This window comes from Lytechinus pictus, chromosome 15 (assembly GCF_037042905.1).
Source record: "Lytechinus pictus isolate F3 Inbred chromosome 15, Lp3.0, whole genome shotgun sequence".
Classification (NCBI taxonomy): Eukaryota; Metazoa; Echinodermata; class Echinoidea; order Temnopleuroida; family Toxopneustidae; genus Lytechinus; species Lytechinus pictus.
The window spans coordinates 14,920,027-14,992,115 of NC_087259.1; the positions used below are offsets into that span (position 1 = coordinate 14,920,027).

The 72,089-nt window shown below is 37.8% G+C and overlaps 1 protein-coding gene across 2 annotated transcripts; it reads right to left on the minus strand.

The window, feature by feature from the left end:
• Positions 1-1,909: 1,909 nt before the first annotated feature.
• LOC135156828 (uncharacterized) lies at positions 1,910-32,200 on the minus strand. 2 transcript variants are annotated; one of them, XM_064110442.1, is made up of 5 exons: positions 31,805-32,200; positions 22,826-22,942; positions 20,209-20,442; positions 13,162-13,357; positions 1,910-4,785 (listed from the first exon to the last, which is right to left on the minus strand). In XM_064110442.1, the coding sequence occupies exons 2-5, from the start codon at positions 22,827-22,829 to the stop codon at positions 4,758-4,760; spliced, it is 462 nt and encodes a 153-aa protein (XP_063966512.1). In that variant the 5' UTR covers positions 22,830-22,942; positions 31,805-32,200; the 3' UTR covers positions 1,910-4,757. The 2 variants fall into 2 exon arrangements, with proteins under 2 accessions (XP_063966512.1, XP_063966513.1); XM_064110443.1 differs by having other exon boundaries at positions 31,726-32,188.
• Between the last annotated feature and the right edge of the window lie 39,889 nt (positions 32,201-72,089).

Below are 72,089 nucleotides of genomic sequence, written 5' to 3' on the forward strand. Positions count from 1 at the left end.
AGTGTCGTCTTGGACTGTGGACAAAAGACATATTTGCAATTATTTTGTCCGGTCCGAATCTTAAGACGATGTGCTGTACTGGTCCACCAACTGGCGACAGTGACCTCTATACTAATCTGTCCATTGTGATTTGACGAGCATTTTCAATAGATTCTGAACGCCGCAGGAAACGTCTGTGAAGTGGATGCTAGAATACGCTAGTGATGGAGGGAGCCGTAGGTTACGAGATGAGGGGGCGTGGCCTCTTTTTGATATACAGTAACTGTCAATAGTGTGATGAAAAGAGAGTGGCTTGAAGGATAGGAGCAGGGGCGGAAATCTCTCCCAAAAGGTAGGGGGGACAAGGGGCTGGAAAATTTGACAAGCAAAAAAAATAGGTTATCCGCTCAAATTTTAGATTTAAGGTCATTTCGACGGAAATAAATTTGGCAAGCCCCCAAAAAGGTTGTCATCCCAAAAGTAAGGTAAAACAAGGTTTTATTCTGATTTTTAATGATGTATTTCTTACCATCATAAAAGACCAGAAATAGTAGGGGGACCTTTGATATTGTGTCCCCCTACTATTTTGATTAGGGGGGGGGGCACCCTGGGATTTCCGCCCATGGATAGGAGAGATAAAAAGAAAAAGGGACGGAGGGAAATGGACAATAGAAAGAGGAGGTAGGAGTGACGGTGTATGTGTTTGAGAGGGAGTGAGGTTGTGCGAGCGCGCACACGGTTTGTAAGGGTGAGGGTTATGGGCAGGGGCGTCGATCCATTTTTCAGATGGGGGGGGGGGCAAAATCATGAACAACGTTCCGAAGGCGCTCGATCGTACAATCCCCCCACACGCATATATATATATATATATATATATATATATATATATATGACTCATGAGATACAGACACGTATCTCACCAACAAATTAGTATTAATGCGAGCGCTAAGCGCGAGCTGAATTTTTTTATGTACTGACCTTAAAACAGGAAAAGCGTACCTGTTAAGGACTGTTTGTAGTAACTCATGAGAAGGATACATATCTCACAAAACAGATATAATGCGAGTGCCGAGAGCGAGCTGAAATTTCTATATATTCTGACCGGAAAGCTTGATACTGTAAGCATTTTTTTTTATACCAATGATTAAGATTGGTATCTAAAAGAACAATAGATGCGAGCGCGAAGCGCGAGCTAAAAATTTTGATATTTCGATCTGAAAAAAATTAGTTTAATGGACGTTTTTATAAAAAAAAACCAAGATATAAATCCAACAAAAGATTATTGCAAATCGAAGTGGGAGTTTTTGAGGTTTAGAACTGAAAACGGGTCATTCTATTTACGTATTTAATAATGAAAAGTATGGGTTTTTGCTACAGAAATGATGCGAGCGCGAAGCGCGAGCTGAAAATTTTTATATTCCAATCTCAAAAGCGGACATTTTGAGCACGATTTGAAATAAAGGACGATTTGTGTATCTCAATCTCGCTTGCTGAACATTACAATCTTATTTCATTTTTGCACATCCGGAATTATTGGGGGGGGGGCAAAACGATATGTTTGCCCCCCCCAATATTTTCATTGGTGGGGCGTTCGCCCCCCTGCCCCCCCCCCCCCCCCCCAGGATCGACGCCTCTGGTTATGGGTGTGTGAACTTGAGTGTTTTGGGCGAAGGTGCATGTATTCACCCGTCTTCCCGACTCATAACAATCGAATGTGCTCGGATAAACACATACGGTATGAAGACAAACCATGAACAAATGCACTTCCAATGGGATTCGTCCAATGAATGAGGCAGAAAGAAAATTGAAAAGATCGAAGAAGGGAGAGGAGAGTGAAATGAAAATCAGACGAAAATTAAACATCATTAATCATGTTAAAACGACATAATTTTCCTACGAGACAATAAATGTGATAATGTCAAAGATATTATGACTATTCAAGTTCAAGTTTATTTCAACCAATCAAAACAAGAGACATTACACAGTTTAACAAAAAATGAGAATACATGATAGGTTTGGAACCCCATAGAAGCAGAGCTTGTGAGAGGGGCCCCTTATAAAGTACATTACAACAAGAATGAGATGAAAAATATTTATAATGATAATCTAGAGAGTAAATAAGAAAAATACATACAAAATACACACACACACATATGGTTTATCAAGAATCAATTTAAAATATTTTGTAACCTTTCAAATAAATATTTTCGACATGAATTTTTAAATATGGGCAGTGTTGGACTGGATCTAAAGCTTTGTGGTAACTTATTCCATTCTTTGGTACAAACTATCACAAAAGAATTCAAAGCAGTATTTGTTCTTGTAAGTGGTTGGTGGATAAGATTTTTGTGCCGTGTATTGTACAGATGGACATTTGAGTTAACAACAAATGCATCTTTTAAAAATGAACAGTTTTGAGAGGATTGTGATTTGTACATAAATATCAAACAATTGAAGGAGACTAAATCATCAAGAGGCAAAATCTTCAATTGCAGAAATAAAGGAATACTTGGACATCTGTAATTCGAATTTGTTATGAGCCTCATAACTTTCTTCTGAAGAACTAGCAGTTTGTTTAAATGGTTCCTATATGTATTTACCCATGCAACATTACAATAATTTAAGTGTGGCATAATAATAGCATTGTAAAGAGTTACTAAGGTCTGCTGAGGGAGAGAGAAACGTAACTTATAAATGACATCAACACTCCTTGATACCTTAGTACAAACAAAATTGAGGTGATTTTTCCATGATAAGTGATCATCAACTACATCTCCCATAAACCTTACATCTTGACTTCGATTGATCTGATGGCCTCCTATTGATAATCGATTAGTATCTTCAGGGACTCTTTTATCCCTTGTTCTTAAGACAACATATTGAGTTTTAATAGCATTTAATAAAAGCTTGTTACAACAAAACCATTTAAATATATTTTTAATTTCATTGTTAGTTGAGAATATGAGAGTATGCATATCTTTGTGATGGGAAAGTAAGCAAGTGTCATCTGCGAATAGTGAATAAGTAAACAATTTTGATGAATTTATAATGTCATTAACATAAATCAAGAACAATAAGGGACCCAGAACCGAGCCTTGGGGTACACCACATTTAACCTCCTTAGATTGTTATTAAACTCCATTAATCATTACTTACTGACATCTATTCTTTAAGTGATTTTTAAACCAACTTAAGGCTACCCCACGAACACCATAATGCTCAAGCTTGTACAATATATCATGATCGATAGTATCAAATTCCTTTGATAAATCTAGAAACACACCAATACAAAATTTTCCACTATCAATTGCATTTATAAAAGTATTCACTAAATTCAAGACGCCCATATTTGTGGAGTAATTCTTTCGAAAGCCAAATTGTTGTGGTATTATGATATTATGAAGTTGAAGGAAATCATCCATTCTTTTGTACACTATTTTCTCAAGAATTTTTGAGAATATGGGTAACAACGCAATAGGTCTGTAATTTTCAATTAGAATTTTTTTTCAATTAGAAATTTCACTATATTGCAAAACAAGCTTAAATTTGCTTAAAATCAATCAAAATTGCAATGAACAAAGCATAAAAATGGTAAGTGATGTAAACATGTCTACAGAAATTGTAAAGAAAAGTAAGATAAAAACAGACAAAACTTAGTCTAATGAGTGTCAGAAGTATGCATCATCATGAAATCAAATTTATATATATGGAGAACAATTAACACCTTAAAAACTGTGGTGTTAAACTGTCACCACTCAGGACCACACCCTAGAGATCGATCATGACACCAAAGAGAGTAATAGTAACAATGGGTCATTTCAAGTACGGTGTTGAAATCTGGTGTTGGTGTTGTGACAACACCAACACCAGCCACAACACCGTTCTTGAAATGACGCTGGTGTTGGGATTGACCTCGGAAAATATAACGTATTTCCGGATGTGATGTTGAGCGCTGTCTGAACGACGATCTACGTGTATTCCCCATTCACCAACACCAACCCCTGTTATGGCACATTTTGGTAAATTCATATTTAAAAAGAATAGTAACCATTATTCTGAAAGCTTGTTAGAGTTCTGTAAAATAGACAACAGTTAAAGTATACGAACTAGATATTAAAGAATCCCTCGTTAGTAATTTTACTAATTACAAATTCCATGATTGAAACATATACATATTTCAGCACCCTTTGCGTGCTGATATTGCAATTTTGCACATTCGTACATTTAAATTTAACAATTGTAATAATTAGTTTTCTCTTCTACATTCATATTAAAGAAGCTTATAATTACAATAGTTCTTGGATATCATCTATATACTAAACCTAAGTATCAATGGTGCAATATGGAAATCTTAAATTGAAGAAGATAACATGGAAACAATCGTCACTATTATCTCACAAAATTAATTCAGCGTGCAAAGAATTTTAAAGGTTTTAACCTCTTAGTATCCAAGCCTACTGCCATAAAACGTAAAATATTTGAGAAATAGGTTGGACTACATCGCTTAGTATTCTGTTATGTTGACGATGAGGAATTCATTTAGAATGATTGAGCCATTGATTACCCGAAAGTCACATGTGATATTGTTTCGCGCCTCTATATTCCTGCAAATACGGAAACCCGACTGGAAGTGCGGACCGGATTGTAGCAAGTACAGGGCGCCATCATAGTAGTGCATAGCCCTTATTCCTGTCATATTGTGCTTAAAGATTAATGGCGTCGATTCCTGGGCACCATTATGGACGAGGTCTTTGTAGAAGTACCTCTCTGAGAGATAGTCAGCAATGAAAATACGTTGGACAGTTCCTGTCAAGAATGAAATCGAATAGAGTACATGTTTATGGATGAAAAAAATATGATTATCGATTAACGTCTGTTTTTCGGGGGGGGGGGGGGGGAAGGTGGTTAGGCAACAATCGTTACATTATGTGTGTATATATCATACTATATTTCATCGCTTCTGGGTTTTTCAATTGTGTGTAGATTCGGCAGCGGGCAATATCTGCGATAATATAACCAGTTTGGAGACATTTGTAAAAAAAAAAAAAAAAAGGAAAAAAAGTAGTGTACTACGCGCGGCACGGCTCTATGCGGCGCATGATAAGCGCAAAATTTGTACGCGGTGCATTTGCTCGTAATACATGGTGCAACAACCGAGAATGAATAATTCCCTTTAAATCCTACATACATTAAATACTGTATATTGATTGGTTTTAATAGCATCATAAAAGCTTCATAAGATCACTTTTTCCTCGGGGCCTGCCCCTCGTGAAAAATAGTAATATCAGTTCAACCTCGGACAAACAGTTCCCGCTATACTTACTCAAAGCATGGTATATTTGTATACTATACTTTCGAAATCAAGGCCTTGTATATTTATTTTATATCCTACATTAAATTAGAACAATATTTTTTTATTATCTAGTTCTTGAACAAGTAGTTCATCCTTTTTTGCGCTGCACTGAATGATCTACTTTTCCTGAAGCCACGCACTCAGCGGAATGCTGATTTGTGCCTGCGCCGTCCCTTTACGGGACTTGCCCGGTGGAATAAATTCGCTGACCGGTGGTGCGCCCGAGAAATTTGTTGCATGATCTGTGTCAATGATCTGTGACGTCAATTCTATCATTGACATCACCAAATAATAAATTATTTTCAGTGTGCGTTTCATTTTTAACATCAATGCAAAATAGTGAGAATACGTTTGGTCACATGATGCTAGTTAGACCAATCAATATAGGCAGGGTTTAATTCATGTAGGATTTTAAAAAGTTCATACAAAATGATGCATGCACATAAGTTCATATTATGCGATCATTGAGATTTGCGATCCATCCTTAGTCGATTTTAGGGTCTGTTCAATCCATTGCATGCCGTTAGGCTGAGTGCAACGGGTTGAACACAACCTCGATGAGAGTGGATAGGTCGCATAATGGACGAATGAAGAAATGCATCATTTTGGTTTATATAACGCCTTTTCTAGATCGTGGTTTTTTTTGCAAAATAGAAGAAGAAGAAAAGCAGATGGAATTCAAATACATTTTTCTTTGTCCGGCAACTAATTTTCTATGATTACATTATTATCAACTCCCCCCCCCCTGAATGATATACAAATAATGAATGTTGACGTACACACACATGCTCAGTGGTACAAAATACATGGTCACTATGCAATGGAAAATAAAAGTTGCATGCAGCATTAAATGGGTCAAATGTGGAATAGCTTTCAACCAATCGAATTGCAAGAATCTTTATATGAGTGGTATAAAAAAAACAAGTATTCAATGTTTTGTCATTCGGTGCAAGTTGGAGCAGTGTATTTAAAGGTCAAGTCCACCTCAGAAAATGTTTATTTGAATCAATAGAGAAAAATCAGACAAGCACAATGCTGAAAATTTCATCAAAATCGGATGTAAAATAAGAAAGTTATGACATTTCAAAGTTTCGCTTATTTTTAACAAAATAGTTATATAAACGAGCCAGTTACATCCAAATGAGAGAGTCGATGATGTCACTCACTATTTCTTTTGTTTTTTATTGTTTGAATTATATAATATTTCAATTTCTACGAATTTGATGATTAGGACCTTCTTGCCTGAAGCACAAAATGTTAAAATAATGGAATTCCACGTGTTCAGGGAGGAATGAAACTTAATTTCACATGACAATGACGAGAAAATCAAAATATTTCATATTTCATATAACAAAATACAAAAGAAATAGTAAGTGATGTCATCAGTTCCCTCATTTGCATACCGACCGAGATGTGCACATAACTGTTTTGTGAAATGAAGCGAAACTTTAAAATGTCATAACTTTCTTATTTTACATCCGATTTTGATGATTGTTTCAGTGTTATGCTTGTTGAATTTTTCTCTTTTTATTCAAATCAAGTTTTTGTTGGAGTGGACTTGTCCTTTAACTATGCTTAGCGTTGTTGAATAATTTCTTGGGATATTCGTCAGATTTCGGTTCTTTGTGTAAGTATGCTCTTGTGCTGCAAAGAAATGATGCACACCAAAATACGCGTTTAAACACCCTATATAAATTGACATGGAGATGATAATGATATTATATTGGATGGCTCAGAATAGAATACCAGAAATATTCCAAGAGTAAGGGCAAATATTCCACGAATCGCAGATGAGTGGAATATTGGCACTAACCAGTCGAATATTTCTGGTATTTCATGAAATAAAGCCATCCAATATAGGCCTGTCAGCCATATTTATGTCTTGCTTGTAAAATAAAGACGAGTTAGCCTAAATTACTTTTTTTCATTCTAATATGATTTGTGTAAAATATTTGCACCACCAGCGTATATGCTCGATTAGAAGGGGGCGTGTCCAGCGTGCGTCTTTGAGCGTGCGATATCAGAAATGCCACTCATTTACATCGAGAAAAAAATAGTTACTTACCGCGAATGTCAATGGTTATATCCCAATTCTGAATAGTGGATTTGGGGAAAAGTTTTTGATATGTGTCTCCTTCTCTAAAACTGATCCGATAAACTGACTTCGACGTAACCAAGTAAAGATGACTATCAAGACGGACATGAATATTGAAACGAAATAATTACATGTACATTACGGTTTATTAACGAGTTAGATGATTTTGTGAGATGTAAGTGAATGGTTCGAGGAGAATTTACTCGTGTGTGTGTTTGTGTGTGTGATTGATTTTTTTTTTGTAGACATACATCAGTCATAGATAATTATTCACGTCTTGAGAACATCACCATGCTTAACATCACCATGCGAATGACGTGACCGGGGCTCGAACATTTGCATTCACTTCCCAATGTAGCTTGGATTACACCAGGCGCACGCCATATCTCCCAGTTTATCACATGTTCATGATATATTCGTGATTTTGAACTTCACGGATCTCAAGCATAATGTAACCGATATTCACAGAACTGGCTGACTGTAGTCGACACCCGGGGGGGGGGCACTTACATTGACGAGTGGATACAATGCGCGACCAAAAAAAAAACACGTAAAAAAATGTATTTTTCACGATAGGGCACGTTACGTACGTAACGTGATAAGGGTGTCAAAAACACAAAAATAATGAAAGGGTTTCACACGCCAATACTTGTTAAGGGGTGCATTTTCAGAATATGGAAATTACGTGTTTAGGGTACTTTTCGAGACCCCATGGTCGCGCATGGTATCCACTCGTGAATGGAAGTGGCCCCCCCGGGAGTCGACATCGACTATTTTGTGGGCAGTGGTGTAAGGAGCTCCCCTCCCTTTTTTCCCCGGCGAGCTGCTTACAAAAACCGTTGAAAACTTACCGCTACATTGAGAAAGGAAAGCATTCTAGTAACTATTTCAAAAGGCGTCTGAACGTTTGTTTTCAATTTTGAATGCTGCATCATCTCTGAATACAGTATGATTTTAAAGACTTTTTTAAAACTCATTTCTTTCATCAATGTTTTTTCTCATATAATTTGCATTATGCTATTTTCTAAGTTTTGGGAAGGTTATATTGTTTTCTGTGATGGTATATATTTGATTCTTAAAGCATCCTTATCATCCGTACGATAATATTGGGATATAACATCTACCATTCTCATCACACCTGTAACCAGTGAGTAAGTGAGTTTTCATTGAACATATTTCGATTGATTTATCTTCATTTTCGCTTTTTGGTTTGAAAAGAAACGTGGTTTTGGATACCATTTTGTCTTCAGCTGCTGAAAAAATACTCACTCGCTTCGCTTACTTGCATATTAATATGAATGGTAATGCAGTCCAATTCAGTAGTTAATGTAACAATTGATAACCTTAAAATAGCCATGGAAAATAAAAATAGTGATAGGCCTCCCGGGGGGGGCGCGTTTCCGTTTTACACCCTGGCGAAGGCATTTTCCGGAAAAATAGCCACAAAGCGACTAGTGAAGAGTCTACGTCTACGTTTGTTTACATAATCCGCTGGGCGCGCGATCCAAAAGTCCGCACCGAAGATATCCGCAGAACATACGTGCAAATGCAGCTGAGCTTATAGACCAAAAGCTCTCTGTATTTTGGTTGTTCCGCTGAACTATATACGTTGGCTTCATGATTTTTTTTACTTTATCGCACATGATCGTTTATATGAATGAAAACGAATAATAGCTAAAATATTGAAAAATAAAACACATAATTACTTTTTTTTCATATTATATATATCCTTATATCTATCATATCTGTCTATCCACTATCTATGTTATAAATCAATCTATGGTACTACATGATATATCTATCTGTTAATTTGTCTATCTACTCTGTCTCTCTCATTCTCTATCTACCTATCTATCTGTCTATCTATCTATCCATCTAACATCTATCTCTCTATCTATCCATCTGTCTCTCTTTTATTTCTCTCTATCCATCTGTTAATCTACTCATGTGTAATATCAACACTGCTTCGACTTCCTTCGGGAGTCTATTTCCTCAGCTCTACTTTTCCCTTTTTTGTGCTCGATTCGATTCAATTACTACTTTATTTACTTGTTACCATTGTTAAATGTCTTGTATTGCATAATGAGTTTTTTTTTCTAAAGGTTGCCTCCTATTCTCTTTCAAATTCCACCTCTTGCTTTCCCTTCTCTTTGTCTTATCCCAGTTTCTTTCCCTTCTCTCACCTCTTTCTTCTTAATCTTTCATTCCGCTTTTTTCTTCTTTGGTGACACTTTACTTTTGGCCTTTTGTATTTATTTATGATACATTTATTTTTATCTGTATGAATTTGTATTGTATTTGATATTTATTTATAATGTTTACTTTATATTTTGTTATGATTCTATTTGTATGTAAACATTCACTTATTTCAGTCTTTGACTGCTTGTGATTGTATTTTGATAGTTTTTATTGCAATAAAATCCAATATATATATATATATCTCAAATTCTCTCTATCTCTCCATCTGTCTGTCTTTTTATCTCTCTCTGTTTCTCTCTATCCGTCTATCTATCTCTCGAATTCTCTCTATCCATCTGTCTGTCTCTCAAATTCTCTCTCTCTATCTATCTATCCATCTGTCTGTCTTTTTCTCTCTATCCGTCTATGTATCTATCTCTCAAATTATATATCTATATATCTATCTATATATCTATCTATCTATCCATCTCTCTGTCTTTCTCTCTCTCTCTCTACTTCTATCTATCTATTTATCTATCTATCTATTTATGTCTCTATCTATTTATCAGTCTTCTATATCTATCTTTCGGCATCTAAGTGTATCAATCCATCAAACTTCAATTTTCTTTCTATTATATGTATCTGTTTATTTTTATTTTGTCTGTCATTCTATTCATTTAGTTAATAATTTATATTTAGAAAAAAAAATTTTTCATAACTTTTCATTAAAAAAACGTAACTGCAAAAGCATGTTCGGATTTCACTCATATGACTGCTCTCTGTACATGAAGTGCCGAGGAACTCTATGCTCTGATCAGTAACTGTGCAGATTGCATGCGGTGGTGTGGGACTCGCCTGTGTCGAGGTATCACAGGCCTAAATCATTCCCCATAGACTCGTGTGTTAAATTGGCACTTTAAAAAATTCATAAAAAATAAGGGTGAAATTCGGGGGTCGAATGTTTACTACCAGTGGATAGGATATATATCTGACAATCCATATCTGACCAGAAAAGGGTCCCTCGACCGGCTCATTTTAAAAATAAATTGGCGTGTTTGAAGACACCGTCGGGGGGAGCAGATTCATCACCTCAAACAGCAAAATAGCCCTAATCCTTCCGCCAGTCAAAATATAGTCCAACATTGGTGATATTTCTTCCCAATTTGGGAAAAGGAAGTTCAATAATTACCAAAAATAGAATCAGTGTTAGATGGACAATCATATGCATACACTTTGTTAATCAGCCATATCAAAATAAAAAAAATAGCAATGGGTTGGCTCGAATGAATATCTATGGCCTGCCTCTAGTGATTAGGCCCGTGAAGCCTGTATTGTAGGGCACATGAAGGTTTCTTTTAAATTTACCTTCCTGGCTTTTCTTTAACATCTGTACACTCACTTTATCACAAAGAAATGCATGAAATATACAGATGTGTTATGTAATGACCAATTTTAATGTTACTCCTAATGTCTAGTGCCCTATGGATTTACACACATCCTACCTGCCTATATGTAGCTCAACAATGGATGCAATGTAGGGCCCAAATCCTATAATGCAAATTGTAGATATGAATAGTGTGCATATCTGGATTCAAGATCTGCCCACAATATAAATACCAGATTCACATGAGTTAAATTAGATAACAATAAAAAGAAATGAGAATCAACATACAAGCATACTATACATTCACATCTTCCTATGACAAGGGCCCAAGCCAAGGGATGTAAGAGAGAGAGACAGGGAGAGAGGGGGGTTAGATGGCTTGTATTCTAAATGGATGGGGGCTAGTCTGGCTAGAAGTCAGTAAAAGTTGAACAAGATAGCAGTAGCACTCATTCTCAGCCCCCCCCCCGCCAAACATACTAACTATGCTTTTCTCTACCCCCCCCTCCCTATTGAATCCACCATTCTTCAGCCAAATTCTAAAGTTTTATCTTCTCCTTCCCTTCCCCATGAACCAATTTCACAAGTGCAATTGATGCAAGGCCTATCTAATGTGTACTATATTTTGTGATGGGTGCTATACACGATTTACATCAGCGCTCGTCGGTATACGAAAACACACGACAACACGAATCACAGAGACAAACACACAGCCTACACGACCTAGCCTAGGTACACAAACACAGAGTTACTAATCACAATTTGTTACCTGTTATACCCCCTATGTAGCCTTGTATATAGCCATGAAGTTCAGTTTTTGGACCTCTTGATGATTGAAACATGTATACTAGTGAAAGCAATCTGCTACTGAAGAGCTTGGGCAGGTATTTCATCCACTAGGGAATTCCCCTTGTAATAGGCTATGGTCAAGGTGTACAGGTATCACAGGCCTAAATCATTCCCCATAGACTCGTGTGTTAAATTGGCACTTTAAAAAATTCATAAAAAATAAGGGTGAAATTCGGGGGTCGAATGTTTACTACCAGTGGATAGGATATATATCTGACAATCCATATCTGACCAGAAAAGGGTCCCTCGACCGGCTCATTTTAAAAATAAATTGGCGTGTTTGAAGACACCGTCGGGGGGAGCAGATTCATCACCTCAAACAGCAAAATAGCCCTAATCCTTCCGCCAGTCAAAATATAGTCCAACATTGGTGATATTTCTTCCCAATTTGGGAAAAGGAAGTTCAATAATTACCAAAAATAGAATCAGTGTTAGATGGACAATCATATGCATACACTTTGTTAATCAGCCATATCAAAATAAAAAAAATAGCAATGGGTTGGCTCGAATGAATATCTATGGCCTGCCTCTAGTGATTAGGCCCGTGAAGCCTCGATGTCGCACGCTGCAACCAGCGACGTGTGTAGACTCTTCACTAGTCGCTTTGTGGCTACTTTTGCGGAAAATGCCTTCGCCAGGGTGTAAAACGGAAACGCGCTACCCGCGCGGGGGGGGGGGGGGGGCACTAAGTATATAAAGCATAGTGGGTATGTGCCGCGGAGGGGACCCCCATTTTTACACTCAAATTTCCGTTCTGAGGCATAGCATTTTTGTCTTATTGAGAAAAAGAACAAAGAAAGCCGCTCCAAAGCATAGCATTTTCTTCTTCTCGACAAAAAAGAAGAAAAGAATCTGCTCCAGGGCTTCGCATATTTTCCGTCACGCCGTTCCGGTCGCAATTTTGGTGAAAAGCGGCCGCAGCTCGCTATCCGACCATCGCCTCTGCGCTAGCGTGCCCGGCAGTCGTGCCACCGGGCTAGCTGCATGCACGTTCCATAGGGATGCATACGCACTCGAACGCAGGCGACCCGTTCCAAGGACCCCCGTTTTCACAAACATTTGTCGTTCCGAAGCCCGTTCCGAGGACCCTCCTGTTTACAATAAGCCCGCTCCAAAGCCCCCGTTTTTTGTCTCGCCCGCGGCACATACCCTCTACTTTTTTGGGTCGAGTGCCCCCCCCCCCGGGATAGGCCTTCACCATCACCATGTGGGATGCCCAAAACATTTGGAATTTTAAATTTAATAAATTGCCACCCCTCCCACCTCACAGATCGGACTTAGATTTTTGCCACTGTCACTTTTTAAAACTATCAATAAATCTACCTGTATTCTTCGTCAACAACAAGAGAAGCTGGGAAGGATGTCGGTCCTGGGTTATGATTATCATCAGTGAAAATAGCAGCTTCTACACTGATATTCCGTATACCCGCTTTAATTGACTGCGATGTTATTTGTTGAAGGGGATGCCCATACGCCCTGAATAATTCCTCCGATTTTCCAGCAAGAGCGATAGCTGAAACTGATGTAAACACAGTTAAGATGTATGGTGAACATTAAGGAAACACAAAGGAAGGTGTCACGGTGTAGCAGTCCAGACCCTCGCCTTGTAATCAGAGGATGGTGTGTTCGAATCCCTCCGTGGCCTTAATTGGCAAGGCGTTAATTCACACTGTATCGCCCCCCCCCCCGGTGCTACTTGGGGGTACCGGTAGCAAACAACCGTCATTGTGGTTGGTTACCCCTTTCACAAACCCATCCTCCAATTATCCGCCTAAGAGTAATGCGGATAATTCAATAAAAATTGCATTCACAAACTCCGAAAATAATCTGCACTATTTTTTACGAGCGCCCGACCTGAAAAAGGTGGATAATTGTCATAGCAACTGCACACACCCCCTCCGAAGAGGTTGTGTTGGAAAAGGGTGACCTTGTGACCGCACCATGGCAATTTTCCGCATTTAATACTTTGGAAATGCATTCATAAAGTCAAAATCTGGTCCCGATGCCGCTATTATGCGGCCCCGTTCCGATTTTACGACCAAATTATGCGGATATTATCCGCATAATTGGGTTTATGAAAGGGGTATTAGCCATGGACCTAGAGGACCAGAGTAGTAGGTCCATGGTTTAGCAAGTATTCGCCTAACAGGCTGCTTGAAAAGCTATGAATCCAGTGACTGGGTAAGAATAATTATGAAGTGCTTTGAGCCGGCGCACAGTGGGCCGGGGCGAAACAAAAGTGCGCCAAAAGTAATTTTGGGCAATTTCAGATTTTTATTTTTTGTCATGCCAAGCTGAAAGATAACACTTTGAAGAATACTTAAGCAAAATATTTCATTCGGGAATTTGCATAAAGGTTGTTAATTTCCTACCTCAAATCGTAAAATGTGACATTTTGCGAAATGCCGCGTATATGACAACTTAGTTGAAAAACAAGCCATTTCACAGGAGGTTTTTCATGTAGGAATCTGAAATGGCACCCACATAATCCTGATATATTCTTTTTTCGTGTGAAAGGGCTCAAATTAGATAAAAGACACATTTTCAGGAGGTTTATAGGATAATTATTCCTCGAAATAGGCTGATAATCCATGTTTTTTGCATTTACATTCGAAACGTTTGGATTTCCGTGGATTTCCGTTTAAATTCTATCATCAGCATTTTGCTAGATGTCTAAGCTTTAAGTCGATACCCAATTTAGCTGCCCGTTTTTGCCCGTTTTCATGTTACAGCCGATTTTACTTGACACAACACCCCCCAAAACCTGTTAAAAAACGGTCATTTTCATACCGCGCAGCCATCGCAGCGCACCGTGTTGGGTGTACAATAGGCACCTTTCGCAATCCTCTACAACGCGAGATTAGAGTCGGGTAACTCAAAAGTTAACGATTAATCATAGACTCGATTTTCAGATTGATTGTACATTATAGTCAATACAATCGAACGTAGAAAACTGTTCTACAATCATTGCTAAGCTTTGTGTTACAGGCCCTATATAGATCTTGCTTTTCGTGTGCAAAGCTCTTTCATACGATACCAGCATGGAGCTCTATGATACCAGCATGCCCCCGAGCATGCCATGCCATGCCATTTGCCTGCCTGAGCTCGGGGCGGGACTGTACCTGTATCATGGCTATGACATGGCTGGAGACATGCGAAATGTAGATTATGACATGGATAAGAAAGTGGTTTTTCAGACAAATCGAGTACATATTGAGTAAGGAAAAAACTTACCGAATTAATGCTTAGATATATATCATTACAGTCCATCGAATCGATATTGCATTTAATGTGCATTATTGGTGGATCACTGGCAATTGATTCCATGAGTCAGATCACCTCTCCAGCCGGAACCATTTTCGCATGCGTTGACATGTACACAGCATGCAATAGGCCATAAACCGTCTGAAAAACATCTAAATTTGCGGGGTTTTCTTCATTTGCCTGCTCCTTATACACAAACAATATGCCTCTAGCACACAATGTAATGGGCAGTATGTTTTACTTTCCACAGAAATGGGGGATTTCCCGGGGGGTACACTTCCGTTGATGAGTGGATACCAGGCGCGACCATGGGGTTTTGAAAAGCACCCTAAACAAGGGAAGTAAGTCTTTTCCAGATTATGAAAATGCATCTCTTAAGTATTTGGGTTGTGACACCCTACAAGTATTGGAAATATATCCCGTTTTTTCAGTATTTTAATCATCGTTTTTGACACCCTTATAACGCTACATATATAGGCCTATACGTAACGTACTTACCCACTCTCTCTTTTTACGTATGGTCGCGCCTGGTATCCACTTTTCAATGGGAGTGGGCCCCCCGGGCGGCTTCTCGAGCTCTGGGAGGAACCAAAAGTGGATTTGGAAAATCGTCCTAAATCGGATAAATCGCTGTTACCATAGTAGCAACCAGAATTTTGCACACGAAACGCATATTGAATGTTTCCGTCGCAGATGCGAAACGAAAAAAAAATCTCATGTCACACAATTTGCATTGCATGACAGAATTTTACGACCAAGATGACGGTCCCAAAAAGTCTCTTCCAAAATCAACTACCGTCGTAAATAAGCGTGCGCGTCCTCAAACGAAAGGTCGGGATTGCCGTTAATTTTTGCACGGCGAGGACGATTCCCCTTCCATTCCATGAAAATAACATGAATTCCGGGCATAATGCAAACAAAATAAAGGTTGACAACGTACATTAGGGCTACCCGCCCTCTTCCAGAGATAAAAGTTACTTGTAGAATAATTTCAGCCAAAAACTCTCATAGTAAAACATTCGCGGTGTTATATACTCTCCGTTTTACCCAAGTAGAATACGCCGCTTGATAAAGCACGGTTAATATTCTTCAGATTTTTAATAATTTTTTTAAAATCTAATGATCATTTCGATGCCATAAAATTATTTTCAGGATCTCATACACACTTTTTAGGCATGTGAGAAGCATAAACCAACATTCACTCTGGTCAATCTTAAAGTAACACATAACACAAAGTTTATATATTGCACATTGTTTAGCCTAATTTGTCTTTTCGCAGATAGGTTTTAAGTAGGCAATCAAAATTTGGTATCAAAGTGACGTCATATCGGCTTTGAATTATGTTCAGTCGATTCTACGCCCAAAATTACCCTTAATCAACATGTTAACGTAAAAATATAACACGGAATATAATTTTGGCGCACTTTCAACCCATTCTGGCCCACTGTGCGGCGTAGATTGATATCGCAGAACCCGGCGGAGAACATAAAAGCCAATTTAGTAACCAATTTTCAAATATGAATTTATGAATAATTAATAATATCAAGCGACAAATTAGCGTGCTATCCTAACGGAGGTAAACCGTCCTCAATGTTTGCAATCTGCTCCTCGTTGGAGGGGGGAGCGGTAATGAAAATTACTGGAATAATTTAGTTATATTCTAAAAAGAAAGGGAGAGCAAGGGGTTGGTGCAAAAATTAATATTGATGTGTGATACTGTCCTTCAAGCACTAACATGCTTTTCACATTGCATTTCCTTAACCCCATACTATCCTTAACCCCGGACTATCCTTAACCCCATACTATCTTTTTTTCGATTCACACTGTCTTTCTTAACCCCATATTATCTGCTCAACCGTGGTTAACCATAAATATGGTGGCCCTGAAGGGACATCGCATATAGACCAAATCGCGAATATTCACGACGAAATTGGCGACGAAATTCACGACGTCGCCAATTTCGTCGTGAATTTCGTCGTCAATTTGAATATTCACGACGAAATTCACGACGTCGCCAATTTGAATATTCACGACGAAATTGGCGACGAAATTCACGACGTCGTGAATTTCGTCGCCAATTTTGTCGTGAATTTGTTTCGCTTGCCTGGGCGGTATGCGGGTTGAAACCAATTTGTCTGCTGCTATAATTCCTCCACTCACGTACAACAGGGTCTACATTTATTAAGTCTATAGTGCAATTTTTTCCATTAACTTTTCGCCTAACAACCATGGTCCAATAACCATTTGGTCCAGTCATCACTTCGTCTAATCACCAGTTCGTCTATGACCATTTCGTCTCATAACTAGTTGGTCTAATATCAATTTTATTTTCCTTAATTTCGCCCAATTAACACTTAGCTCAATTAGACCAAATGGCATATGGAATAAGTGGCAATTGGGCCAACTTGGTTACTAGACGAAATGGCAGATAGACCATATGTGGATAGTGGACGAACTGATGGAAGACCAAATGATAGCAGACGAGTAAGCAATAGACCATTGAAAATGAACCATTGAAACGATAGAACGATGTCCACTGCTATCCATATACATAGGTGGATCCAGGGGGAGGGGGCCGAGGCCCCCCCCCCCCTATTTGCGGAGCAAAAAAAGGGAAAAGGGAAAGAAAGAACAAAAGAAGGAAAAGAGAGTAGAAAAATGAAGAGGAGCAGACGAGTGAATAAAGTAAGGTAAATAAAGGAAGACATGTAAATAAAAAGAATCTTTCATGTCACTTTATAAAATTTTCGCTCGCGCTTCGCGCTCACATTGCCTGTTAGGTGATTTTCATATCTTGTTCAATATGGAGTTAAAATATCAAGTTTGGAAGTCAATATACAAAACATATTTCATCTCGAAAATCAAACTTTCATTATTTTGCGTGATTCACAAATTGATTTTTAAAAAGTGCTCTGTAAATATGACAGTTTTATGGTCTAAATATTAACATTTTCCGCTCGCGCTGCGCGCTCACAAATTTAGATATATAAGGTACCTATATTATTTTTGTGTATTCCACAAAGTTTTCAAAATATCCTTTTTCAGGGGGGTGTGAGAGGGAGAGAGAGAGAGAGAGAATTGGGGCGGGGATCCTTCAGCTGCCTGACCTCATTCTAGTCCGATTTCTTTTTTTTTTTGCTTCTGTTCTCCTTTTCTTCAGGGCGGTCTTTTTGTTTCTATACCGGCGCTTCCCTCTTGAAAACTTGTAGATGATTATAATCTTATATCTGCCTTTGTTATTTGTAATGTTTCATGATTTTATGCTTTTTCATCATGCTAATAATCATTTGTAAATATTGTGATTGTTATGATTTATTACAATAAAAACTTAAATATAAAAAAAATACTAGTATCCCTTTTCAGGTCTGATTGTCAAAACGTATCAGCTAGCGCTGCATGCTCGCGCATTTTGATTGTATGTCTCTATATTGATTATACAATCCCCTTTTCATGACAATGTATACAAAGATTTAGGCTCGCAATTTGCGCTCGTATTAATTGTTAAAAATATATTAACTGATGCATCCTATAACACTGAAGTCACAAACACTATACACACATGACTGCTCTCTCTGCTGGTCAAAGAACAAGTGCTTTATTCATACATACGGAACATGTGGTACCACGCAGGGTCCAGGGTATTATATAATCCTCTACACGGTGGTGAGGGGTAACCATGGGAACAGATTAATTAGATAGGGTAGGGGATGGTATGTGCTGACCCAGGGAAAAGTCAAATGATGACATGGAATGAATGGAAAGATTATATGCCAATGCATGGAGGCCTATACAAACACAATAGGCTGGATCCGCCCTGGAACACCTATATGCAATGCGAGCGCGAGCGAAAATTTGATATAGTGACATGAAAGATTATTTTTATTTCCATGTCTTCCCCTCATCTTATTTTTTCACTCGTCTTCCTCCTCTTCTTTTTTTCTCCTTACTTTTCCCTCTTTTTGTTCTTTATTTCTTTCGTCCCTTTTTCATGTTTTTTTTGCTCCGCCAATAGGGGGGGGGGGGGCCTCGGCCCCCTCCCCCTGGATCCGCCTATGCATCTGGATAGCAGTGGACATCGTTATGTCGTTTCAATGGTTTATTTTCAATTGGTCTAATGCCAACTCGTCTGCTATCATTTGGTCTACCATCAGTTCGTCCACTATCCACATGGTCTAACTGCCATTTCGTCTAATAACCAAGTTGGTCCAATTGCCATTTATTCCATATGCCATTTATTCCATATGCCATTTGGTCTAATTGAACTACGTGTTAATTGGGCGAAATTAAGGAAAATAAAATTGATATTAGACTAATTACTAGTTATGAGACGAAATGGTCATAGACGAACTGGTGATAAGACGAAGTAATGATTGGACCAAATGGTTATTGGACCATGGTTAGGCGAAAAGTTAATGGACAGAATTGCATTAGACTAAATGAATGTAGACCCTGTTGTGAGTGGAGGAATTAGCAGCAGACGAATTTGTTTCAACCCGCATACCGCCCAGGCAAGCAAAACAAATTCACGACGAAATTCACGACGTCGTGAATTTAGTCGTGAATAATTCGCGACGAAATTGGCGACGAAATTCACGATGTCGCGAATTTCGTCGTCAATATTCAAATTGACGACGAAATTGGCGACGTTGTGAATTTCGTCGTGAATAATTGGCGACGAAATTCACGATGTCGTGAATTTCGTCGCCAATTTCGTCGTGAATATTCCAGTTGACGACGAAATTCACGACGAAATTGGCGACGTCGTGAATTTCGTCGCCAATTTCGTCGTGAATATTCACGATTTGGTCTATATGCGATGTCCCTTCAGGGCCACCATAGGTTAATGCACTAACCCCGGACTATCCCTCAGCTCCTGAATATTGATGATTTTACCATATAGAGCATGATTAATGTGCAATTCGACTTTTGTGATTGGCTAATGCTTAGCCCCACTTTCCTTAGCCCTGTTTCGTTTTCACACTGCATCTCTGGGTGTGGCTATATATACGGCTATGAACTAAGAAATTGCTTTTTTCATCAATCACCTAAAAATTGAATAAAAAATTCGTCAAAAATCGTTGGAATCATGGAATGGTGTATATTTACCATCATCACGTCTACAGTCTACAAGAAACTCCATGCTAGAACCATCCAAGTTTACGCGGTAAACTTTCCTGCTTTTGATCCAGTAGACCTTCTTTCGTACAGAGTCGAAACATATGCAACCCGGCGTCACTGACCCTGACGGAATAACATGAGTGAATTCTAGATTCTCTTGCAGAAAGTCAGCAACGTAGATACCATCTGCATCCGAAGATATCCCGATAAGTCTGGCATTAACTTGTATTTGAAAAAAAGAGAGAAATATGTGAGTGAAATTATTTTAGTAATGACAGCAATTGATGAAAACGGCCCCTGTATTGTTAGAGGTTCGACAAAATATAGGGCCTACTCTTAAAACAACAACAGCCTAACACCAAACAGGTAATACTGGCTCATATTACCTGTTTGATTCTTGTGACCCAGTAAAATATATGAATACGGATTTGTCTCACAAACAAATTGACCAATCAGATTAGAGAATTTATGAGAAATATGGACTAGTAAGAGATAAGATATTCTATTGCGCATGAAGACAAGGAGAGAAAATGGTAATATGATATATTGATATTATGTAAAAATCTATCATATTACATTATTCGAGTTTTGTGCGCTCGCATTTCTGGAGGAAATCTACCCCATATTTCATGTCTGGCCCGTCATTTTTTGTGGGTGGGGGGGGGGGGGGGGCTCATTACATCACTGATGTGATACGGTACACAGGTTCAAGGATTTCAAGGAAGCGGAGTGGGTGAGTGAGAGTGGGTGCTTGCGTGGACCGTTTCATGAAAGTTGTCACCTCTGAAAAATTGACTTTCTCCAACAGTTACCAAAGTAACAGTCAGAGGCCAGTGCATCTCAGCCAATCAAAACCAAGAATTTCACTGAAATTGCCATCACTAACAACTTAGTCTGTGCTGACAAACTTGCATGAAACACCCCCTGAAGACGACAGAGAAACCTGCCCGAAGGTCGAGTCTTCCTGTTCTCGCTCAACGGCTCCATTCGCCAAACCCAAGCCAGCTTCTCACATCTACTGAAGCCTGTCTCACCTCTCTAACTAATACCAGCCTGCTGCTCAATCTTACCTACTACATGTACCGCAGAAGCTTTCCCACTCTTTTTCTGGCTTACAGTCCTTTCGCGGACAACACTCGATCAAAGCAGAAACATATTCAAGGACATCTAACCTCCCCTTTCACTTCTACCTCTATCAACTTTTTTTTGTCCTTTCCAGGACTTCACACATGGTTTTCTTTGTACATGGGAGAGTGATCGTGGTCGTAAACGCGATAACTCCAGTTTGACTTAACCTAGGCTCGTATAATTTGGTGTGTATGATACTGGCATGGATCCCAAGAAGCCTACAGATTTTGAGGTCAAAAGGTCAGAGGTCAAGGTCACATCGACATGTTTTCATCTTACCCTTCCGAAGTCCTTGTAAACGCTGTAACTTTAGTTTAACTTAACCTAGGCTCATATAATTTGGTGTGTGTAATACTAGCGTGGATCCATGGAAGCCTATCGATTTTGAGGTCAAAAGGTCAAAATCACAGTGACATTTTCATCTTACCCTTCTGCAGTTCTTGTAAACGCGATAACTTTAGTTTAACTTAACCTAGGCTTATATAATTTGGTGTGTATGGTACTAGCATGGATCCCAGGAAACCTCTTGATTTGAGGTCAAAAGGTCAAAGGTCAAGGTCACACTGACATTTTTTCATCTTACCCTTCTGAAGTCCTTGTAAACGCGATAACTTAAGTTTAACGTAACCTAGGCTCATATAATTTGGTGTGTATGATACTAGCATGGATCTCAGCAATTTTTTTGATTTTGAGGTTAGAGGGTCAAAGGTTAAGTCGCCACCTTCTTGCTTGACCAATAACTCCATATTTCTACGTTACAGGCGGGTGTATTATGTGCTCGCCTTAGCGACACTCTTGTTATTGCTTGAAGAGAACATAAACATATATGTTATCATTGAAAGAAAATGTAGAAAGGCCATTTATGCCTCACGGAGGGCACTATGAGATAAGAGATTAAATGTCGTTTTAAGGCATAAAAAATGTGTCTTGAGAGAAATGTTATCATAAAAAGGATGCTAAAAGGGGAAGTAAACATATTTTAAAATGGATTTTTCTAATAAAAGATGCACTTGTAGAAGGAAAATGAGTGCAAAATAAGGAAAATGGGCATTGATCGTGCATTAAAAGAGTGGTTTTAAGTATAGGGCAACTTTTCTGTTACGGGAAAGCTAGGGCACTTATAAGAAAGAAAAAGGACACTCGATAACACAAAATGGGTGCTTATAGGGTGAAAGGGACATAGAACACGTTTGTAGAAGGGACATCTTCTTTCTTGGATACACAGGAACCCTTTTAAGTACTTCAGAAAGTAAAGGGCATTGCGAACTTCTGCCCACAGGATCACCGCCCCTGCTTAAGTTAAGTTATTCCTATAAATCAAACGGCGCGCCGTTCGTACTAGCTCCATATAGGAATAGGAAAGCTTTAAGATAGTAACTTATCTATTTACGATCATTTTTGAACTCAAAACAATTGTACAAACAATGAGATTATTAATTTGTGACCGCACCAATTGCAAAATTGGAGGTGAGTTTACCCATTTTGCTGTTGGATGTAGCCGGTTCATCAGACAATGGAGACTGGCTTGAAATGATACCATTAGTAGGCCTATTATCATTCCTACACGTGATTCCAGCTCCAACAGACCCTGATCCTGTAAAGATATAAATGTCAGAACAACAACAACAACAACAAAAACCAAAACCTGAATCATATTGACATTGGTAGCCACGCAATTGATCATGTATTAATAACAATAAAAAAGTATACAGAGCGTCCCAGAAAATAGGAAACCGGAATTCGGTGTAAATTTTTGCCATCATAATTATATAAATTTAAAAGATATGCCTCCTCTCTTGTTAATAGAGCCGTCTTCACCAGCCTGGGTTTTCAATCTCAAGTTTGTAATGAAGACGCAAACACCGTCGGAATCATCGCGGTAGTTCGCTAGATAAGTTGCACCAGCTCGAGTTTGCTCAATCTCGAGATTTTAGCTCGACCCGCATCCCTCTTCACGATTAATCTCGAGATTCAAGAAACTTCATCTTCACCAGCGCAAAAAGAGCAATTCCATTGATGAGTGGATACCATGCGTGACCCCCCCCCCCCCCAAAAAAAAAAAAAAAAAAAAAAAAAACTTAAAAGGGTCTCTTTTTCAAGATAGGGCACGTTACATACGTAACGTAATAAGGGAGTAAAATACAAAAAACAATGAAAAAAGGGTATATATTTCGCTAGGAAAACTACGTGTTTACGGTCCAATTTGCGAGGGTATTACGACAAAAAGACTAAATACATTATTAAGGACGTACTTTTTGCCCCAACATTACGTGTTTAGGGTCCGATTTGAGCGAGGTGTGGGAGGTGGGGCGGTACTGAACACAATGTAAAGCCGACGTCCGTGACATAACAATAAAAATATCGTTGTACTTGTTTAGGGTGTCAATTCGGGGAATACTTGTCAAGTGAACCGTTTTGTTTCCAATAATTGTTAGGGGTATGGTTTCACACGCCAATATTTGTTAAGGGGTGCATTTTCAGAACGTGGAAATACTTGTTTAGGGGCCTTTTTACACGTGAATCTTGAATCATCATTGTAATGATGATTGCTATTGTAATCGTGACTGTGATTAGCGTTCGTGATTATATTTCTAATCATGTTCTAGTTTGGTTTCACACGTGCTAAATATTCGTCATTAGCCTTATTTCCTCTGGAATCATCATTTAAATTACGATTTTTTTCACCGTGTGAAAGGGCGGTAGGGTGCTTTTCGAAACCCCATGGTCACGCATGGTATCCACCAGCGGGAAGTGTTCCCCCCCCCCCCCCGGGATCGAGCAAGAGTTGCTCTTCTTGCGCTGGTGGAGATGGGGTTTCTTGAATCTGAAATGAAAGTAAAGGAAAACCGACGTCCGTGATCGTTTTAAAGCAGCAAAGATTTGTTTCTTGCGCCAATATGTTATTGTATTTGATGTGTCTTGTGAAATGTCGCCCTCTGCGAGGGATGATGTCTTATCGGCCCTTACGATGGCCGCGCACGATAAATGAGGTTTGCCCTAAAGTTGGTGTAATAAAATTGTTGTTACTGTAACTGGTTTCCCATCTCCTTTATTACTTAATGTCGTGGTGACAGCTGGGATTTGAACCTTGCCTGCTCCGCTCACCGATGGGATTCATGCTATCCGAGCAACCAGTTGGTCGGCAAAAAAGTGTCGTGATAGGTGTAACAATGTTTTACTACCTCAGTGCCGTAGTCCCATATACACTCCTTTGAATGGCTGTTCCCTCACCGAGGTCAAGACCTCGCCCCCAGGCCCGAGTGCGAGGCCGCCCCAGTCAAGTTGGTTCTTGTACTTTTCTGTCAGACTTTTCTAACTTTTCTAGTCATGCACTTAGTAAATCAAGTAATTACACAATCAGTAAATCAGGAAATTACACAGTAAATCAAGAAATCAGACATATTGGTACACGTACAATTAGTAGATTTAATTGTGTCGAAGATGTTGAACCTGTCGGTGACAGGTCCGGTCATAAAGGTCGTGATTGTGATAATGAGAATAAACCAGACGGTGGTTATGAAGTGGCGAATGAACTAGAAGATGATTATGGTGATGAAAATGATTATCATGATTATGATGATGAGAATGAAGAACGAACTGATTATGATGAGAAGAATGATTATGAGGTTGAGAATGAACCAGAAGATGATTATGAGAATGACTCAGAATATGATTATGTTGATGAGAATGAACCAGAAGATTGTGACAGTTTTCATTGTGATCAAGTTAGCTATAAGTTGGATGATTCCAGACGAACGCCATGCCTAGATCTACTTAGCCAATCATATACTCAGAATCGGATTAGAGTTTTACACGTACACTTATCTAGCCACAAGCTTGACGATCATCGAGCCGTGTCCGATGATCATGAGTCGAGAGACAATGATATCGGCAGTAGGTCTAGTAAAGAGATGTATGATAGATCTGCCTATTATGACATTAATGATGACCACAAATGTGATGCCCGGTGCGTTGTACCTTGCTATCAGCACACGTCGAGTCCTGAACATATCCAGGCTACCAATAGTTATAGCATGACACCTACATTGATTCAGACTAGTCCTAGGCCCGCCTTAGTTCATCATAGGCCTAACGTTAACCAAGTTGTGTGCCCACTTTGTCTTAATGCTAGTCGGCATTGTTACCGCCACCATATTGGTGACTGTCCATTCTTGCCCGACCATGAAAGGCGCATGATTAATACTCGAGCTCGCAAGGCCGCTAGCATTCTCGGCTACACCAATTTCCAGACTTGTAGTGATACCTGCGATGAGTTGATTGTTGATCATGACCCTGGTTGTGATGATGTTCCAGGCTGTATTCCTTCTGAAGATGTTGACTGTTCATCGTATGCCGTGGATCGTTCCTCTGTAGATCCTAATTTACATCTTGGTTGCGTTGATGACTCGAAGTCAGAGTCAGCCTTTCAGGGAGACCCTCACTGGTGCAATGGACTTTCATCAGAGTCAGATGAGGTCCAAGTTCCTCACATTATGCCACATAGGTCTGTGGCTAGTTCAATCGTTGTGCCTAATCAGGCCCCCCGTGACTCCCTTTGTGGAACTTTTCCATGGTGATCAGTGTGTCCGTGTCAGCATTGTCAGTGGGTCTACGGAGAATTTGATTTTACATTCTACGGTTCAAGATCTTGGGGCTGTGATAACCGCCACTTCCCGATCAGTTCAACCTACAGACAATTCCTCCCCTCTTGCGATTGTAGGTGAGACCTGTCTCACATTCACAAGGGACAACAGACAGTTTCTCTTTGAAGGATTAGTGGTAGAGTCTTTAGATGTTGCTGTACAGGCTGGAATTCCATTCATGGAATTACATGATGTACATGTATTTATCCGACCGGCTAAACATGTAGTATCATTCGGTGATGGACCATCGTATCCGTACGGTCCTTCGGCTATCCCGCTATCCGATGCGCTTGCTGCAGGCTTACCTGATTCGGCTTCCGATGGCGTTGACCAATCTTACCTTGTTTCAACTCCGGACTCCCGTAATCGTGAACAAGCCCATCCTGCTGTTGCAGACCAGTCATCTACGAGTGAAGTCCTTGGAGACATGGAACCTACTGTTGACTCAGACAGACATCTTATAGCCGCAGGGCCCATCAGTGAGCGTATAACACCTCAACCGCCATCGGCTCCTGATCATGAATCTTTACACCATAGTAACTGTGCAGTCCATGACTCCCCATCTGATATTGTTTCTGTATCTCAACCAGATCATTGTCAGTCATTGGATCCCGCATTACATGATAACAGTAGGTGCTACCTGAATGCCCTTCCTCTTTCGACTCTTGGGGTCAAGGTTTCTTGTGTTCCTCTCATGCACAACATCACCGTCGCCGAGCATCATCATATGGCTCCTCATCCTTGTATCCTACGGATCGATGACCTTCCTGGTCGACCCCCGGATTCTCCTGGAGATGTCCCCGGTGATGCTTCAGGTCCTACCAGTGATCCCCGGTGCTGCAAGATGTTGGATCCTCAGTTCAGGTGGCCAGACACCATTGTGCCCTTCACTTCTGCCCTCATGATGACTTCACAAAGTCGGCCATGTCACCCCGTTGGAGGACACATTGGTCTCCCCCCAGGTCGTCCTCCGGATATTGACTATAAATCACGCAGGGCCCTTACTAGATTGCCGACTGATATGACCCTTCTTCACGAGACCCTTTCAGGAACGTCGATGGGCAAAGACTTTGTTTTAATGTTCCATCGCATTCTGTGAGTGACACCTATCTATGGACTTCGATACAGAGGACTCATTCATGACAGTATATGAACTGGTATTCTAGTGCTCATACTGATATGGACAGTAATCACAGTATATACTCCACACTCCTCTGTTTTCTTCTTTTCCTGTTACACCCTTGTCTATTTGCTTTTTTGTGATGTGATTTGTGCATGTTTTTTATTTGTATATTTTCAGCCTATGCTGATATTTGTCACTATAATATACCTGTGACCATGTTATCATTGTTTTGATTATTCCTAAATAAATTGTATCCCTTTGGTTATATTGGGTATCATGCAGTTATTAAGGTGTTAGATGGATTGTTCCCCTTTGCATATAAATCATTTAAGACTACAAGTTATCGATTGCATGTTTATTTTGGTAATTTCCATCTCAATGATGAGTTGATAATTTGATATTTTATAATTACCGGTACTTGTTTTTAAATTATATGTATTCATGTCATACTGGTTTTTATTAAATGATGATAAATTAGTATCAGGATGTATAGTGGGAGCCCGAATGACCCTTTTTATCAGCTATTTTAGGTTAACAATCTTTTGGCAATCCATAAATACATCTTTCACTTTCCATAGTTTATGGTAGTCCAGTAATCTGCTCTTGGTTGTCATGTTTTGTTTGTTTGCCTTTAGGCATTGCGCGTTTCATGGCTGAGCTGTGGAGGCTGGATAGTGCCCATTGTAACTTACTACTGGAACAATTTGTACACTTTCATTTTTTTCTCTTTTACCCATTCCAGAATTTATTTGCTTTATGTGCCCCTTTGCCTATTTGTTTTACATGCTGTTTAGTGCTTGCTATTACTAGTATGTGCAAAGACTGCCTTTTGCTGAGCAAGATTTGTGGGCCTCCATATCCTTACATGTTCTTACAGTTGGAAAATATATTATCTTGTTTATGTGCTTACTATGATAGGATTGTTTGTCTTTAGTATGCAAGGCAGCCATGTTATTCATTTCCTTTTTATTTCGCATTAGAAACAAAAACAAACAAGCAAAAAAATGTAAGTTGCATTTTACATTTTTCAGTATTTGCACATTTATGTACTAGTATCTATTGGTGAATGGGCTCGTAAATGTTCACAATTGTTGTACTTATGAATGTATTGTGTATTGCTATGCCCTTTTAGTTTTGTAGCATTTGCAGTGTCCACAATGATTGTGTTTATGGATGTAGTTTATCTAGTGATGCATTTTCAGCTTTTATCCTTAAGTCATGCTTTAACCGATTGTTTCATGGTGTGTTGACAATATTGATGTTGCTACATGAATTTGACTGTTATACATGTTATAGCTTTTTAAGCATACATGTTTTGACGGCTATTAGTGTTTTCCCCCTTTTTAGTTGGTTTGATATAGGACCTGTTGATGGGCTATTTGGTGTGTGTTTTGCCTACAGATAGAAGGGTAGATGAGATGTTGGTTTATGTGTTTTGCCTACAGATAGAAGGGTAGATAAGATGTTGGTTATTTATTTATTTACGCTTGTTGTATAAAGACTAAAGTTACATTATGCCTTTTAATTAGTTGTGTAGTAACCATGGTAATGGCCAATACTTTGATTAATATGTGATACCTTCCTTGCAGGTCTACCGGTATGTTTTCCGGAATCCACAGAATTTACAGATATAGTTTTGTTTTACCTTTTTAAGGAGTGAATTGATTTGTTGTTTAGAATGTAATTGTTCCCTGAGCCAATTGGTTAGAGGTTGACTTCCAATGGAAAGATAGAGAAAAGTGGTTGCGCCAATATGTTATTGTATTTGATGTGTCTTGTGAAATGTCGCCCTCTGCGAGGGATGATGTCTTATCGGCCCTTACGATGGCCGCGCACGATAAATGAGGTTTGCCCTAAAGTTGGTGTAATAAAATTGTTGTTACTGTAACTGGTTTCCCATCTCCTTTATTACTTAATGTCGTTGATCACGTTGATTGAAGTAATCATTAAACATGCATGTGTGGCATTCAGTTGATTCAGATTATCCTGCACGCTGTGCCGTTACTGAGTATCACCATTAAAAAAAACTAGATCACACCTCCCGGTAGATTCCATTTTGCTTTTAAAATTTTCCATTTCTGCACATAAATTTATGATCTGTTAATTAAGATTTTTATTAAACTCTGTACAGTTTCAATTTTGGCACGTATTATGCCATAAAACGTGTTGGATCATGTTAAAAAAGTCATGTACGGATTTGAATATTCATCGTGTAATAAGAGGAAACTTGTCATTCGAAAACGCTAAAAACCAAAGCTGTAAAGATAAGTGGATCAAAACAAAGATTCACATGCTTGTCTCACTGTAAAAAGAATGTCAATGGTAACCATAATCATTCCATCATTTTCTATTTCGAGAAGAAAAATGCGGTATTAAGTCCATAATGTATGTACGTTGACGTTCTCCCGGGAGATTCCATTTTGCTCTTAAATTTTTCCATTTCTGCACATCAATTTATGATCTGTTAATTAAGATTTTTCTTTAACTCTGTACAGTTCGGCACGTAATATGCCATAAAACGTGTTGGATCATGTAAAGAAAGTCATGCACGGATTTGAATATTCATGGTGTAATAAGAGGAAACTTGTCATTCGAAAACGCTAAAAACAAACGCTGTAAAGATAAATGGAACAAAACAAAGATTCACAATTTGTCTCACATGTAAAGAGATTGTCTATGGCTATATGTATGTACATAAAGAAAAGGCAGTACTGACCTCATAAAACTTACTGTCAAATTGTCTGCATTTGTAGGCCTAATAATAAGGATATGTGTTCGACATAAACTGGCATGATTTCTGATGAATTTGAAAACTAGTTCTGTATTTTTGGAATTCGCGCCAATCCCCCAGGTATGTTTATCGTTGCCTGGCCTGTTAGCGTTTGGAATCATCAATTCATTATGTATCATCAGTGCAGAGATATGTTTTGTAGTTTGAACATGTACATGTTTCATCTGGATTTACTAACCGCCTTTTCACACGGTTAAGAAAAAAAATCGTAATTTGAATGATGATTACAGTGAGAAGGCTAATGACGAATTTTTAGCACGTATGAAACCAAACTAGAATCACGAACGCTAATCACAATCATAAATTCAAATTTTACCTTCTTTGGAAGTGAATTCCAGTTAAGTTTTACTCAAATTACGGTACGAATTATACGTGTGAAAAGTTTGACCTTCAAAACTATATTTTGGGGACGGAGCTTACGTGCCCTTTCAAGCACTACCGTAGATAATACAATTGTCTTGCACTCATCGAATCGCTGCAGTGCTTTGAGTGACAGTCAGCATGACAAAATTTTAGAAAAAGTGGTTTATAGCAAAACTATTGATTTTTTAAAATATCACAATATTTTTTCTAACATTCAGTTTGGATTTAGAGAAAAACATAACACAGAACATGCATTATTGAATTTCGTTGATAAAGTGGCCCACGCTTTTGATAATTGCTCACATCTAGTCGGCATTTTTCTGGACTTCTCCAAGCCCTTCGACACCATTAACCATGAAATCTTATTACATAAACTTTCTCATTATGGGGTGCGCGGGAAGGCCTTGGAGTGGTTCAGAAGCTACTTGTCCGACAGACGTCAATTTGTATCTTTAAATGGTCATGCATCCAACATGCAATACATTAATTGTGGAGTCCCGCAAGGCAGTTTGTTAGGCCCTTTATTATTTATCATTTATATTAATGACTTGTAAATCATCTGGTGTCCTTTCGTTCATTCTTTTTGCAGACGATTCTAATATATTTTATTCCCATAAAAATCCATATACCTTAGTAAATACTGTTAATAATGAACTTTTAAAAGTCACACAATGAAAAAGAACCAACAAATTGTCTCTTAATCTACTTAAAACTAAATATATGCTATTTAGCAATTCCATTGATACACTTCCCATGGACATTGTTTTAGATGACACTAATTTAGAAAGTGTCACATCCATTAAATTTCTCGGTGTTACCGTTGATAATAAGCTTTCCTGGAAATACCATATAGATTGTATATGTAAGATTATTTCGCGAAATATTGGCATTATCAATAAACTGAAATATCATTTTTCGTCGTCATCACTTTTGACGCTATATTCTTCCCTGATCTTACCTTACTTGAATTATGGGTGTTATGACAGAGAATTATCTCTACTTCAAACTCACAAAAAAATTACACTAAAGCAATCATAAAGTTTAAGTAAGAATGAAATCGTCCTGCTTTGGACCTTTAATCAAAACTTTGCATCTCGTAAGCAAAGTTAAAACAACAAAAGTTTCTTCCGATTCGCAACAACATGCTTCAATGATAATTTCAGCAGGTTCGATAAAATTGTAAATCGAACATTGTTTCACAATTTGTATGACCGTCACTCAAATCCCAATGCATTCAACTCTTATTTCGGCTATTAGTGGATTATGACTATGAGCTCGCTAATTCAACCTAGGCTAAGGCTAACGGCTAAGCCTACTTAGTTCTAGATCTAGATTAGAATTTACAATACACTCAGGCCTGTCTAACAACGTTACAAATACATGTACGATACCGGTGCAAACTATAAATGATGTTAGACCCAGATTAGATTTGTTACTTAAGTTTAGTTTAACTTTACCAAAAATAAATGTTGGGGCCCATTACTAGCAGTGAGACTGAATTCAGTTTTATTCTGGGAGTCTTCATGGTGTACTCACAGTCCAGTTCGCGATTTAATTGCCGATTAGTGTGTTCATGTGATTGTGAAGTTCATCCAATACTAGTTGACAGCGTTCACTGTGCAGTCCACATTAATGACGTTGTGTAGATTACATCTCCGAAGCGTACTATGTGCGTGTAGTCCCAACAGTTCATTTAAATGTTATGCACATACATTTTCGAATTCGGTTCCAAATATTATTATTGAATGCGTGGAAACATTCAGGCAAAAGTCCACATCTTGGTAGAAAGAATAATCAGTTCAGCTAATATTCAAAATAACTTTCATCTTGGGTCAAAATCATACAGGGTTGAAAAGAACGACGAAGTTTCACCCGTTAAAATAAAAGACGTCACTTTCCTTTTCACGCGTTCCGCTTCCCACACAGTTCACCAATGCCAATCGCTTTTCCGAAACCATGGAAACAGTCCATTAGTCATGTTCCGAAGAGCAAAATCTTAATTCTCACTACATGATAATAATATGTTGAAATAAACTTAACCTTAATACGATACTATCAAGTTTATTCGTAACATGGGATACTTGCCTGGGGCAGCACCCACCAAACCATTTTAGATAGACTGTTATTACTGCAAAAGAAGTCCCTTCGTATTATTCATAATTCAGCTTTTCGTTCACACACTGACCCACTATTTTTTTTTGAGCAAATTGCTGAAGATAAGCAACCTATACTTATTTCATTTAGGACAATTTATGTTTAAATTTGACAAAAACACCCTTCCACGTGTATTTGATTCTATGTTTCCTCTCAATCGGTCTTTTCATAATTACCCCACTAGGCAATCTAACGAATTTCATTTACCCCGTTTTAGAACTTTATTGGATAAGATTACCTTTATGTTCGATGGCCCTAGATTTTGGAACTCCCTCGACAATAACATAAAAAACAGCCCTTCCATACATTCTTTTAAAATAAAACTGAAATACTTCTTACTTAAATCCTACCGAGGTCTTCATTACAAATTCCCGCTCGTTATCATCTCCTCTCAGACTTCAAGTTATTTTTGTTAGTCTTTATCATTTTGTTTTATCCTCTCTTTTCGGTCGCAATTCGTCCTGATTCTATTTATGTTTATTTCTCCTTTTGTCGTCCTGTTTTTTCCGCTTCTGTGGGTTATCCTGTTCTTTTTAATCTATTTAGTAAATCTCCGTAGGCAAATAGCAACCATTGCGTCTCTCTCTCTTTCTCTCTCTCTCTCTCCTCTTTTCTCTTCCTTGAGGGGGGTTCACATTTATACAAGCTATGCTTTTGAGTGAATCTCCCATTTCCACAGATACCTTTCTTCTATTTAAACTATATATCATAATTTTGTCTACAGTAATGTTTTGTATTATCTTTTTATGTTAATTATCATTAATGTTTTGTATCGTAAATATTTGTTATAATGTATGAAAAATGATTTGTATCAATATTTATGTAATTTCTGTTGGAAATAAATCTTGAATCTGAATCTGACACAAACCGCTTTCGCTCGGGAATTTTGAGTTCAAATCAGTTTTCGACTGAGCGCGTGAAAGGTTCGATGATTCTAAAGACGAGTTGCAATCACCATGACAATGATGATTCAAGATTCACGTGTAAAAAGGCCCTAAGACTCATATTTTTTTTAATTGGGGCGGGTTAAGGGGGTGGGGAGGGAGGGCGTGACATGAAAGGGGTCTATCACTTTTGTCTTTTATATGAATTTAGCTGGTTTTAAGGGTTTCATTCTCTTATATCAATATTATAGAATGACGAATTCCCATCATACTAACACACATATACCTTTGTTCTGAGGTAACTGCCCCTCCCTCTGCCGGGGCGATGTTCCGCCTTTCTCACGACGTTGATCTTATTCACACAAGTTTCTTTTAAAGCCTTCAAAAAGAGGCATTATTGGAAGCTGCATGTGAAAGTATTAAAATAATCTTTTTGGCCAGAAAGCACGCGACGAACTAGAATCAATTTTATTTTCCAATCTTCTTCTTTTTTTAAATTTATGTATTTATTTATTTATTATTTATTGTATGATCATCTATTTATATGTAATTATTTTCTTTACTTATTTATTTTATTGTTATCATTTTTTATTATTCATTTGATTTTTATTTATTATTTTTTTAATTATTATTATTATTACGATGGAAAAAATAAATCTATTCATCTGGACTTACTTGTTGAAGCAGAGGACAGTTTCACGTCCGATCCGGGACGCTTCTTCAGCTCTTCTAAACTGGCGGGAAATCGTCGTTGCCGATTGGCGCCGAAGCACCGTCGATGTTATTGTCTTGGAGACGTCGAGGAATTTTTCGGATTACTGGATTGTAAATCCGAGAGAGGTTATGTCTTAATCCTCCTCCTTTGTTGAGAGATGGGTTTTCTGCGTTGACGTAGACCGCCTCACGGACCCCCCTCTGTGAAACGTGAAACTGTCCTCTGCTTCAACAAGTAAGTCCAGATGAATAGATTTATTTTTTCCATCGTAATTTGACTTTTCCTGGATGAATCAAAACATACATCAGTTTATTATTATTATTATTATTTTTATTTTTATTTTTATTTATTTATTATTTTTTTTTTTTGGGGGGGGGTCACAATTGGGATTTTGGGCGGCCATCCACTCTCTTATGGATTACTGGGTTGATACATAAAATTGTTTAATTTTTGCCCCCCCCCCCCCATTTTTACATTTTTTTTTGCATCATCGGGTCAATAATATGTTGTTCTTGTTATTCAAGAAATAGTGTTCGTCTTTCTAAAGCTGTTGTTTTTTTTAATTTTAAATCGAAAACTGTAGAAGTATTTAGCTGATGGTGATTTTTACCAGATTGCTAAAAAGCAAGAATACTTGTAAGCAAGCACCAAAAGGACAAAAGGTTTGAGGTCCTCTCCGAGGGACCTTGTAATGATGATAAACGACTCATCAAATGTCACTTGCGGACCAAGTGGGAATTGAACCCGGGCCACCGGAATTTGATACCTCCGCTCTATATTTAGGACTACGCTTTCACGCCCCCTTCCTTTTCTACCTAAATAGACCATAGAGACGCGGGAAAGATTTAGAATAATTTATTCACTCATAATTCAATATCAACTTACCAAAAGGAGAGCACATGTAATGATGATGCAGTCCATGTTTCATTGGTCTCAAAGTCGTCGGTATGAGTTTTCCGTTGATGCGTATAGGTCGACAAAGGGTTTGACTGTGTTCCGCCGAGGTGGTTTGGAAAGTACCCCTGTTGGGTTTCGATGCATTGGCTAAAAATAGGCCTTAGTATTGAAACGTTATGGGACAACAATTATTAAATAAACTGATGAACAGGAAAGGATCATTTTAGACCATTACACAACTTAAACCTCGATGATATGAAATGAAAGCAAATGATTTGTATCTAAATCCTTTGAAATTAAAATCTTACCGAGGAACCCCCCTCCCCCAAGTAAACAATGTCATCATTTTTAGGAAGTGATTTATACATCAATTCTAATTATAACTGGTTCACACAATTGCTACCATTAAACTTACAAACATTTACAAACTTACAAACATATTTACATTCTTTATTCACAAAACATGGATACAGAACTTATTAGTTTTAGGCAGAAAATAGGCCTATAAACATCATATTATTACAATAGCATTATTCTCAACACATTTAAAAACAATTTATGACTGGGGATGTTTTCTTATCCGATGTCACATAATTCAATAAAGTAGGGCAACAAAATGAAATTGATTGTTTCCCCAAACTGGTGTTAGTTTACTTTTCTCTGAAAAATATTCATTAAATCTATGCAGAATCCAATTGATAATTAAAGCCTGCATAATAAACATTATCAAATATCGGTATTGAAAATATCATTTATTTTAGATAATAAAATTGAGGACAAGAGTAGAATCTCATTGATCTAGCTATTCATTTTGTTGTTCTTTTAGTGGTCTGAGCTGTTTTGCACGTCCCACCACTAGCGTATATAAGGGGGGGGGGGGGCAGGGGGGCAGTCTGCCCCCCTGACGAGCCACAATCCATGCAAGGACGTATCCCTGCCCCCCTGACGAGCTTGAAAGATCTTTTTTGCCCCCCCCCCCCGACGAGCTTGAAGACCTTTATTGCCCCCCTGACGAGCTTGAAGACCTTTTTTTTTGCTTGTCAAATTTTTTGGCGGACGGTTTTGCCCCCCCCCCCTGTGGAAAGAAAATCCTAGGTACGCCACTGCGTCCCACCCCTACGGGGTGTAATAATTGAGTTGTATATCACAAGTATGACTCTTTTTCTAACATAATTCTTCATTGTGTAAAGTATTTTTTCATCAAAGTGATGGTCCGGGCTGAAAATATTTATATTTAAATAAAAAGAGTAAAATTTGCAGAGCAAAATGCTGAAATGTGAATTTCAAATTTTAGCAATATTTTGTAAAAACAGTTATATGCACATCGTCATGAATATTCATTAGGTGGGCTGATGATGTCACATCCCAACTTTCCCTTTTCTCATTTTATTACATGAAATCATAAATGTTTCATTTTTTATACATGTGTAAATGATGTGTTCCATTATGATGAAATAATTTGCGGCAATAAATAACTGATGCACAATAATCAGTCGTCAATCCAATTGTTTTAATTTTTGGTAGAAAATTTTTGAATAAACCGAATTTAATATAATAGAATACAAAAGAGCAAGTGGGGATATGACATCATCATCCAACCTAATGAATATTCATAAAGACATGCCAAGAACTGTTTCACTGGAATAATGAAAATCTTTAAAATTCAATAACTTTGTTATTTGTTTCAGATGAGTGGTGTCTTGCCAGAAAAGACGCCTTTGGGAGGGCAGTAACCACTAGCGTACCTACGGAACCACAACCCATGCAAAGGACGTATCCCTGCCCCCCTGAAGAGCTTGAAAGACCTTTTTTACTCCCCCCCCCCTGACGAGCTTGAAAACACCTCCATTGCCCCGCTGACGAGCTTGAAGACCTTTTGTTTTTGGCTTGTCAATTTTTTTTTTTCTGGTACGAAATCCTTTATTTGTGATTGAAGACCTTTTTTTTTTGCTTGTCATATTTATTGGCGGACGGTTTTGCCCCCCCCCCCCGTGGAAAATCCTAGGTACGCCACTGGCAGTAACCTACACTTGCGTAAGTCCTTTCATCACACCTATCACCATCACACAGATATTTATTTATTTATTTGGTCTTCTTTATACAGGGTAGCCCTTAAAATTTAAATCAATATTAAAATGTGTACACAATAAATTACAAAGTAAAACCTTACATAATACACGATAAAAATATACAAAACAAAATAGTATTATACTTCGAATATTAATCACATTCACGTGCATATACATCCACACATACGCACACACACATACCCACATACACCTACACAAAGATAAATATATTACAATAAAAACAACAGAAAACAACAATAAAAAGATCAAGCTAGTTTGAGAGTTATAGGCCTACAATACCTCTTAAATGAATAACCTGATGAGGTTATTACACGGATATCAGACAGCAAGTTGTTCCAAATGAGCGAACCATTATAATGTAGCGAGCATTTAAAATAATCAGTTCATGGTTTGGTTAAAAGAGCGGGGAGTAAGCAGCATATCGTGTACAAATAGAAACTTTTATCGGAATTATGATATATTTCAAATATGCCGGCATTAGATTGTATTGAATTTTGTACATAAATAAGGCAGTTTGATATTTCGTCTTTTTAAAACTGTTTGCCAGGAAAGTTTTATGAAAAGGGCCCCAGATTGTGGGTTCGAAAACTTGGAACGCCTGATGCTGTTGAGTGTCAGAACTGCCTCTTCACTGTATCCCGAACGGTTTTGAAAGTGTGGGGGCCGAGTATAAGGGGGAGGGGGCTCTGACCATCCCCCAAAATCACAATCTGGTCATTTTCACGTTTTTATACATGGTTTTTTTAGAAAAAAAGTGTGGGGTCGTTTTTCTCTGCTATGATGACGGTGGTGGTAATGGTGATTGATTGGGGGTGTATCTGCTTCTAATTCACTTTTTAAACAAATAGTACAAAGTTGAATATAAACAAAAGGCTTGTTGGAGCTAATTTTCGTTAAAAACCCAAATATTTGATGGACAAGACAAATAGTACAAAGTTGAATATAAACAAAAGGCTTGTTGGAGCTAATTTTCGTTAAAAACCCAAATATTTGATGGACAAGACAGTTAAAGATTACAAACGGTTCTAGTGAGAAAGAGAGGAAAATACTAGACGCTCTGGATTATGGCAGAATTCGAAATTTCTTGTAGAATGCCATTGAGTCTATGAGTCTGTCAGGTTTCGGGTCGACTCTTTATTGGGGTAACAGGATGAACAGGAAAATTGAAAAATAACAGATCACAATACCGTTTAACATTCCAGTGATGAAAAACGACATCCAATGCACCATCTTTCCCAAGTTGACCTGTATTTCAATTTTGAAAATAACAATAATGAAAATATTTTTTTACCTTCGCTTGCTGTACAACACTGCACTGATCATAGAAAACAATTGAAATCATTACGGTGCATTCAACAATGTTAATCATATAATCTTCATTCAGGCATATTAGTGGTAGACGCCGATGTTTGAATGACAAAAAAATGTAAGTAACTATAGTCAGTAGTGTTTGGATTAAGACATAACCTCAAAATCAACATTTTTTTTAGCTATCATTAGCGTCATCTCAAGTTGTTCTATAAGTTCTTCGTGTTGTTGATCTTCTTATTCTTGTTCTTCTTATCCTTTTCCTTCTTCCCCGGAATTCTTCCTTTGCCACCTCACATGCCTTGTCTTTCTATTTACTCCTCTTAATATGTCTTCTTATCGATGACATTGTTTGTACTTGTCATTGTATTATCATTTTAACCTTACCATCTCTTAGTCCTTTTCCTCCAACTCTACGTTATTCAAAAGGTCCTTTCACGTTCTTGTCTTCTTGAATACAAGAAGAGATGGAAGTTGTTACCCAGATACCTGCGATCACGAGTCAGAGTCACTCACGCCATCTCTGTCTGCTTGTCTGATAGCAGAATGGTCAGATGGGTTGAAATTGCACTTGGCAATGGCGCGGATGAAAAGTGGGCCCGGGTGGTAACGCACGACTTATTTACGCGCGACTAGAACATAGTCTGCAGGCACAGACCCTGATTGGAACTTTGATCAACAAGTGTGCCTCCACGCAAAGACTAGCACATACAAAACTTGCTGTTCCTGAGCGAGAGAGCCTTCAGTACACAAGGCATGAGTAGGCTGCACATTCAGATCCTTATCTCGAGTGAAGGGTTTGTCCAGCAGACTAACCGGAACATGTTCATTGATGTAGGTCAGCTTCATAGGGGTATGGAAGCTTAAAGTGCCACCCATATGTTCAGATAATCATCTTGTTATGTCTGCAACCCTTAGAAAAACTGATGGGATGACAAGATATCTGATCTCGTCATGTCGACATCCCTTAGAAAAAAAATGAGAAGATGACGAGATCATCGTCATGTCTACACCGCATGGGAGAGATGAGAGATGACCATGTCTGCATCTTTAAGAAGAGATGATCAGATGACATGATCATGAATCCAAGATCGAGCCATCTGATCATTTCTTCCAAAAGATGTAGACATGGCGAGATCCGAGACCCCGTCATCTGGTCATTATCTATAAGGGATGTAGACATTACAAGATGATTATCTGAACATCTGGGTGGCACTTTTCAGATTTCATAAAAAGGGTCAACAGCCGTGCGTGCAGGGGTGTGAAATCATTCGTAACTTACGGACAGCTTTAAACGACCCCGAGTGCAACCCCTCTAAAAGCCAATCTTCCTTGTAAATCGATGGGAGGCAGTGAGGGAATATAGTAGGAGTGGGTGAGGGAGGGGTGAGGGTGCGTGGGGTGGGGTGTGAGTGTTTAAGCATTTTTATGATAACTGATTTCATTGTTTTATATATGATTCATGATTATATTAAGTTAGTGAAAAAAGTGAAAATATGAAATGTAAAGTACTATATGTGATTTGAAATGTTAAATTGAAATGTTATGTAGCTATTTGTTCATGAAATCAGAATAAAAACAGTATTCAAAACAAATAAAAGAGAGTGTGGTTGAATGTGCACGTGTGCGGGTATGGGGTGTGTGAGAGAGACAGAGAGAAGGAGAGAGAGAGAGACATACGCGTTTTCACATCAAGCATCCTGTAGAATTTCGGAACCACAAATGCCCATCCAGAGACGGATCCTTTCATCGTTATGTTTAAGCCTTGTTACTGATTCAATTTCAATATTTTTGAAAACAACAATATTTTTCATATAACAATTAGATACAGAGAATACGTGTGCATGCGTGCGGGTATGGGATGTGTGATAGAGAGAGTGGGGGAGAGAGAAAGAGGTAGGCAGACGGAGGGAGGGGGAGGGAGCCGGATCCTTTCATCATTACGTTTAAGCTTTGTTACAGGTTCAACAATCCAATTCATGAAATTCTTGGTGAAGAAAATTTGAAAACAAAAAATATTTCATATAATGAAATACAAAGTATAATCGGGAATATGACAACATTAATATGCTCAGTGCACATCAATGAGTCACGCACGCACAGAACTGTTTCACTGCAATCCCCGGCAAATTTTCAAATGTCAAAACTTTGTTACTCCTTGTCATATTTCTTATGAAATCGTCATTCTTTTTTTTTGTCTGATTGTAATTTATCTGTTCAAATGATCTTTTACAGCCTGGAGTACTGCTTTTAAAGTGCCCTTGCAGTCTCTAGATACATATTACTTATATTTGTGAATGATTTTTGAAAGAATATTTTTTATTGACATCCACAGGAATCAACTCGGATTCCGTTTGCAGGGGGACTTTAAATACACATTTTCAGGAAGTCCCGCGGTTAAAGAGCTCCCGCGGATGGGTATTTTCTAATAAAAACTGATATGATAAAAAAAAACCCAACTAGGGCCTACTTAAGGACGTTCCACAGTTATGTTTGTGCGCATCATGATCTGCGCATATTTTACACTCTGCGCGCTGACGTCACAATGGATGAACTGGTGATTTAATCAGCTGTAGGTAATGTGAGCTGATTTTTTTCCTTATCTGCACTAACTGCAGATCCGATGTGTTATTTTATGAAGCTAATAAACTGGAATTATTCCATCATGTCCATGGAACAATTTTATTCCTTTTTTTTGGATGCGCAATTCTTAAGAACATCATCCATTTTGGGTTAACTTTGAAGCTCTATAGCAAAAAATCAAGCACATGAACCCATGCTAATTTTTGCATATTTGGAATATTCAGGTGCTAAAGTATCTATGTGCAAAGTATGATAAAAATGACATGGATTTTCAATGTTTGGGAGCAAGACTACGGAACCATTCGGATCCGATGTGTTATTTTATGAAGCTAATAAACTGGAATTATTCCATCATGTCCATGGAACAATTTTATTCCTCTACAATTTCAAAATAGTTTCTCTGTAGTGCTGCAAAGTATGATGCATATGACCTCGAGTTTGAATAAATGGAAAAGTGGTTCGGAATTTTTCCTCACATAGATACTGCTTTTGGCGCGTTTTCGGGTGTTTTAAGAAACAAATTTGCTCTAATAAGAGTGCTGATAGTTTGAAAATAAGCACACGAACCCATATTTTTTAATGCTTGCACCTCTTAGGTATACCTTCCTCTACAACTTTGCAAAGTTTGGTGAAAATGACATGGGTTTTGAATAAAGTGCAGCATTTCTTTTACTTCTCAAGTTTGTTATTGAAATTTGAAATTTTTGAGGTTGAGTATCTTTCCCGCAATTTCTAAGAACTGAGAGTGTTGATAGACTTAAAGGAGCAAACAATAAATATTGATAGCAATATACATAGATTATCCATCTTACGGATACAGGCATATTACAAAATTTGATAATGTTTTCATGGATTTTCACTAAGTAATAGGACTTTAAACTTATTGTTGTGATATCGTGAGGTCTAAAAATGCCAATTTTTTTGGATGCGCAATTCTTAAGAACATCATCCATTTTGGGTCAACTTTGAAGCTCTATAGCAAAAAATCAAGCACATGAACCCATGCTAATTTTTGCATATTTGGAATATTCAGGTGCTAAAGTATATATGTGCAAAGTATGATAAAAATGACATGGATTTTCAATGTTTGGGAGCAAGACTACGGAACCATTCGCATTTTAGACGGTATTACAGACTTGTGCTTGTTTTTGGTGCATTTTATGCTGTTTCAAGCCATCTCGCTATACTTTGGACACTGATAATTTGAAAACGACCACATGGACCCCATAGTTTATGTCTTACTTTCTTCTGAATATATTCCTCTACAAATCTAGAGAGTATGATGGAAATGACATGGATTTTGAATGTTTGGGAGCAGGACTAAGGAACCATTCGTATTTTAGACATTTTGGGCGGTATTAGACTTTTGCCCGTTTGTGGCGTATTATAGATTGTTTCAAGCCAACTCGCAACCGTTTAGACACTAATAGCTTAAAAACGAGCACATGGCCCACATGTTTTTAATATTTCAACGTCTTCAAAATAAAATCGTCTACAAATCTAGAGAGTAGGATGAAAATGACATGGATTTTGAATGTTTGCGAGCAGAACTGAGGAAAACATTTTAAACGGTATTATTAGACTTTTGCATATTTTCGGCGCATTTTAGGCTGTTTCAAGCCAACTTGCAACATTTTGGACACTCATAGTTTAAAAACGAGCACATGGACCCCATATTTTAAATATTTTAATGTCTTCAGAATATTTTCTTCTACAAATCTGGATAGTATGGTGAAAATGACATGGATTTTTAATGTTTGGGGGCAAAACTTCGGAACCATTTGCATTTTAGACGGCATTACTAGACTTTTGCACGTTTTGGGCGCATTTTTGGCGATTTTCATGCCAACTCGCATCATTTTGGACACTCATAGTTAAAAAACGAACACATGGACCCCATATTTTTAACTTCCCTACACCTTCGATATGCATTCCTTTACAATTTAGCCGAATTTGATGAAAATGACATGGATTTTGAAAAAAGTGCAGCTTACAAAATACTTTTTAAATTTTAGAGTAGATTCACGTCTTTGAAAATTTGTTTTTTTCTGAGTTTATGCACCATTATTGCCAAATGGGGGCGCTGCTGACTCCAAATAGATACAATTTTACCAATTAAAAGACTTTCTCTTACTTTGGTATACACTTTGTTATATATCTTGAAAATTTGATGAAGTTTGATGCGTTATCCACTGAGTAAAGATGATATAAACTCATTTGGTGAATTCGTGAGGTCTAAGAGAGCTCGGCATAATTCTCTTGATTGCGCAAGATTGCATATCATTCAAATACGGCGACTTTGAAGACCCGTAGAAAAAAAATAAGCACATGAACCTATATTATTTTTGGCATTTTCATAATGCATGGATACCAAACTAACTCTCTGCAAAATTTTGTGAAAATGACATGGACTTCATTTTAACTGTGGAACGTCCTTAAGGGACTTTGGAATTTGAAAAGTAATCATTAAGTTGCTTTTGAGTTACTTGTTATCTTGAGATTTAGCTTCATGGATATCGTGCTAAATATTGCTCCAGCAAAAAGCCCAGTAGCTAATACAATATTTGCAAAACTGAAACATTTGAAATAAATCTGATTAATATTTGTTCCTTAACTTTTGTGTTAGGCGTACCTCCAAATTAATACTTTTCTATTTAGACTTTTCTGTGAACACGATCCGTTATATATATATAGGCATAGTTCCCTGTTTCATTTGCTAATTACAGAGCAAATTGTTTAAATTTTTCTACCAGATTTATTTGTTTTTGTTGCATCGGGAATTCATCCAACGAGTACACGTTTTCACATTATTTTCATTTACATTAAAAGAAGAAAAAAAAGAAGAAGCGTTCATTTGGCCTTTAAGCAAGATCGACTAGTAAATCTCCGCAATAATGAGTTTCTTCTAAGCTAATCATACTACAACGATTACATAATTGTGATTTATGATGTGCTTCCCCCTCCAATAATACGACGGCGATTGCATAATTGCGATTTAACATGGTGAATTACCCTCAAGATATAGGGCATACATGAGTATTACAGACCCCCATTCACTCACGTGTTATATCATAGCTCATCAAAAAATCATTAAAAATCAATCCCTCGATAGATTTTGCTTTAATTCACTGACATTAATCACAATTAACAGTACATTAAGACTTGATATGTTAATCAGGTACTTGCCGAGCTCAATCAAAAGTTAAATGGCCTGAAATAAGACTAACCATAATTTCGGCCAGTTCATTGCCAGAAAAACCAGGGGAGCGTTTCATGAAAGGACTTGTCGGACGTTTTATCCGACAAGTCCCATTTTTCCGACAGTAACCATAGTAACTGTGCTTCTCAGCCAATCAAATTCAAGGAAAGATGTCAGATCTGACAACTTGTCGGATGAAAATGTTGATGAAACGCTCCCCCGAACTGCATTGTGGGTAATAATAATTAAAATGAAATACAAAAATGCAGTCTAGCCTCCCCGAACGCCTTAATTATGAAAGTGTATGAACATATCATTATCTCTATCGTTTTTCTTTTGATATACAAACATTTGATCTATTTTTAATGAATTATTTTAATCAATAAAGTCATGTGATCTTTACTTACGCCTGTCCGGCATGCTTTGCGCGCAAATGAAGTACACTCGTGTGCCCTATACTGAGGGTCAAATGACAAAAAGTCCAAAATTTTGGTCTCAAAAGAAAGAGTGGGTTCTCCTGAAGAGATTGATACCTTGCATTCAATACCTAATCTGACTAAACGTATTAAAAGAAAATAAAACGTCTCATTAGACACCCCTCATTTAATGTAAAAATGCAGTGTTCCATTCATATATTTTGTGCGATTCCTATGGTATTGCAGCTACAAGTTCTACTTGCTTGATGTCCATTAATGGACTAAATATGTATTGTGTGGATTTACAACTTCTTGTTTACATGTTTAATTTCGTTCGAGGTGATTTATTACCTTTGTATTCGCATAAAAATAAACAAAGTAAATAAAAGAAAATTGATAATAAACAAAGAATGTAAGCATTTCTTTTGCTCATTTCGCCTCTCTTCATTATAACCGTTAATTTGGAGGAAGAATGGGGGGATGCTATAGGGATCAACCCCGCCCTGCTTACAAGCCAGGAGGATGGGGTATGTACCCCGACTCAGTTCCACCCCTAACCCCCCCTGTAGCTTTCAACGAAGTGAATAGTATTCAATTGCGCAATTTATGATGTATAACATCTGACTGAGACAAGTTTATGTATTTCAATGTTTTGTTCATCTTTCTTTCTCTGCGTGCTCTAAATATTGAAAATAGGAATCCTGATGATAATTACAAGTTATTTATCATTTTGAAATCCCTACTTATTTCATTTCACACTCTCAAACCAACCAGATCTCATATTGGCAGTAGAAACTCGCATTTCTGCAAAATAAATGATATAAAAAAGCATTGAATATACATTTGAAAGTGTCATTTCATCATCGTAAGCGATAAATGCACTAAATGCCGAGTTACATACTTATCAACTGTTGTTAAACATAACCTATCACTTTGCATAAAACTGTTTGAAGCTTTCTCACCACCGATTTCTAGCAGACGACGCCCAGCCATAGCAACGACAGTGTAGAAGTGTAGTCGCGATATAGGGCACACATGAGTATTACAGACCCCCATTCACTCACGTGTTATATCATAGCTCATCAAAAATCATGAAAAATCAATCCCTCAATAGATTTTGCTTTAATTCACTGACATTAATCACAATTAACAGTACATTAAGGCTTGATATGTTAATCAGGTACTTGCCCAGCTCAATCAAAAGTTAAATGGCCTGAAATAAGACTAACCATAATTTCGGCCAGTTCATGGCCAGAAAAACCAGAACTGCATTGTACATGTTGTAGGTAACAGTAATTAAAATGAAATACAAAAATGCAGTCTAGCCTCCCCAAACGCCTTAATTATGAAAGAGTATGAACACATCATTATCTCTATCGTTTTTCTTTTGATATAAAAACATTTGATCTATTTTTAATGAATTATTTTAATCAATAAAGTCATGTGATCTTTACTTACGCCTGTCCGGCATGCTTTGCGCGCAGATGAATTACACTCGTGTGCCCTATACGGGGTTTTGTGTTTACCAGTGCAAACCTGCTTGAATAAATCGGATTGCTGTTAAAATAATTTCCCCTCTATAAAACGATCCATCTATAACTGGTTTGATTTGATTAATCGGTATTAAGGACATAATTTGATATCTTTCAAAGTGGGTCACAGGCCCAGACCACAGAAATTTTTGACTCTCCCGTTCAGTATCAATAATCCTCCTCTGTTGGGGCCATGCAAAACGGGGCCACAGATACGTAATTATACCAGCGTTTTTCTTCAAACGAAAATAAGGCTGAGAGTACCTGCTCCCTCCCCGATATTCAGTTGAACAAAAGTTTTAAAAAAGTATCTTTTCACAAAGAGCCCTGTTCTCCTAAACTGTCAGAGATGCTTGAGGTCACTTTAATACTGTAATTACACTTCAATTTATATCAGTAAGTAAAACGCCCTCGCAAACTTTCACTTTTCAAATATAACCATACAATGCAAATGTAACATTCATATATGAAGGTAAAAACATCATCCCAGCTTTAGCGGGCTATGGTCGATTGATCAACTTTGTGTTGTAATACCTTGAATGTTGAGAGAAGGATCCAACACGTGTCCGTTCTTCCACGTGAGACAAGAGACTGACCAACACTGTGTTGTTTCTCATTGACTGTGTTTTATAAATGGCTAGTCTTAAAATTTACCTTTTGGGATGACCATTTGTAATACAGAGGATGATTAGTCTATTATTTCATTTGTGTAGAGAAACTAATATATTTTTGGGAAGGAATGTACCTGTATCAGTATATTGGCAAAATAATTACTGCGATATGTATGTAGGCCTATAGAGTAGTGAGTTAGTGTGTTCAACTGTGTCAAGCGGGACTATATTCCTAGAGGTATCACAGGCCCTATTCATTTCCCATAGACTCGTGTGTTAAAGTGGCACTTTAAAAGAATTCATGAAAAAATAAAGGAGGAAATTCGAGGATTGGATGTTTACTACCAGTGGATAGGATATATGTCTGACATTCCATATCTGACCAGAAAAGGGTACCTCGATCCGCTCATTTAAAAAATAAATCGGCATTTATAAAGAATACACCTAGCGTTGTGGCGTGCGCCTGTAATCCAAGCTATGTGGGAAAGTTACTTATTGATGCAGAGGTTCGAGCCCTGGTCACGTCTTTCGGATGGTGACGTTAAAGGTCGGTCCCAGACGTAAATAATCATATCTGATTGAAACATGTCTGAAAAAAACTCAAATACACACACACACACACCCTCACACGATCAAATTCATCACTTGAGAGACTATAAAATGGCCCTAATTCTTCCGCCAGTAAAAAAAATAGTTCCATAGTGGTGATATATCTTTGGAAAAAGGAAGTTCAGTAGGTACCCTCCCTAGAATCAGTGTTAGATTGTCAGTCATATTCATTCATTTTTGTGCAGCAATATCAAATTTAAAAATTGAGCTATGGGTTGGCTCGAATTGATATCTTTTGCCTGCCAGTTGTAATTAGGCCCGTGTAACCAATACTACGCTGCTCAGAATGTGTCATTATGGGTAATTAACCTGGCAGGTGTTTCATTAAAGCCGTTCGTAAGCTACGAGCGACTTTACGAGCGACTTTACGTGCGACTTTTTGCCCTTTCTTGTGGTAAATGACCAACACCACATTTTCACTGACGTTGCTTCAGCGCATAAGAAGCGATCACTGGTCGTTCGTAACGTCACTCGATCATAACTTACAAACAGCTTTATGAAACACCCACCAGGCCAGATATAAAGAAGCTGACAAGGTCGAGGACTTTAGATGGGGCTAAAGCTGCGTTGGTTCGTATACCCTTTAAAAGAGTATGGAAGTCCTTATTGGGTGTTCGGTGTTAACCCCTCAAGGACGCAAATGACAACAAAGTGCTGGGACGAACAATTCTGTCAAATCAACCAACATGACTTGGCCATTGTGTTCCACAGATTCCACTGCATGATAGTAATTGAAAGCGGTTTATGATTGTGTTAACATTGGATACACGTGTTTGAAGTCACACGTGACTTTTGAGAATGTGCTATATATCTTTGTGTATTTTGACTTCTTTGAAGTGGCTTAAAATTAGCAGCCCACATGCCCTGGTCAGTCATGTTGCGGAGGGTGCGAAATTAATTTCCTCTCAGCCATGGGGCAGTGGACCACATTTTCTTAAATTATTGGACGTCGTAAATATAGGGATGGTGATACTACTTTCCATGGTCTTGGACCTGTGTCAGGGTATATATAGGTCCATGTGAATAGAGACTGATGAGAATTTTGTAAAAATATTTCCGGATATATTGTCCTGTACCGGCCTACATTGAAAGCGATTAAAGCAATGTACATGACAGATTAATTGCCTTTAATGTGGAGCCAGAATGTTATTGTACCAGCTTGGCGTTTGGAGGCGGAAACTGTGCTGCCGAGTTGCTCGACCAAGAGTTATACTTCATCACAGCAACAACAGAAAGCCGATAGTTCTGAATAGTTATAAAGCAATCACGTTGGGTATGTTGGTTAGAGCATCTAAAAAAAAAATCAAATTATGGTTCGAATCCCGATTGATTTACATTGAAGACTTTGGAAAACGGGATACTGCAGTACCTGCTTTAGGCATATGGTAGGCTTAGATTAATAAACTAAAGTTGAAGAGTTATTTTACAGTACTTGTCGGGGCGCTATGTATGCTAATCAAGATCTTTTTACCAAAAGGTCAGCAGCAGTATGGTGCCAGGGATTCGAACCCTGATTCTCAGTCAAAGAGGGATGTATCCACGAATCCACCACATCGTGTCTTATCATGAAAATGAATATGATGAATAGCCGTCTACTATATGTTCTGATATCATTGGATGAAATTAAGGGATTATGCGAATGAGGGCCACCTGCTTTGAGGAGTGGAAAGCAATATTTTCAATTTTTGTGGGTTTTTGTCAATAATTTGATAATTCCTAAGGTGTTAAATTCAATAGATGTGTTTCTTGAGTATTAGTCCGTTCGGGTGACAAATAACTAGAGCAGAAAATCCGTTCATCACAACGAGTGATCTATATGGGCTAGTGGATGTAAAAGGAGATTTACATTTTACGCACGCATTCATCTAAGCTGTCTGCGCATACATTCCTCTATCGCACTTTCACATCTACATATAGTAAACATTTATCTTCGAGTCGGGCTTCGAGTATATATCTCTATATGATCTCCGCTTACTTTTACAAACATGCTTGTGTCCCCTATTTCACCAACATCTACAGTACATAGACGTTATTCTATATCTGCGTGTATTTTTACCACACTATCATGTGCACACCAATCCTCGTGTACATGATATAGCTAGGCTACTCCATCATCTTCCCTTGACGCACATTTTCCGGCACCCGTCAAAATAATCCGACAAATCACTAGAGCCTCACAGGCGACTGACTGGAATACTCCCCAGGGAGTGGAGGATGTGCACACATTGTGTGCGTGAATGACTGATTGAATCCGATGACCGGGGTAATAATATATCTGTAAAGCGCTTAGACACGTCGTTCTGATGGATTAAGCGCTATATAAAAGCGGATTATTATTATTATTATTATAATTAAATCCTTACAATAAGTGGTCTGTGGTCTAAGTAGATTTAACCACATCCTAATCACCAATGAAACACTTTTGCACCCGAAGATAATCGAAACAATTAAGTGACCAGAATATAAATTCAAGCTTAATTTTGGTTTGTGTGAGTCTTGTCAGACGTGTATCAATCAGATATGATTATTTACGTCATTTTATTTACGTCTGGGACCGACCTTTAACATCACCATCCGAAAGACGTGACCAGGGCTCGAACCTCGAACCTCTGTATCAATTCGAAACTTCGATCCCCACATAGCTCGGATTACAGGCGCACGCCACAACGCCCAGTTGTTTTTGACATCGGGTGATTTTAAGTTCAGTGTTGACATTTTGGTGTTGGTGTTAGGTCAATCTTTACACGATTATAACACCACACATGAAATGAAGATGGTCCCGAAAAGTCACTCACTAGTTGTAGAGATGTCAGTAATGTGATTCTGGATCAGTTTTACAAACTCTGAATATGTCTTGGAGCTAGGGGTACCAAGTCAAGTTTCCACACCAACACCAAGGTCAACACCGGACTTGAAATCATCCAGTGTTTTTTTATAGCTACCAATAGCATATTGATACCCCCAGAACATGGACCTATCCTAGTAGGTCAATGCCCAGAATAAGTATTCTAATTACAACATAATCATGATAATGTATTAGCTTCTTTCATGGTTGACGTTGCTGGTGTAAAACAATATATATATATATATATATATATATAAAACATGATAACACTAAGACCATTTGTCAATTACACCATGGATGATCCAAATCACCACTTGATATGCAATAAAGATAATTACACCATATATTAATGCTGTGAAAAAGTGCTAAATTAATTATACTATCATGATCTTTTTATTAAGAAATTCTGGCGAAAAATAAATTGTCTCAAAATAACATGTTTAAACAGTTTGTTAGCCCGGGGGCCACTTCCATTGACGAGTGGATACCATGCGCGACCATGGGGTCTCGGAAAGCACCCTAGACACGTATTTTCCATATTCTGAAAATGCACACCTTAACAAGTATTGACGTGTGAAACCCTACCCTTAACAAGTGTTGGAAAAAAAATCTATAGCCTACTCTTGGCAAGTATTCCCTGAATTGAACCCCTACACAAGTATAGTGATATTCAAATTGTTATGCCACGGACGACGTCGGTCGTCGGTTTTACCTTTATCTATATACATCGTGGGGTTTAGTAACAACCCGGCCACCTTCCACACCTCTTGCAAATCGTGTTGACTCTTGGGGCAAAAAGTACATCCTTTATAAAAACATTTTAGTCTTCATTTTTTAATACCCTCGCAAATTGGACCCTAAACACGTAGCTTTCCTACCGAAAATAGATACCATTTTTCATTATTTTAGTGTTGTTGACACCGTTACGTACGTAACGTGCCCTATCTTGAAAAGACATCCTTTTACGTGCTTTTTTGGTAGCATATGGTATATACCAGTCAATGTAAGTGCCCCCCCGGTTTGATACCAAATTTGCAAAAGTCGGGAAGACGGTGAATATGGGCTTTATAAACAATCATAATATGTGTCACAGTTGTGAGATACTCACCGGGGGTACAGAATATCTGATTTGAAAAAAGTTCACATATTTTGAGAGGGTGGTGTGGTGTTGAATTGTGGATTGCTGTCCGTTGAGTCATGAAAGACGTATTGTGTTCTTTTTCGGTCAACCCGTGTAATGGTCAACCCGTGGGATGTGATTTACGTGGCTCCAAAATGCCAACTCTCTTCTAATTCTGACGATTAAGGATTTAATATACTTGAAGTAGCCGGGACTTCCTGTTGTACAGAAGATGATTAAACCATTATGATGATTATGTGTTAAGCCTATATGTTTTATCCGCACTGCGCGATTCTCTATTGATGCACTGAGAAGACAAAGACCTGTATACTTGATGGTTCTGCTTCGCTTACCTCCGACCCTCCCTATTTCAGTGATTACAATAAAAGAGCTCACACAAATATCCACTTACACACACACACACACACACCCCCTAACCCACACACACACCCACACACGCCCATTCGCACACCAAGAAACATACAAAACACTGAAATACGAAAATACATACTGTAAGCAGGGTGGGATTGAGTACAATAACAGAACTCACAAAAATATCCACTTACACACACTTACACACACAGACACACCCAGACATACCCTCACACACACACACACACACACTCACACCCTACCACACACTCACGCTTCCACGCACCCACACAAGCAAGACACCCATATGTGCACACTTGCACACCCGCACCAAACCATATACTGGGTTGTAGTAAAAAAAAAAAAAAAAAAAGGCTGTTCGCAACGACTGGTGACTTTTTCTTGTGAGCATTGGATATCTGGATGAAAACTCAACATTTCAAAGTTTAATTAGGACTAGAGTGATAGTTGCACTCGTACGATGTAATAAACAGCAAACACTGGGGACCACCAGCGTAAATTCGTGCACAATTAACTTCCGTCTAGTTTTATAGAAACGATCCGTTGGTGTGTTTGTGAGTTTATATAAACTGATTCCTTATGACTTCTATTTTATGATTAATTCTGCATATCAGATCACATTGAGAATGTTTGTGTTTTACTATAATCCAACTGCTAACAGTATGTATTTTGGTAGTTCAGTGTTTTGTATGTTTGTTGGTGTGCGGATATGGGTGTGTGAGTTAGGGTCTGTGTGCGTGTGTGTGTGTGAATGTTACGAGAAAATATGATGTCAACTTTCATAACAAGTTTTTAAAAACTGGGGGGGGGGGGGGAGGTGGAATCCTTTGCTCATGCGTGCCCCAGGAACCGACTTCCTGAAGACATCAAATATTGTAGTCTGTTGAGTCCTTCAAAAATGTTCATCTTCATTTGTAAATTCAACAAACTTTAAGTTGTTCCACACTTTAGAGCATTTAGATTCTTTGTTGATAAGCGAAAAGAAATTGAATATTGTTTGGCCAAGAAAAAAAGACACAAATTATCGGATCATTTTAAGAAATGGAAGGTTGACTTTTAATTCTTGTTATCTTCTTATCTGAAGTATATCATTTATGTATTTCGATTACTGTGTATGAGCATACGAATACTTGCCATTTAAAGTTGCTGTGTATAGTAAAAGTCTTTGTGTCATTGCATAACATTTTTCGTTTTTTTATTACTTATATTTTTTCCATGATGTTATGTTTACTTGTAAATATTGTAATTTTGTTTGATTTGTTTTGTTTGTTTTTTTTGCTTTGTCGACTTAATATAACATATAAATACAAAAAAGAATTCTTAAAGCATTTTTTTTACTTCCAAATTTCTTTATGTGGCTTGAGCACGGTGGTTTTGGTGCTTTATAAGTCACGTGTATTATTGTTATTATGCTGTATATGTGATGTCAGCTGCATTAGACTGCCGCGGCGCACCGATCATCGGATATATCTGATATTTAACCTCTGAAAAGGTGTCAATTTGGGCGGCAAACTCATTTGCCAGTTGTCAGGAACGCGGATTTGAGTATTGATGAATGACGTAATACAGACTTTATTTTTGTTACAGAAATTTAAAAAAGGAGATACAATAATTTGATTCTGAGATGTTTTTCCGTCATCTGCCCGGAAGAGATGGATGAGTTTCGGAGGATGCCGGGAGGATGTGGCGGAACGCGATCTCACCCGTGTTGTTTGGGTGATTGGGGTAGGGGAAAAGGAATTAAGCTAGTGGATAAAATATGAACTAAAAATACGAAAAACAAGACAATACGATATGAGGTACTTGTTAACATACGAGGTAAACGTACAATTCAAGCGGATAAAAATGATTCGGCCCATTAAGTTTTGAATTGGCCTACGATACTGTACGATATGCTAATTACCGTTAAACAAATATATTTTCCTTAATGTTGTTCGCAGAATACGAAAGGTTCTCAAGAAGCATTTTTTGTGCTATGGTTGAAAATAATCAAGGGTATTTCATCGCATTTGCCCTTTTTAGCGCCTATCAATTTTCCGCGTAATTGCGAATCAGCAAAGGGCACGAGGCTAACACATTTATTCGCCATTGTTAGAGGGGGCGAGCTTTTAATTATTGAGACCCGTTTATGACCATCAATCAGAGGCGGTGATATATAAAAAAAAATCGGAAGGAGGAATCTGAAAACAAACAGGAAAATTTCGAATTCTTTCTTTAATTACGTGTATTTTTTTTCATCCTTTCGAAAAAAACTTTTTGTCTTATTATTTTATTCTTGGCGGGAGTGGGAGTTTATCTTTCTCTTCTTAATCGATATCACTATTTGAGTAATTCAAACGACACTGCATTTCTTAATCTTTTGTTTGTTGTTAACCTTGAGTTGGACATTCATTTCATGCAGGAAACGGTGCTTATGCTATTGTTATGTGATGATAAGACATATCTCACATATTCAATATTATATCGATACATAATCAATACTTCTACAGGAAGTATACCAGCTCCAACTTTCATAAGAAAGTATTACTCATTCTCCAGCTTATCTTCTGACGCACACACATTTTATGGGTTTCTTATTCACTACATTTCATGTTCTCCCTAAAAGGTCAACTCCCCCAATTCAGAGTAAAGTTATGATGTACCATTTGGTCAATCGTCCAAGGTTGACCAACACCTGTTTGGTTGTAAAGAGTCTAGACCATCTTCATCTTCCATTAAAGTACAGTCCACCAGGTTGGTATATCATCGACCAGACCAATATAAAAGGGGTTCACTTCTGAACCCAAATCAGATTGCAGATTGGTTTACAGAATAGAGATTAGAGAATAGAAATTGGAGTTTACAGTTTGCAGCATTTATATTATCTTCATCTGCAGAGTATAGTCACCATCAGACTTACCCATGTATTTTTCATTATCATCAAGTAATCATCTTTAATTAATAAATGTATATATGAACTGTACAGGCTTTGTATTGCTTCGTTTCATCTAAGTCTGGTTGAAAATTAAAGAGCATTAGATCGAGCGACAACACAACATTATTCTCCAATGAACTAAGAATAAAACAAAGCAAATATGACATTTTTTTATAATTAGAAAATAGAATTCCTGTATTAGTTTCATTGAACAACATAGAAAAAAGATTATGGTAAAACGGCCACATTAATCTGCCCTAAAACTTAAACTCACAGGATAACGAATGCAAAATCACATACACAATAACTTGGGGGGTTTGGAAAACGAAGATCGAAGACCGGGGACCCGCGCATTGTCAATGGGAGAACATGTGTAGGGGCAAGGTCCAAAGTCCATTCTAACCCGCGCACGTGTTTTGTATACACTTCGGGCGTGAACTTCAAACGCTTTCACTCGAGTGTGATATGAGTCCCCGGTCTTCGGTCTTCGTTTTCCAGACACCCATGTTTTGTAGGCCGAGTCTAAGTTTGTATTAAAGTATACATCCAAAGAAAATTCACGAAAGTGATGATTATAGACAAATTATATATGAATGGAAAGGTCTTGTCTTTTTATACACAAATATGTCACTAAAAAGTCTTATTGATGTCGTGGAAATGCAAGAAATGAAATTATTAGAGACCCTTCTCAGCCCCCCAGCCGCCCCCAGACAGACAGTCACGCGATCAAAAACAGTCGAGAATAATGACGTCACATGATCGACTCACTCAGCTCTCTGTGCAAGCCAGCAGTACACTGATAGCTGATTCACCTTCCAGGTCTCTATTTTTCTTCGAATTTACCGTTTTCTTCATGTATTGTGATATCCGAATTCTGTTTTCGACAACTTCAGACTATAAGGGAACCAGAACTGTGTTATTTTGCCCGTTTTTTTTTAATTGTGAACTGGAAAGATCGATTTTGTCCACTCGACAGTCTTCGTTGTGTTGCTCTACTAACTATTGAAAAACTCCAAGCTGCACGGTCCCATTCACTTGCTCCCGATGCATGTTGCAGGCTACGCTGTTTGATCCAGTCAAAAGTCAAGGTAAGCATGTTTGGAAACTGTACTTGTTCTGACGGTGCATTCAGGTCAGATGACAGATACAGATCTGATATAAGTTTAGAATCATGCATTTTGGCATAACTACTATTACAATTAAAAAGTTTTTATTTTAGAAATAATGTTTTTGCACAATTCCAGCAGATTTTTTCTTCAGATTTCTAAAACTGGTCAGGACTCAGGCAGGCGATTAAATTATTTAGGAGCACTGGTATGGACCATGGCTGAAAATCTGCTGTTTCAGAGGAATGTTTAAGTTTTTATTATACACAGAATTATATCACCATGATGCCGATGTCATGAAGCCAGACAAATTTTCAGCAGTGATTACCCTGATTCCTGGCCAAAATCACTCACACACTATTGCGAGGTTAGTATTAGTATACTAACCTCGCACCACGAACCGCGTTTGGCAGTGGATTTCTAACTAGTGGATCGCGCTTGCTGGGATCTCACTTCTTGGGTCCACGACTTCTATGGCTTGAATTTTCTGTGCGCGGCGGCATGTAATGAACCCTTGGGTGGGCCAAAATTAGAGTCTGGTGTTTCTTTCTGATTAGAGTGTTGCTGCATATATGTATGCGTAATGCCTTCAACAATGAAGATAAATGCAATCTTTGTAATGACACAGAGAGCACCGTACCTCAAGTGATGTTCGTGTAGTCTCCACTTCACTACTGCTACAGCCTACACTACGCTACACACCTACCCGGGTAGGTGTGGCGTACATGTACGGTAGTGTAGCGGTAGTGAAGTGGAGTGGGGCCTACACAAACATCACTTGAGGTAGAGCACCAGTGTTCTGAGTGGAACTTTTCAGGTGTCTAAACCTACTACCATTTGTTGTTGACCGGGAATTACATGCCACCGCACGTCATCAATCATCACGATAATTAAATTCATACTTTGATTTGATTATTTAAACTATTTCTTTTTTTCTCTCTTCTACACACATATCTGCACACTTGCTGACTCTGGTGACTTCTGGTCTCTGCTTGCTACCTCAATCTGGGAGATTCCATCATGTCCTTTTACTATGATTTGGATATAGCCATTTTTTTCTCCACTCTTTCCAGGACCTACGGTTTGCAAGTTGTGGACTGATAATGATACAAAAGAAAATTTTTCTCTATCAATCTTGGAAACAATTTTGAGCACAGTTTTGGAGAGAACTAAGAAATTTGACTTGGACAGGAATACAGCTTGTCAAAAATAATAACACACAATTTAAACGAAAGAACAATTTTAATGTTACTAGGGCATTTTGCGAGAAATGTTATACTCAATCACACGTCCCAAATCAAGGGTAAGTCCTTTGATTAAACATGTAGTTGAATTGCGATTGCAACTCGACCTTATTACGCTTGAATTTGAATTTAAGACTTACGCTTGATTTGCAATTGAACATAAGTTTCTTGCAGTGCCCCATAATTATGTTTTGTTATCAGATATTTAACGTGCTGATTTTTCTCGAAAGGTATAATATATTTGTCCTTTTAAACGGTATTTGAATATGGGTATGCCTTTTATTTGTTTTCCACAATATTTATTGCATGTATGAACAGAAGTGAAATATTTATTGTGAAGCACTGTGAATGTTGTGTGCTGTTGTGTGATGGTTCATCATTTTTGTTATAAGACTGAAAGCCTGGTGGATGTGAGGAAGTGGCCTGGATGAAAGAAAAGTGAACATGTGTCCAATTACTGATTTGCATATTCTAAGACAATTTTGTCTCTGGATAAATTTTGCTTCTGGATAAATTTTGCTATGCATTCCCTACATTAAGAGTAAAGGAGAAGTCCACGCAATCAAAAATTCATTTGAATTTAAAGAAAAATAACAAGATATTGCAGGAAATTTCATAAAAACTTTGATTCAAATTTATATAATTACTATTTTAACAGTTCCGTAAATATAACCTATTGTGATCAGATGAAGAGTTTCCTATCGTCAAATCTGCAAAGAATAAAAAACAAAATGCCACAAAAAATAGAAACGAATGTGATGTGAGTGACAACTCTAATTTGCATATCATTGTTTTGTGTATATGACTGTTTTGATTAAAAACAACAAGGGAAATTACTCTATTCAAATAATTTTTAGTTGATGTGGACTTGACTTTTAACTCTACCCCTCCCATCCCAAATAAGAGTAGAAATAATCTAATCAAGAACTTGAAAATCAAAAGCAGCAATTAAGAAGCAAGATTTGATAAATACAGGTCTGAATAGAATTTCACAAGAAAATAAAAAGAGAAAAAAAGATGGGTAGGGACGGGGAAGGAATAAAAAAAAAATACCCAGAAAAAAAAAATCCGAGTTTCGAATCAGGGTCCTCGCACATGACAAAACGATGGCCAACGCATTTGGCCACAGACCATCGCCCTTTCGGGAAGGCATTTTAAAGATATATCAAAGAAAGTCCGCTCGCCGCTGTTTCCTAATAATGCTTCGGCAATTCAACTGCAATTTCAGTCATTTCGCGATGGATATTGCCGTGTTTTTTTTTGTGGTTCCTGACTTTGCTGCTTAATGAAATTTCATAATTTTTGTTCAGTCATAAAGAAGAATGTCTATGCTTTAATATTGATTATAACATTAATGTGACGCAAGTGTGATTTCTACGTGAAAATATGCTTTGTTTATTCACATATATTTCTTGAAAAAAAAATTTCTAAGCTAAATATCGGTTACCAAAATACGTTAAATGTGCACTTTTTTTCACTGTTCAGTAAATTCAAACTTTTATCTATATAACAAGACCAATCTTAAGAGGAATAAACAATTCTAAGAGCAAAAAACGCTGATTGGAAAGATCGTCTCCAATGGGCTGCTGTCAGCTCAGCTGCTCACTGCTCATTGTGTGACGTCACTCAGCTGGAGCTCGCAAGAGGACCGGTGGAAGGCAGAAATATGGCATGAAAATAAATCATTTTTGAGAGCTGATTTCTGCAATCTCTGATCACTATTTTGAAAAGTGAAGTTATATATATCTGATTAGTAATACTTCCCCTTTACAATGATGACCACATAAAGTCATTATAAAATACTTTTGATTCTTCGGATGTATACTTTAAAGAAAACTGGGTGTGGTGTAAAGACAACGCTCTAAACCAATATTTTTTTACTGGGTGTAAAGTTTGAAGATTGGTCTTAGATTTGAAATTTCTTTATTCATTTTTTTAAATAACCGGGTCTGGAGGAAAGAGTACGCTGTAAACTCATGTTATTCCACAAGAATAAGAATATTATAGGGTCTTACTTTAGAAGATTTTTTTTTTCGATTTTTTTTAAATGACTAGGTATGGAATAAAAACAACGCCCTAAACTTCTGTTTTATCACAGGTTCTTAGAAGGATTGTTTGGTCTTAGGTTTGGAGTTTTTTATTATTACTATTAGCGTTGTTTTGAAAAGAAAATAACTGGGTCTGGCTGAAAGACTACGTAATATTTCCATGCTATTCAACATTAATAATATTCTGGGGTATTTATCTTGGTTTTTGGTATTGTTATTTATGATCTTGAAATGACTGGGTTTGGAGGAAAGACTATGGTATATTTTCATGTTATTCAACATTACCAAAAGTTTAGGGTCTTTGGTTTTTTTATGATTTTTCATTTTGAAATACTCGGGTCTGGAGGAAAGACTACACTTTATTTTCATATTGTTCAACATTAATAAGATTGTGTGGTCTTTTTTATTTTTATTTTTTTATTTTTATTTTATTTTATTTATCTATTTTTTTTATTTATTTATTTATTTTTTTATTATTTTTTTTAATTTATTTATTATTATTATTATTATTATTATTATTATTATTATTATAATTTTTTTTTTTTTTTTTTTTTGGGGGGGGGAGATTTGTTGAATGTTTTAAATAACCCGGTCCGGGGAAAATTAAGTCTTTGCGCCTTTGTGCTATATGAATACATTACTACAAAGTTTTAGATAAGAACAAATTCATCAAAAATATCTCTTCAAATTTATTACATTTGTGGGTGATAAAAAAAATTTACATTTGTGGGTAAAGTGCATTATTACATTTTGTGTGTGAAATCGATTACTAGTACATTAATGTTGTGGGCGTTATTACATTAGTGGGAGTTATTATATTTGTGGGTGGAACAGGGTGCACGTGTGTTTTAACGACATGTTTGCATTACAAATTTTAATTGTGCCTTTCAAAGGGCACGAGCCGGTTGTGCCCCTCCCCTGGTGGGTCCACCAATGCTTCTTATATTTTTTTTTATTAAAACCATCTTCACGTCAGGGTGAATTTCCCCTTAAAAAAAAAAAGAGTCGAAAAAAACGAAACTAACGATTAAATATTTTCAACCAATCCTAAGATTTGTTATTGGTCCCATCCATTCCGTTCTCATTTTCTTACTTTTGTTTTCTTCTGTTAATCTCCATCCCCTACATCTATACCCTATATATATATATACATATATTTAAAGTTTGCTGGTATGGGATAAGCCGGGGGTTAAGGCACGACCAGACCGCCCCTGGATCCTCGCCCCATGTTTATCCGAAATGTACATTCATTATTGCATGGTATCATGTTCCTTTGAACATTTTTTATGATGCATTCTTCGTTCAGATGCATTCTATCATAATGTTATGTAAATTCGCTCCATTGAACGTTGCAGAAGACGAGATTTGTTACAAAATCAATACGTCACAAAGAGCGAGCGTTATTGCATCCTTTCCCCCAAGGCCGAGATTGAAGAACTTGGATGTCCGGAAAATCTGGTAAAACTAACCGGGAATACCCTGTGCCCCAGACAGCATTCCCATATCAGATGATTTATTTTCATCAGTGCTGGAATCGTTCCCATGAAGAACTTGATCTGAATCAGTTTGAGGTTTTATGGACAGAAACTCTGACTGGTCTTATTCTTCCTGGTCAGTGGAATCAGAGCACGCCAGACCTTGACCATGCAGTGCCGCATCATCACCGGGGAGGCCAATCCGAACTCCATCGTTCTCACGGGAGATGGATCTCCCGGGGGATCTCCGAACACTTTTTGACAACTGTAGATCTACAGCTAGCTTATCAATGTGAATTTGATTATTCGTGAACATTTATGAGTGGATGAATAGTTGTGTATTTTTTTAATGGATCAGAAATGAATAACTATTTTGGAACTGATGATGCCAGTGTTTTGGCCCGGGTGTTTGGATATCAACGAGCATGGATGCCTAGCAAGGAGTCGAGAGACATCGGGGCCAAGGCCATCAGCGGGAACAGATAACAATACCGAGACTGAACATAAGTTCCTGTATGACTGAGTGAGTAATTTTATCCGTAGAGCAATATAGTGAAGGAAAATTGACTATTTTGTTGCTCTTTGAATTTGTTCGTATTTGTATAATATAGGTATGGGTTTAATCTCAGACGACGAGATTTGCCGTAGGCACATGATCGTTGATGGCGCTACAGATGTAAACGATAGAATAAAGATGGCGGCGCCCATGAGTTAGATATTGCTGTGGTGAGAAGGGAAACGTTTATTGAGAAATACATCTTGTTTAGGCAAAGTTGTTACAAGGTTTTTGGAGACTATATACTTCGGGTTCATAAGCTTGAGATGTTCATAAGCCTGACATGTTTTATTGAAGGACAGTGACTCTGCTCTGCAGTGAGATTGGTACCTCTTAGACGGTTGCTCAGTGGGTGTGTTGTCTTCGAGCCCTTGGGTACGTTTCAGTAGAATGGATCTATGAATTTATTTCTGTTTGTCACATTTGGAATACAAGAAATGTTATATGCTCTAATTTAGGTTATGCTATACAGTTGAGTGTTTGAGTCATTTGACTTTATTTGAAGCACAATGATTTCTTTCCTCTTATTGAATTATAAAGAGATCTGGAACTCTTGATGTTAGACATGCATGGATTTGGTAGTTCAGATGATGTTCATGAATTTGATAATAAGACAAAATGTAAACAAACTCTCGTGTAAACACAAATGAAGTCGAGATGTAACTCAAGATTTATTAAGTAATCAATAGAACAGCATAAATTGATATACAGTTGAAATGATAATTTCATTTGATATGCAACTTATATAACATGTTGTAATCATCGTTACCGAGTTTATAAAACGTGTAACTACATGTTATTATTTGCCTTCAAGTGACCTATGAAAGTAAATTCTGTCATATTTTTATGAGCCCAAATCTTATGACACCTTTTTTCTTGATTGTATTTTTCAGGGTTTTTTTGTATTGTCACTTTGTATATACTACGAGCTACGTACAACTACAGCCGAGACTAACGGCAATGAAATAAATAACAGAACTTCACTCATCACGTATTTCTGGTCTTCATTGTTGTACTCTGGCCCTGTACTGCGACAAATGGCGACGAGGATGGGATGGCAGACAGATGGGATGACAGCTGGAATGACAGATGGGATGGCAGCGACGAGAGTGACTACGACGAAAACCCCTCGAGCTGGGAATGACACACCATGATAGGACTGGTCTGGTAACTGAAAACACCCATGATGAGAATTCGCTCTATAGACTGTTTTGGTGATTGGACTTTGAGGAGCTACAGCATTTTGTGAACTGAGTTGAAATGGTGCCAACCATTTTGGTAATGGTAATGGTAACGGTAATGGTAACATGGTAAAGTTTATTGTTTATTGTTACATATGTTGTACTGCTGTAGAATACACTAAGTTGTAACTGACCTTTTTCCTCCCAGTGATATTTCTTTAACAGCCTTTGTAACGATGGCAGAACCAATGACTGAAATGTTGCAAACACTTACTTCTGTGTTACAAGGATTGAATATACAGAAAGCACCACCACCTGTGAAACTTAGCAAGTACAAGGGCACTCCCCAAGTCACCGGTGATCTTTCGTTGCAGGAGTGGCTTGACAATTTCGAAAGTTATGCACGTCATTACAGTTTGGAAGGAAGTGCAAAGGCACAGTCCCTGATTGATCATTTGGCGGGAGCCGCTAAGGAAGAAATCTTATGCAGAGATGAAAGTGTAAGGGAAGATAGTGATAAACTTATTGAAATTCTGAAATCTTTGTTTGGAGCAGTAGAGACTGTCCAATCACTCACAGGAGAATTTCACAACAGAAAGCAGTTAGGCACTGAAAGTTTACTTGATTATAGTAGGGTGTTAATGCGCATATATAATAAGATGGAGAAAGCTGCAACGTCAACAGAGAGAAGAGCCCTTGAACAGTTGCGGGACTCATCTCTTAAAGAAAGGTTTGTAACCGGAACAAATCAAGTATGGATGCAGAGAGAGCTGCGGAGAATAGAAATTGCTGCAAAGAACAAATCTTTCATAGAAATGAGGGAAGATGTTTTGGAGTTCTTCCGTGGCCAAGAGACAAGAAAGGTTGCTGTACATGAAGCAATTACTGATACAACAGAGATCCATGTTGCAACTACCAAGAAGGTGAATGTTGATTTACAAGGAGAAATAAAGTCTTTGAAAGATAATGTGGCTCTACTTCAGAGAAGTGTTGAAGCTCTGGTGAAAGAAAGAAGAAATGGTTCTACATCCTATTCTCAGAAAGGTACTACATCCTCTTCTCAGAAGGTAACCAGGTGTTTCAACTGTGGGAAAACTGATCACAAGAGAAATCAGTGCCAAGAAGAAACACTATGTTTTGCTTGTAAAGGACGTGGACATATCAGCAAAAATTGTCCTCAACGATCTAACTCAGAGACGCCGCAGTCTGCAATCCCTGGCTCGAACTCGTGTCCTCCTACTTCGTCTATACCCCGCCCTGCGGCAAATAGAGGCATTATGGACTCGCAACACATATCCCCAGAGTTTCTTGAAAAATTTGTTGCTCCATGTCCTAAAGGTACAGTGACCATTGCAGGTGTAGATGTGGGATGCATATTTGACACTGGTGCTGAGTCTTCGATTATCCCCTCTTCAGTGTACCATGAACGTCTAAAAGAGAATCTGAGCCAACTTCAGCAAGAACCAGGTGTATTCCTTAATGTTGTTGGTATTGGAGGCATAGAAGTGCCTATTGAAGAATTTATTGAAGTTCCGGTTCAGATAAATGGACGAACATGGCCAGGAGGATTCTTAGTGGTAGAAGATAGAGCTTGCAGTGATACCCAGTCTGATTACCCAATACTTGTTGGAAGCAATATTCTTTACAAGATGTATAGATCTTTATTCGGAGAAGAAGTAGATCTCCACTTTCAGGTACTGAGAGATGCTATTAATTCTGGGAAGAATGGAAACTTCTCCAATCCTGTGAAGACCGGGAAAATGGAAATTCTTCCCCCCTACACCATTCGTCGAGTAGTGTGTCAGGTAGAAAGTAAAGCATTAAGTCCTGGTACTGAAGTCTTGGTGAGAGAAGTCAATCTGCCTATGTCTGTCGCGACCACAGAAGGATGTCAAGAGGTGAAAGGAGATACAGTAGAATTGTTGATGACGAATCATTCAGCAAAAGAGATCCAACTACCACCAGATTTACATGTTGCTGAGGCTTTGATCATGGAAAGAAAGCCAGAGATCCGCCTTGATCTTCAGGATCATAAATTGAGAGTAGCTGTATGCGATGTGGTGACTGAGAAAAGTCAAGTACAGAAAGATGGGAAAGAAGGATCAACTTCTGAGACAACTATTCCAATACTACCCCCTGGAGTAAAGTTAGATGGATTGAGCAGAGAACAGGAGGAGAAAATTCGGGAACTCCTTCACAAACATGAGGATGTTTTCTCAGCTGGAGCATTCGATCTTGGTGAATGTAGTGTAGTGCCACACCATATCCAACTAAATGGTGACTCAGCTGTTAGGCTTCCATACAGGAGGATACCACCAGCCCTGATACCAGAAGTGAGGAATGCCTTGCAAGAGATGTTAGAGATAGGTATCATAAGGCCATCCAAAAGTCCTTATGCAAGTCCAGTAGTGTTAGTTCGCAAGAAGGACGGATCACTAAGACTATGCATCGATTATAGGAAGGTCAATGCTCAGACGATCAAGGACTCCTTCCCACTCCCAAGAATCGAAGAAGCACTTGATGCATTAAGAGGCGCGAAGTACTTTACTTCGATGGATCTAGCACATGGCTATTTTCAGGTCGTCATGGATCCAACTTCCATAGATGTGACTGCTTTCAGAGTTCCTTGGGGATTATACGAATTCACAAGAATGCCTCAAGGATTGGTGAACAGTCCGAGTACTTTCCAACGAACAATGGAATATATTTTGGGAGACCTGAACTTGAATCAGATCATATTGTACTTAGACGACATACTGGTTTTTTCTTCAACCTTTGAACAACACTTAGAGAGATTGGATCTAGTACTAACCAGATTGGCAGAGAATGGACTAAAAGTGAAAGGCAAGAAATGTCACTTTGTCCAACAGGAAGTAGAATATCTCGGACATGTCGTGACCAGTGAAGGAGTAAGAGTGGACCCTGGAAAGGTAGAGAAGATTCGAACATGGCCACGACCCCAGAATGGGAAAGAAGTGAGTTCGTTTTTGGGTCTAGCATCGTATTATAGACGCTTCATTGATGGGTTTTCCAAAATAGCTGCTCCCTTACATCAAGTTGCTGAGAAAGGAAAAGGAAGCAAGACTAAGTTTGTTTGGAATCAAGCACAAGAAGAGGCCTTTGAGATATTGAAGTCACAACTAACTTGTACTCCAGTCTTAGCATACCCCAAATTCGATGAAGAATTCATCGTTGAGATAGATGCATCCAAGAGAGGTTTAGGTGCCTGTTTATCACAGAAGGGAGAAGATGGCAAAGTACATCCTATAGCTTTTGCCAGCAGAAGTTTACGAGGATCAGAGAGAAACTACCCAGACTTCAGCAGTTTCAAGATAGAGCTATTGGCACTGAAGTGGGCAGTTGCAGAAAAGTTTGCTCCTTACCTCATGAGTTCACACTGTATCATTTTGACTGATCATAACCCATTAGCCCATTTGTCTACTGCTAAACTTGGTGCTACAGAGTCGAGATGGGTTGCACAGTTGGCCCCTTTTAGCTTTGAAGTGAGATACAGGACTGGAAGAAGTAATAAATGTGCGGATGCACTAAGTAGGAGACCCAATGACATGCCACAGGAAGAAGTTACTGCAACTATCAACAATGTATTGGACTCTGTAGAGATACCGGAATCAAGTAATAGGACGTTACCTGATGATCAGAAGATAGCAGTTAGAGTACTTTCTGATGCAACTGCATCATGTACCATGCCTTCCTATAGTTATGAGGAATTGGCTAAACTACAGAAGGAAGATGAAGATTTGAAAGAAGTCTGGCACTGTTGGGAAAATGAATGTCAGTCTGGAAGAGAGAATAACACTCAATCAACAAGTCTACAGGGATGGTTACGAGAGTACAATAAATTTCGAGAGTATCACGGTGTACTTTATCGAGAGATCGATGATCCAGCCCTATGCAAAATTCAACAAGTACTCGTCCCTCGAGTATTAAGAGAGACCATGCTTGAACTGACACATGATAGATGGGGACATCAAGGAATTGATAGGACTCTAAATCTTTTGAGAGAAAGATGTTTCTGGCCCGGAATGACACGTGAGGTACGAAGTTATATCAAGAAGTGTTTTAGATGCATCACTTCGAAGGTGCCTATGCCTACGATCTATCCCCCACAACGACATTTGCTTGCTTTTAGACCTCAAGAAATAATTGCAGTAGATTTCTTGAAGCTTGATAGAGGTCGGGGAGGATTCGAGGATGTTTTAGTCATAACAGATGTCTTTAGCAAGTACTATCAAGCTGTACCATGCAAGGATCAAAGTGCTTTAACAGTAGCGAAAGTACTTCGAGATGCCTGGTTTACCCGATATGGAGTACCTTCAAGAATTCATTCCGACCAGGGACGGTCGTTTGAGAATGCTATCGTGACAGAAATGTGCAAGCTATACAAGATACAGAAATCAAGGACGACGGCTTATCATCCCTCAGGAAATGGTCAATGCGAAAGGTTTAATAAGACCCTATGTAACCTCTTGAGATCATTAGACCTTAAAGACAGGAAGAGATGGCCAGAGTTGATTCACCATATGGTGTATGTATACAATACCACCCCTCATCGAATTACGAGAGTGACACCTCATTTCTTGATGTTTGGTCGTCGACCCACATTGCCAATAGATCATTTATTGAATAATCTACATTCAGACTGGAATGAAGACTACACGCAAACACAACAGAAGCTAGTGGAGAAGGCGTACAAGATAGTATGTGATCGACAGAGAGAAATAGCAAGAAAAGAAGAAGAAAGACAGCAAAATAGAGTAAGAGGCGAGATACCTACCTTGGATGTTGGAGAGAGAGTCCTGTTGAAAAGAGAAGCATTCACAGGAAGACACAAACTTAAAGACAAATTTGACGATTTACCCTATGTTATAATTGCCAAGAATAAGGAAGGAGACTTGTTCCAGATTCGGCCAGCTTTTGGTGGTCGTACTCAGTGGGTAAATCGACGCCGCTTGATAGCTGACCCCCGCTCACAGGACGATGGTTTAGGAGATGTCCTGCCTTGTATAGACGAAGAAGGATGTAGGGACAATGACATGGATGCCGTCGGGAATCCCTATGATGACGACGATGATGTCAATAGCGATGATGATGATGACGATGGGGAAGAGGTCGGTTATCTATTGTCATGGAAAGACTTGAATAGGCAACAAAAAGAACGGTCAGATGATGTAGATCAAGTAAGACCTCTGCCTAGACGATCAGCTAGAACAACCAAAGGGATTAATCGAAATCCAGGTCGTCGACCGGCTTCTGCGGTCACAGGACTACCTATCTGAATTGTGATTGTTTGATTTTACTTGAACTCAGAGCTTGAATTCATAGTTTTAGTATTCTTTTCCCTTTTTCCTTTATCTCTTTTCTAACTATAGACATTGAATTTGTTAGCATTATACAATTCTGAGTGCACTGTACATTTTTATCTTGGTGTGATCATAAACTAGTAAAGAATATCACATTTCAATCTTGATTGTATAACTTTGAAACAAGCGGGGAAGGTATCCCACAAAGCGTTTAAAAAAAAAAAGAGATTTTTCTTTTAAAAAAGATGACAAGTTTGGTCATTGGAAGTGTTTTTAAAGAGTTGGATCAAAACAATTTATCCATTAATTGAGAAACATACATTTCCATGAATGTTTATTTGGATGTTTTATGTTTTGGATTATAGAAAAGTAATTGAGTACAGTTTACTGCACAGATGTACTTTTTTCCACATTTTATATATAAAATAATTGTAGGTAGATGAAGTGAATTATGTACTTTCGAGACGAAAGTTTCCAAGCGGGGAAATTGTAGGAAAATGGACTATTTTGTTGCTCTTTGAATTTGTTCGTATTTGTATTTGCTCAGTGCGGATGTTTTTACTAAATGAGCATGCTAATTATCGCCTTTGACATTTTGGGTTACCGCACATGCAAATTAGTTAGTTTGAAAGAGATTTTGGTTTGTACGCATGCAAATTAAGTTGTGTATGTAAATTAAGATACTGCCCTCGTGGAATGCGTGTGATGTGCTGTGGCATTGGGCGTTGACACAGACACACGAGTTCGAGCCAAGGTCGTTAACAGACGTAGCACGGTGCAATGTCCAAGATTGCGACTCGCTTGCGAAGTTTGAGTGTCTTAACTCAAAGCAGTATTAGTGAGTAAGTGAACTAAAATATTTTATAGTGTTACTCTACAAATTATACAAAACGTTTTGGTGTTAATATCTGGAAATGTGAAGGATCCAAAAGAATTATGGAAGATTAGTTGCATAACATGCCTTACTGTTAGAGTAGATACAATTTCTTCGTATCGCATTGAATAATTGGGAAATGCTTTTGAGTGTCAGAAATTCCATTGATATCACGAGGTTTTATTATGATTTATTGGAAAATATTCTTGGTACTTTGTAAAGAGAGATTTGAGATTTTAAGTAGATTTTAGTGAGTAACCGATGATAGAAAGAATCACAGAAATAGTTGTATTTATTTGTGTTACAGAAGATGAATAAATGTAGAGATTTATCAGTACAATATAGGTATGGGTTTAATCTCAGACGACGAGATTTGCCGTAGGCACATGATCGTTGATGGCGCTACAGATGTAAACGATAGAATAAAGATGGCGGCGCCCATGAGTTAGATATTGCTGTGGTGAGAAGGGAAACGTTTATTGAGAAATACATCTTGTTTAGGCAAAGTTGTTACAAGGTTTTTGGAGACTATATACTTCGGGTTCATAAGCTTGAGTAGGTATGTAATGTCAATTAAGTGAAAGAAAGAGTTCATATTCCTATGTAGTCATTTGCTTATTTTGACATGTTTTATTGAAGGACAGTGACTCTGCTCTGCAGTGAGATTGGTACCTCTTAGACGGTTGCTCAGTGGGTGTGTTGTCTTCGAGCCCTTGGGTACGTTTCAGTAGAATGGATCTATGAATTTATTTCTGTTTGTCACATTTGGAATACAAGAAATGTTATATGCTCTAATTTAGGTTATGCTATACAGTTGAGTGTTTGAGTCATTTGACTTTATTTGAAGCACAATGATTTCTTTCCTCTTATTGAATTATAAAGAGATCTGGAACTCTTGATGTTAGACATGCATGGATTTGGTAGTTCAGATGATGTTCATGAATTTGATAATAAGACAAAATGTAAACAAACTCTCGTGTAAACACAAATGAAGTCGAGATGTAACTCAAGATTTATTAAGTAATCAATAGAACAGCATAAATTGATATACAGTTGAAATGATAATTTCATTTGATATGCAACTTATATAACATGTTGTAATCATCGTTACCGAGTTTATAAAACGTGTAACTACATGTTATTATTTGCCTTCAAGTGACCTATGAAAGTAAATTCTGTCATATTTTTATGAGCCCAAATCTTATGACACCTTTTTTCTTGATTGTATTTTTCAGGGTTTTTTTGTATTGTCACTTTGTATATACTACGAGCTACGTACAACTACAGCCGAGACTAACGGCAATGAAATAAATAACAGAACTTCACTCATCACGTATTTCTGGTCTTCATTGTTGTACTCTGGCCCTGTACTGCGACAATAGCAATATTTTTTTTAATCTTAATGAGATTATGAAACCTTTTGGAAATTGGACCTCATAAAAGTAGACTCTAGATCTAAATGCCAAAAGTCAGCGACGTGAACGTTAGATCTAACGTAGTTCTTAGAGTCGAAAGGATTAGGACCATGAAACTGTAGCCTGGCCCTGGCCTTAGCCTTCCTAGTTTAAAAATTCACTGTGTAATATCAAAGTTTTACTTTCTCTTAAGAATTGCCCCGGGATAATTGCTTGAAAGAATTTAGTTTTGTGTGCACAAACTTAAAGCTTACCATTTTGAAAAAAAAAAATCGATAACGATATTATTTCAATCGATCACGGATTGTTAATCGATCATCCCTCGACTTTAGAAATTTACTTCCGTGAGGAGATATTCTTCATTCCGAAATTTCTGCAGGAAAGGATTATCATTGTTGAAAAAATTTCATTTCATCTATTTGTTGGAACATAAATGCCAGTATGGTTCGTATCTATCTGACTATCTCCATGATATAGCAACTCGATCATCAGCTCATGATGCTCACCATCACCATCAGTCACGGAAGTGGTTTCGCCGAAACGGTGAACTATGTAGATCTAACTTAGTCCTAGCGTTGGAAAGACTAGTGGCGGACTAATGGTTATATTTGATTTATTGTTTTCTTCTGCTTTCATAGCATTCGTAAATTATACATATTTAATTACATAACAAACACAATATATTGGTTTCTGTTTTTTTGGCATGAATCAAAGAAAAATGGAATAAAAAAATTTCATTCTAAACAAATTCACACTTAAAATGTTGGGCAGCGTACTGGCCACTGTGTTGGGTAATGTATGTTGGTAAAAAATATATATATTTATTCGTGGCAATTATTACCCAATTTAGCCAATTTTTTGTAACCCTACTAATAGTTTTTATTACTCAATTTGGGCAGATTTTAATCAATATTTGTGTAGACAGTATGTTGCATAGGATTGATTAAAAGTTGTAACATTTACAATTCGCTGCTTATAATTGTCATTATAAGCAGATTGCTTGAAAAGAATGACTTCCATGGATCAAAACTAATTAAATTGATTAATACATTTATCTTTATAAAGCAAAATGGTAATATTTGTACATAATTATAATAATTACGATGGAGATGATAAGGATGGGGATGATGGTGAAAATGTTGAAAAAGAGCACTGTTAAAACCAATTTAAACAACGCTGTTTACTATTTAAATCGCACAGTAGTTGTTTAAACAGGTTAAACAAGTGTTTAGAATCTGAAGCAACCATGCTTAAATTATTGATAATTAGGGCCTAAATATTTGAATTTAAACTTTGTTGTTTAAGATTTTAAACAACTACTGTGTAATTCAAATTGTAAGCAGTGTTGTTAAAATTAGTTTAACAGTGAGGAATGAAGAGGCGAGAATGTGCTTCAATATAGCTGTAAACTTGATCATAAACCAATCGATACATCTTTTACAGGGGACACGGGGGGAGTTAGTATAAATGTCATAAATATGTTAAGCTATACCTAACCCTTGCTTCAAAGAAATTGTTTAATTAGTATTAATTAATGGCAGTGATCAAATCAATACGATTGATTGACGTAGTACATTTAGGATTTTAATATATCCCCCAGCCTTTTATCCATTTTGTAGGCGACTTATAATAAACATTTTGAAGCCCATCAAAAGCGGATCAAAAGCTGTAGCAAAGGTTCAATAATGTGATTTATACTCGAGTATCATCTAATATTTCAATAGTATCAAAAAAGTATATTGCAGCCGTTAGAAGTCAAGTTTGTGCATTTCACAGCTGTTAGGATTCAATTTTTTGTATCTAGCGCCCTCGTTCAGTATTTTTATGCCCCCGCACACGAAGTCTGGAGGGGTCATTAAGCGTTTCCCCTGTCTGTCCGTCCATCCGTCCTTCCGTACGACCCCCACTTGGTTTCCGCCCAATAACTCGTAAAATATTTAAGTGATTTTAAATATTTTTGGTGTGTTAGGTAGATGGCACCAAAATACAGGCCATGTTCGAATTCGGAATCTGCAGGTCAAAGGTTACAGCTCTTTGAAATATGCAAGTTGGTTTCCACATGATAACTTATGAAATATTCAACAGATTAAAAAAAAATTGTGCCTAGGTAGATGACACCAAAATACAGGCTATGTTTGAATTCGGAGTTCGCATGCCAAAGGTCATAGCTCATTAAATATGCGAGTTGGTTTCTGCATGATAACGTATGAAACATTCAACATATTAAAAAAAATGTATGTACATGTAGGTAGATGGCACCTAAATACAGGCTAAGTTCGAATTCGGAGTCCGCAGGTCAAAGGTCAGAGCTCATTAAATATGCAAGTTTGT

Bases quoted from the DNA above. Each gene is read 5' to 3' on its own strand.
- LOC135156828 (XM_064110442.1), bottom strand. The intron at 13,358-20,208 runs GTAAATATACAC...TGTTTACATCAG, and splicing joins AGACTGTAGACGTGATGATG to TTTCAGCTATCGCTCTTGCT. The intron at 4,786-13,161 runs GTAGATTTATTG...CATTCTTGACAG, and splicing joins GTTGTTGACGAAGAATACAG to GAACTGTCCAACGTATTTTC.